Genomic DNA, 71,822 nt, shown 5'->3' with positions numbered 1-71,822 from the left:
TAGCCCATTTCTCCTTCGCTCTGCCTGTCAGGTACATAGGCCGGCAGCGTAATGTTGTCCTTTCAGGGAATTTCTGTTACAGAAGCTTCTGTGGTCAGTGCTGACCTGAGCCAGAGTTCATTTGGCTTCCCCTGTGTTTCTTTCTCTGTGCCCACATGGAGAATGGAATGGGGAAATAGGAAAGTAACTCTGAATTTAGTAATACAGAATTAAAATTGGGAAGATGTTCTTCTTGGAGAAAAGGCAAAGCTCAGCTAAACAATCTGTTTTGCACAACAAAAGAACTGAGGGTTCTCAGTTACATTCATAAAACTCTCCCAACTGACATTGATTTAAAGATTAAATTAGTACCTTCATCGACATCACAGATAAAAGAGAGTACATACTTAAATGTTGATAAGGATGGGAAGTGTTAAGCCAAAAAGAGGAGGTGTCATTACTAAGAATTAGATCCAATAAGATGGAAATTTACAATAAATACCAAGAGTATAATTAATAATTAAATGTCTAAAAATGTGTAGTAGTATAGAGTGCAAGGTAAATGTTATCCTTTTTTTTTTAACGGCTGAAATACCAACAGAGGCAACCCACTTGAAGGCTACCTACTGAATGTCTTGCAGGGCCAGGGATGTGTTGTGGGTTAGCCCCAGCAGGCAGCGTGGCCCCATCCAGCCGCTCCCTCACTCCCCCCCCAGCGGGATGGAGGAGAGAATTAAAAAGGGCAAAAGTGAGAAAACTAGTGGGTTGACAGAAAGACAGTGTAATAGGTAAAACAAAAGCTCCATGTGCAAAGAAAGCAAAATACGGAATTCATTCACTACTTCCCATCAGCAGCCAGGCGTCCATTGCTTTCCATCTTCGGGAAAGCAGGTCTTCATCACGTGTAATGTTTCCTTGGGAAGACAAACGCCATAACTCTGAACGTCCCCCCCTTCCTCCTTCTTCCCCCAGTTTTTATTGCTGAGCATGAAGTTGTGTGGTGTGGGATGTCCCTGTGGTCAGCTGGGGTCAGCTGTCCCAGCTGTGCCCCTTCCCAGCTCCTTGTGCACCCCGTCTGCTCTGCTGGTGGGGCGGGGTGAGAGGCAGAAAAGGCCTTGATGCTGTGCAAGCACTGCTCACCGATAGCTAAAACATCCCTAAGTTGTCAATGCTGGTTTGGTCACAAATCGAAAACATAGCATTGTATAAGCTGTTATGCAGAAAGTCAACAGCCCAAACGAGTACAGTATAAAATACCCTTGCCTTTTGAAAGTACAGAGGACAGACTTCTTGCCTGTAGCGTTAGGAGTGGCTGGAATTATTACATGACACCAAAAAAAAATTCTAGATATGGGTCTATAAACAAGGGAGCTCCTGGGGATCTGGCTCCATCTGTTTAATTTTGTCTTTATTTTTCCTTCTCTACATAATCATATGCTTTGTTTCCTTGGCTTTTTTTTTTGTTTTGTTAATGTTGGTCTATGGTATAACAAGTCTATATTGCATATTTCATTAGGCTTATTTCTAGCTGTGCTGTCGCTGGCCATGTTGTATAGCTGTGAGTAATTAGTATCTGAAGTCTCCGTTGGCATGCGGGAGAAGCGTGAGAAAAGGATCTCAAAAAGCAGGTTTTCTTCACGTGTACAAGCAGGATATCACCTCTAACATTTTACTCTTTGGGTGTGTGCTCATGGCCCCTTGGTATCAGAGAGGGCAGAAATTTTGAAGGAAACAGTAGCATCTTTTATTAGACCAGTTGAAATATTCAGAATATAGGAAGAATATCAGGCTCATGAGAGGCTTAACTGAAGGAGGAATGGAGTTAACTGGCCTTAAGCCTCTCAGGGACAGAAATGAAAACCACAGAAATATTCAAGTTAGAGACATAGTCCTGTATGGAGCCCCTTCCTTTCTACGTGTTTTCTAATTTTGTTGCAAGGAGTTTATATTTCAAAACGGTTTCTCCTTTTCTCTCTATTAATAGTTACTTCATGAACATGCAGCCATAAGGCGTTTTTGTAAGGCCTTTTGAGTGTCCAAGGCCACCTGTGCACGAGTCCAAGGGAGCACGGTTTGCACACCAAGAGGCAAAAGAAAGTGTAAATTGATGGAGAGGATCAATATCCTGAAAAATCCTGAATGTCCTTAAAAATCATGCTGGTTGTTGCGTATCTGAAAGGACTCATCTCCTCCAATGCCTCATGTGTCAGTTATGCCATCGTCAACTCCCAGGACCAAAATTTGAAGTGATGGGGTATGAGTTAATTGCTGGCAAGAGGGCTGGTAGATGTGTGTAGCCTGTGAGTCAGACCAAAGGCTATTTAACTTAACATTATTTACTGGATGTATTGAGGGGAAAGACTTGACAGTTTTGGTTTCTTCAGTTTAAGCTCAGCGACTATGTCTATGCTAATAAATTAAACAGTGCCAGAGGTTGTTCGCAGATGCTGAGCATGACTTTGTTTATAATGCTCAGCTGTTGTCACTGACCTGTTTTGGCCCCTGCCCACTAACCCTCTCCCAGACAATTCACATGCACAGCTTGAAAGTTAGCAAGGGCCAAAATGTTTTCGGCTATAAGAGAGTTGGGCTATAGGTGAAAAAGATGAGAGTAGGTGAAAAGGGGCCAGTCTGTACTAGAGAACAAGTGTTGGGCTTATTTACTTTTGTGGTATAGACATCCAGTGAATAATGTACTTCTGTCAGCAGTCCACAGTAAAAAAGTTGTGCTGTTACTTGTCATGAATTAACCAGGGCTGAATTAGCTAATGTGGACTTGGAAAAGGGTATTTTTGGTCATTATATTTGGTTCTGACAAAGTTTGGCAGATCCCAATGTTACTTTCTTTTCAGAACAGGTCACCTTCTCTCCATCACGTAGTTTGCGTATCATCGTCATCTGTATGAAGGTGAAATAATTATGTTAGTGGTGTTTTGATTTGGTTTTCTATTACATAATAGTTTTCCACCTGGAAGCTGATCCTGCTTTGTTAACCTTGTTTCATATTGGAGAAGACTGCAGGTATATAAGAATGGTAGTGGAGAAATGTGACTCTGTAAAATTTTTAAAACAACCTAACCATTACAATTCCGAAATGCCATCATAATTCGTGAAAAGAGTTTTACCATCAGCTGCTTCCAGTCCCTGGGTTTGCTGCTTGGTTTGGGGCCACCTCCTTGCAGTACGCCTCTCATGATGCACCCGCAGCCTTGGCCATCCCCTCCCTGCAGGCATGGGGTGTCTGGTGCCCCTGGGGCAGTCACCTGCCTTTGCTGAGTCACGTGTGGTGGTACCTGCTAGGAAACCTCTTTTCAAGCAGTCAGACATTTTTCTGCATAGTATTTTGGTCAAAATCCTGTCTTTCCAATATTCCCGGTCCTTTGTGGTTTCTAAAGAGAAGCCAGCCAGCCCAAGTCAATGGCTTTAACTCTTCACTCGGCTCTGAAAATGCTCTGCAGCACAGGAGGAATTCTTCTACCCCCAGCTGGTAGGGAAACCGAGGCATGCTGTCTAATCCGCAGTGAATAGCGCTGCTTGGGAACAGGGTCCAGGTCGTGTGCCCCCCTGCCAAGTGTGCTGGAACAGGTGACTTGGAGACGGCCAGTCCTCCTTGATTAGCAGCGATTAACATTCCTGAAAAGCCTGCCCAGGCTTATGTCAGGTAGTCATGATTGACGGCGTGTGAGGGTCTTTATATAAGGCTTTACATGCCAGCTGTAGCAAGCTCAGATGCCTTCAACCCTGAATTTTAATTTGTATTATTTTGAAGTCTCTCCTTGATTTAAATAAGGAATATTCCTAAATTTTTTTACAGGAATAACATGGAGACATGTCATTTCTTCTGGAAGAAGTGAGCTACTGTAAAACCTCAGTAGGGCATTGAACAGATTTGTTTAAAAAGAGAAAATCGAACCCAGAACTGAACTTTCTAATTCGGTTCCTTCCTGTGCTGGCACAATAGAGCAGTGGCTGCTACTGCATCACCCAAGCTTCCCTGCCTGCAGTGGTTTTGCTTTCCTGCCTCCAGTAATGAGGTACCTCCCCTTCTAACGCAGCAAAGCTAAATTTAGCCCTTGCAGAGTGCACGTTCCCTATATTTAGTGTTGTGAAAGTCAGACTTCAGTAAGGAACTGGCTAAACTATGAGGTGTTCTGCAGTCCAGGAGACAGAAATAGAAACACAGCGAAGTGCCTCCTTGGGTTTTCCCTCTCTGGCCAAGCAGCAATGACAATGGAGGGGCCTGTGCAGGGCTGGGCTTTTTTAAAAAATATATATCATGGCAGTTGTCATGGGATTCCTGTACGTGAGCAGACAGAGCTGTGGAGCCCAGTGCCGCTGGGAGGACGCAGAGCATAGCTGCTGGCTTTGACGGAGGGAGGCTGCTAGCAGCTCGCCCAGTCCTGGCAGCCTGGTGGGGACACCGCGGTGGTGGCTCTGGCAGGCTGATGCAGCATCCCCAGGTGCCAGGGGTGATTTAGGATGCATTTTACTCCTCTGCCCTACAGGTGTGTATCTGCATATATATGATATATGCAGAAATATGCACGTGCTCATCTGTACAGAAAGGCCTCAGTTCTCATTTACCCAAAACTTGCCTAGTATCAGCTTGGCAAGATTTGTAAGGCAATGTAATACCGTTTGTTAAGCCGGATGATGTATTTGGGAGAGAAATGGGAAATTTGGGGGTGCTCTCCTTTGGGTCTTGCACCAGAGCAGGTGATGCAGGCCACAGGTACGGCAGTGGGGGTGGAAACGTGTTGTGGCTTTTATTCACGTGGCACCTGACCAGATGGATGAGTGGAGTGGGCATGGCGGCATCCCGATGGCAGTGTGCACTCCCTCTGCACGGCTCTGCACCGGCCCCCGAGCACGGTGGGTACTGCTAAAGGGCTCGCAGGCTGGGACTTACCAGGGCTAAAAGCAAACTCTAATTCAAATTGCAAGAGGTACTGGCATCGAGCCCCTTTTGTGCTACCAGTGGAGATTAACAGAGTTAACATAAATGGGTATTCGATGATCACTTCAGACTGCCTCTTGGGTACTGCAAGCTGTGCAATTTAATTCCTGTGTGAATCAGAAAGCATCTTTTGGACAAACATCAGATTGATTTGGTCGAGCAAATCACTGTTGTTTTTTTCATTCAAGTCTGCAGAGTCTGCACCTTAAGCAAGATTAGATTAAAATTTGATGAAAAAGGCTGGTACATTACAGAGACAAGCCTCCGTCAGGGTATTCAAAGAGCCTTGTGGGGGCCTGTTTTCAGAAGAAATGTAAATGCTCTAGGCAGAGAAGTTTATAGGGCTAGAAGATTCCTGAAATGATCCCCTGCTATCATAGCCATCAGGCCATACAATGGTAAAACTTAGCTAAACTGATCTTGTTATTTCCTAAAAATAGCCATGTTTTTTTGCCCCCCATACTCCTCCTGGGAGGCTCTTCCAGAACAGCACAGGTAGAACCATTTTCTAATTTCTAGCCTAATTTTATTGTGGCCCATTTATTCCCATTTGTTCTTGTGCCATTTGTTCTTCATTAGCTCTTCTTCCTCCCCGATGTATCTCCTCTATAAATATACCTGGGATAATCATATTTTGTGCCAGCCTTCGCTTGGCTGGGCTAAACAAGCAGAGCTCTTCAAATTCCAGATTCTAAAATAGGCTATCAAGCTTCAGGACTGTTGCCACAAGGCATAAATACTTCCTTTTTTCCTTCTTTTACCCCTCTGCCTGTTAGAGAACATTGCACAAGCGGGGTGACTATGGCACGGGGAAAATTTGCCATTATGTCTTGTTATGAAGTGTGGCACCAGAGTAGTTTTCTGAGACAGAGCATTGTACCGAGAGAACCATTTTATGATGCAGCTTGCTAGGTACTGGTCTAGATGGGCCATTTGCCTTTTCTAACACCTTGATTTCTATTTTTTTTTTATGCAGAATAGCTTAGTTGCTATAGAGAAAATCATAGTGTTATAAGCCAAGGAGCATGACCTCAGGAAAGGATTGAAAACAAAGCAGCAAGAGCAGAGCAAAAAAAAGAGCAGAGCCTTCAATACATCTCAAATTTTCCTAAATTTTCTGTGAGATGCAGGAGCATATTAAAAGCATTCAGGATGGCATTCACGTATTAGTTGCTTCTCACATATGGGCTGGTCCTTGGAAAGGGGAAAATGTTTCCAGCCTTATGACAGTATCCCAGACTGGAGTGAGCCCTCTGTTCCTTTCGCCTCTGTCTCCTGGCTGAGTTTCCATGCATGTAATGAGTTGCCATTGATGACTTTTGACCACTCCTTTCAGCCGGGCGCCAGCAGCATGGAGCTGGCAGGCAGTGAAAACTGAATCTGTGTAGGAATGAGAAGAGGGAAGCATCTCTGAAGAGCAAGGCTGAGTCCGTGCAGCAAAGCAGAACTCATGGCTAAGAACAGATAGTTAGTCAGTAACCATCCTGTCTATGGAATCACGAAACCCAAATCGTCCTTGGGCGGGAGGTGTTTGCTGCACATTGTGGCCATGAATGGCAGGCGCAAAGACAATCCTGAGCTGCTCAAGTTCCCATTTAACTTGTCTGTTACCCATAAAGCACACTCTAACTTGAGCATTCACTCATTTACACAAACATTAAGTGTATCTACAAAAGTATATCTATCTTGACATCCTTTGGCCTGATGTTCAGGGCAACGCTTTGATAAAAAAGAGGAGTGAAAGGGTGTTATTTTAGCTGGAGGCCAAAAGCTGCTAGAAAGGAATGGAAAGGGAAGGGGATTCCATGCTGACAGTAATTAGAGAAGATGAAGTACTTAAATGAAATGAATGCTTCACTGCACTTAGAGTTAATGCTGAATTTCACTGGTCTGGGAAAAAAAGCTGAAACATTGCTGCTCAGATTTGTGTTAATAATCTTTTTATGTGCTACTAAATGACCCAACTCACTTTGTTGTGGGAACAGAATAGTAATGTCCTGAAGACTCCAGGAAAAGTCTCAGTACAAAGCAAGCCAGCTCTGTGCGATGTGACAGGACAGTGTGTGAATGATTTAGTATTATCTCGCTGGTAGATCCAAAAGCCAAAGGAAATGGAGGCCTTGTCGGGCAAACAGTGCCCAAGAGCTAGAGTCACAGCTCCAGCAACTCGTAGTCTGAACAAATACAGCGGAGAAACAAGGGAGGATGTGGCATTGAACTAAAAGGGAGGCGAGAAGCGATAGCAGCGTGGTATGATGTGGGAGCACGTGCCATAGCCCAGTTAGCCAAGAGATGCAAACTCCTTTGTGATTTTTCCCCTTCATGTTCCTAGTTCACCTGCTAACTAGCTACCGGGTACCAGTTACCCTCTTTCTGTCTCTCGGGTACTTATTTCTGTTGCCAAAACATCTCCCTCCCTGGCAGGCACCATGAGGGAGGATGGCACCCCTCTCTCCTTCCCCAGATGGTCACTGCCATCTCCTCCTCAGCCACCAACTGCTGAATGTGAAAAGATTCATGACATGAGTGTTGACATAGTGAGAGGCTGAGAAATTCCCTGGCTTGTAGTACTGTCCTCAGCCCGACCTTCCTCTTCATCTATATTTTCGTTTGCCACTCAGGGTGGAGGAGTGCGGCCGTGAGTCATCCTGGGGGCTGATGACTCATATTTTCAGTCAGAGCCATCAGCGTGCTGAGGGTTTCTTGAGGCTCTGCCCAAGCTTTCATGCCCGGAAGCTCAGCAGAGGGAGGGGACTCTCTCCATCGGGGGTGCGCGCATGGGTTTTCCTCACTGTGATTTCTAGCCCTCGGTTGTCTTTTTTTTTTCTCTATTTCATTGTTTCTTCTCTTGCTAGTAGCTTTTCCCTCCCCCACAGTCCACCTCTGTGCTTTCCAGTTCCAGACTGAATCTGCCTGTTTTCCATATATGCTAACGTTTTCCTCTAACATCCCGTACTCTTCTGCTGCTCGGAGAGAGCCCGCTAGTATTTACTGTCTATATGAGATGCCACTCCATCGTGGCTTGAACAGCCCGTGTCAGTGTTGCTTTAGGTTGCGCTAAGAAATACCATGTTCTTTTGAGTGCTCCGTTGCTAAAGTGTATGTGTTGCTCTATGTCATCCCTCGCAGCTGGTATCACCATGGGTTAAACAGGCTGCTTTCCAACTGTGCATCTGTGGTTCTTAAAATACCCATCCAGTCCCCAATTGAGGTTTGCATATCATCCACGGTGACTGGCTGAAGCAGCTGCTAGGCCCAAGCATTACTTGTCTCCTTCTCTTGTTTGAGATTCACCTTCACATCAGACTACATCAGTATGAAGAAGCAGCACGTGGGGGATCTCGGGGAGCCATGGCAGCTAGGAGGTTGTCCACAGCTGAGGAGGGTCTGCTCTGCTCCGAAAGGAGGTGATGAGAGACAATCTTGAGATGGTTGGTGAGAAGTTGCAGGAAGAATTCTGCTTGAAGTGTAAGCCAGTGGTGATACTGGAAGGGGATTTGAATGAGAAGGGCACATGAAAGATGCAATATGATGGGGAAACTGGAAAAGAGGACAGTGTTGGAAGGTAGCAAAAAAGTAATCGAAGTAACCCTTGCCAGCTCCTTTGAACTGAGGAATATTGTGACATTCGAGGGCACCAAAACATAAACACACAAAAAAAGAACTTATTTTTATTGTACAGTGCATGACTGATGTGTTGCCAATGTTTCGTTGTTACTCTGTATGGCTTTTGAGGTTACCTAGAAGCAGTAAGGGACAAAAACGTTTCACCATGACCAAGTTCTAACCATGGGAGAGTTCATAGGAAACCCAAAAAGTATCATGGAGAAGAATGGAAAGCCAAATTATGCTTTCCTTAGCCTTTCAGTTTCTCCTTTTATTGCAGACTTTTTAAGTAAAATGTACACAGGGAAGTGATGCAAACAAGTCACGGTTTAGTTCCGTCATGTTTTTTGTCTGATTTCTTTCCTTTTCCCAAATTGAAAAGAAAAAGAGATAAAGGAGAGAGGGGAGTGAAAAATAATTCAGTTTGGGGGTCTTAATTGGAAAAAAAAAAGTTATATTTAAAAATTTTTAATCTTACGACAAATTTTCTTCATAATTTTCATTTTTGAAGAAAGCCAAAGTTTCTGTGTTTGTTGGAGAAGCAAACAAAACCAATGTGAATTGAAATATTAAATCACTCTCTGCTTGACAAAATGAACAAATGCTCTTCCTCTCTGCATACATCTTTGCTTCAGTAGATCTAAACGTGGAGGATACATAAAAAACCATAACTACACCATTTACCAAACTGCAGTGCATCTCACGTTTTGTGTGATAGGTTAAAAGACTTGTCTTTCAGCTCAGCCAGCTCATGCATGGATAATAAATAAATGAGCTGCTAACAGGCTCTCAGGGAAGCGAAGCCATCCTGTACCCTTTTTCTAATCATGAAGTCTAAAAAAAGAGTATTGGGCCAGGAAGCGTATATACATAGAAGTTCTCAGATCAAAGTGTCCCCAGAAAAAAAGATTTGCTGGAATAAAGTAGCTTCCAAAAAACTCTGGATAGTTGCAACATTAGTGGAGCCAAGCCCCCTGGAAGCTGCCAGCCGCGTTGTGTGTCTTTTGGCACCTCTGCAGCATATGTAAATAGCTGGAGACCTTTCTGCAGCCAGGAACAAGTGAGATGAGAAAAGGCTCTGTGTCTAAATTTGAAAAGAAAGCTGTAAACAACAGGCATGCTGATTGTAAGTATGCCAGGGGCCTTCAGGAGTCTGCCCTTTGGTCCTCCCTGCAGGCAAGGTCAACTTCCCCTCTGTTTTTTTGTAAACACAGACAGTGCATGAGCACAGTCTAGGACTGCTCTTTCCTTAAGACCAAATCCCAAACTGGGAAGAGGAAACTTATCCCGGTGTGATCAGAAGCCCCACACTCACACCTTTGCTTTAATAAGGCATTGCTTACTGGCTGGACCAATTGTCCAGAGTGGCTGCCTTAATACATGGTCCTGCTGTGCAGTTCCTCTACTTAATCTAGCCTTTGAAGGGGTCAGGCAGGATTATTTTTAGGGGGAATCAGAGCAATAAATAAAGATCTTCAGCCGTGGGACATGGTGCTAAGTTAAGTAAATGGCAATTCATTACAGTATGAGTGGTGAAAGAGTCCACATCCTACCCCTGTCCAGGACCACCATGTATTTGGCATCTGGCCACATAAATTTGTAACAGATATTAGATGTCTTTGCTGTTCCCTAGTTCTGTTCAAATGCCAGCCATATTTCCAACTTCCGTGAATTCTGCGCACTCCACACAGTGGGCCACAGATTCTGTTGATGGTACAGTTTTAACCACTTCTGATCTGGTCAGGAGAGAGCAATGTGGTCTACTCAGAGAAGCAAAGCCACGTGTTAAGCTATCGTTTCCCAGATTTCCATTATTTAAAGAGTTGGGGTCTAATTTTAAGGTGTTTTAGTTTGTTCTTAGCTAAAAATTTTGCCATGTTGTTTTGCAGAGGTGTTTGTATAATTTCATAGAATCATTTAGGTTGGAAAAAACCCTAAGAGCAGTGTCTGCGCATTCATGTATCTGAAGAGAAACAAAATCCGACAAGATAACCGAGGACTTTTCCAGCCACAGTGTTATGTCGATGGCATTTTAGTTCCTTTAGAAAAAAGGGCTGTATAGTACACTAGGAGCACAGCTGAAGGCGGTGGCTACCTAGGTGGTGTTGTGCATCAGTGGAAACTGGGGCTGAGTAGGCAGCTGCAGGTGGTGCATTTCACACCTCAGCAGCTCATAACCACGAGAATAACTTTTCCATTATTCCTTCCTGCAGGCAAGGTTGTGAACTCCAGAGAAAACATAAACTGATGCCTAATTCCCCCCAGTTGCTCAAGGTACTTCAGTTTATTAAGTCTTTTGACTGCTTTTTGCGTGCTTTTCTAGTTCACTGAAGTGATCCTTTGAAGTTTCCAGCACTTTACAGGGGAGCTCTGGCTACAGACACTTTTTTGCAAATATGTTTGAAATACTATTCTTTAGAGTCATTGTTTCATCAATTTTCTACTTCCATCTTTGTAAAGCTAAGTAGCAGATGATCAATGTTTATACCCTTTTTTCCTTTTTGGGTCTAGACTTGACGTAGGAGAGAAGGGTTAGTTCCATGGGCCGCCAAAATGTTCGCGGTGGCACTTTCTGTTCTGCTATTGGAGAGGACTCTCCTTCCTCCATCTGGCCAGTCACATTTACCCAACTGTTTTTTCCAGAATCCACACCCTATTTATCATAAATGGTCCAGGAGTATTCAACCGTATGTGCAAAGCATGTTTTCCTCAGAGATCTCTGGTCTGTTATAGGTTTTGCTTTTTCTTATCTTTTCCACGGCGTTCTTGGAAATGTCTTGATGCTGTTCATTGATTGCACCTATCACCACAATAAACTCAACTGTATTAGTGGTATGTAATAATGTTTAATAACATACACAGCAGAGCCTGGGCACTACAAATGAGATCGATTTCTCTGTTTCACAAGGGAGCACTGTTCCGCCTGTTTTATAGACAGAGAACAGGGCCTTGAAGAGACTAACAAGGAAACCATGGCAAAACCCAGTTTGTTTTCTGAATCTTATTTTGTTATCCTAATCAGAGGACAGTCCTGCCTTGGTGACATTCTTCTGGTGCTGTGAATTACAATGTGCTTAATTACCAAGTAGCAGCGTTCTTCCATGCAAGAATATTTTGTTCCCAAATCTTCATCACTTCACGACGCAAGAAATAACTGTGCGGATGAAAGCGCTGTTACTTTAGAACAGCTGTTCAAATGCACATAAACACCCTGCTGAAATTGCTCTGGCTGTTTTGCATGTGATTTACATTAGTAAGAGGCCTTAATAACTGTTTCTGGTATGAAATTTCAGCTCGTGCTTACAGCAAATGCTGGTGCAAGTTGCAGTAGATGAGAGCAGTGCCAGAATGCTGTTCTGCTGAGTTACCTGCCGAGAGTGGAGGCGACTGGGGGAAAGCTGCCTCAGGGATGTGTAATGGAGGATGCTTCTTCTCACCTGTTGCCTAATAATTTTTGTCCATTTTATCGTCAAAGTTCCTGCTTCTAATAGCTTCCTGATGTCCTCTGTGCTGGGCATGAGGATGGCTTCAGTTATGTTCCTGGTGAAGAGTTTCCGTGTTAGCATAGCTGATGCCCTGTTTTTTGGTTTTTTTTTCATCATCATAACAAGGAAAGTGTCAGGACAGTGGGGAGACCAAGCTGTTCCCTGAGTGTGGGGCTAGGCGAAAAGCTCATTGTGGTGTGATGGAAATGTATCTGAGGTGTGGAAAAAGAGAGGGCTGCTATTGACAGGACACTGCTGCTTTTCTTAAAGGAGGATATTTTCTTTTTCTTCTCGCATAATGAGTCGCTAAGTGACTGACATGAAAATACAGAGACATATCAAAATGAGATTTAGCTGCATTTTGGACTTTTAATATAACTTCAGGGACAACTGTATGGGATGATGTGTTACCGGTAGAAGTGGATATGTGCGTGCACACATTGATCAGATCTTGAGCAGGTATAAATTTGCTCAGTGTCTTGACCTTCGTGGAGGTACACCAGTTAGCAGTAGGTGATGGTTTTGCCAGAGGCTCTTATGTTTCTAACATAAAATGCTCAATTAAGTATATATTTGATATCTGCTGTTTGCTCCATGTTATCTTTTGTTTCTAAAGCAATTTAATTTCCTCGGTCTAGTAGTACAACACACAGCATTTTGCTATCAGTAGAAATCTAAAAATCTCCTTAGTAGTGTTTACTGTAGCAGCACAGCTCTACAGCTGTCAACCTGTGCCATTAGTACAGAGTGAGAATTTAAAAATGTCTCATTTGCTAATGGCAGTTTGGTTTTGTTTTTGTTTGTTTTGTTGTTGTTGTTTGTTTGTTTGTTTCAAGCTTGAAGGCTTTGATGATGATTTCCTGAACAAATACCTGCAGGTTGAAGACTGACCTCAACTCCCAGGGAATATGATGGCAATTGAAAGCGTTGTGATTTTGCCCTGAATGTCCTGTAAGCCCAGGATAAAGCCGTCTCCCGCTGCACTGGGGCTTCCCGCTTGTGAACCAGAGGATAATCGCCCTGCCTTGTCCCTGAGAGAGCTGAGCGGCTAGTACCTGTTTGGTGGTGATGAAGGCCAGCAGAGATGCAGCCATGTAAGTAAATAGCAAGTGTAGTCAATATGTATAGGTCATTTATATATTTTCTATATTAGCGTGTGTGTGCCTCTTGTCACTTCTTTTATAACTATTTATTGTAGGAGTTCGTAATTTTCCTTCCAGTACACCAACTCATGCTTTTTAGCTCTCAGTCATGGACCAGACCCCAGTGAAAAATGCGTTACGGTCTGTACTGGGTGCCAGTGTCAGGGTTTTGGCGGGAGGGGGCTGCAGGGCGGCCTCTGTGAGGAGAGGCTGGGGCTGCCCCGAGCCGGGCACAGCCGGCTCCTGCTGGCCCCACCACAGGGCATGGCTGAGCCCCGCAACCGCGGGCGAGTGCTTGGGGGGGAAAGCTTGGGTAAGAAAGGGCAAAACGCCGCCCTGCAGCGAGGCGTGAGGGAAAAAAGTGTGAGAAACAGCCCTGCGAGCCCTGAGGTGAGGGTGGGAGGCGGGGAGGAGGCGCCCCAGTGGTCTGCAGGCCTCCGCACTGCGCCCAGGGGCAGGGAAGGTTTTCTCCACGATCCTAAGAAGTCGTGTTTTGAGTCAAAATGTTACAATCGAAAAGCATAGACTGCTGCCAGGCTGTGTCTGCACCTCATTCTTCCACCCCAAAACTGCTGTTAGCATCTTGAATTGTAGATTATCCCAGTTTAGAAACTGGGAGTTTGTGAGGCTGAAGAGGGATATAAGTGTGGCGGCCAAGGAGTGGGAAACTGTATCTTATGTGTTTGTCGGGTAGCGACGTGGCTGTGTAAGTGAATATTCCCTTCTGATCGACCTGAAGTAATGAAATAATTGCCTTTGCCCATCTCTGGTTATAGTGCTTTTATTCTGCTTGCAGGCTGATAGGTACGACTGCCTATTACGCAGAATGAGAAAGACATATTTTCAGTTTGTTTTCTGAATGTGTAAGTCAGCTTGGCAGCCAAGGCCCTCAGAGGAAGGACGATCTAATGCCCTCCTTGCGTCAGGACAGTACAGCCATCTAAACACACCTTTTTCTGTGTTCTGGAACTTGCAGCTGTTGTTACACCAGAGGTGCCAAAGTTTTTTCAGTGGTTTAAATGGTAGTTGCTTTTTCTCGGGCTCCTGGCTTTTTGGAGAGATGAAGGCTTCTGAGCAATCGAGGTGGCAATGGTTGATCAGGCAAAGGTTGTTCAAAAAAGATGATGTTTGTGCAATTTTGTTTTGATGAGCTCTTACAGATTGGCACCAAGGTATCTATCTGGTTTACTTTAGCAATCTAGGTGAGTTCAACAGTTAATCTTCACCTAGCAATCAGCCACTGACACTGTGATACATTATGGAGAGAGCCTGTGTTTTAAAAAAAAGAAAGTTATTTATTGAGAGCAAAACATCACAAGTCTGTGTCAAGATAGAAGGGTAACAAAGAGACTGATACATTTGCAACTTCACATTCCAAGCAGCCGGATTACAGAACCTGCCTCTTTTAAGTGAGGGATGTCACGTTTTTAAACACAATGAGATCCCTAAGGATTCAGAGAGGCACCTTATGGCATGCTCAAAAGCGTCTACACATCCTACTTAAGGGCAATAAATGAAGTAACTTTCATTTCCTTACTTGCATTTTGGATGCTTAAATTTTTTTTAAAAAGTTGATGCTGGAATGTCAGATATGTCACAGCTTATGTTTATTTCCTGGCTAATGTGTACCTGTGGCCAGGAGTATTGTTTAAACATTTTCAGTGTATTTATAGCCATCATACAGCATGCATGCCACAGGATTGTTTTAAAATTGACCATAGTTTTTTTTTAAGACACTTGTAAAGATTATTTTCTCCCTGCTTTCTAGGTCTTGTGTAAAAGGCATATACAATACAGGGTATTGTAATGGTGATATGTAAAGTGTTAATTGATCTGAATCTGGAATGACTTCTCTCATGGGGCGTACTGTGATTTCCTTTCTAAAGAGTTATCCATCTCTTCCAGAGAGATTTGATTTCCCAGTGACTGCTTAATCATGCCTCTTGTTATAAATACTGCGTTAGACTAGGCATGGAAATGAAACCTCACCTTTAACAGAGGTGAGCAATCAAACAAACCAAGTATATGTTGCAGAATGCACAGATTGAAATACATATCAAATATAACAAAGTTATTAACCAGTTGGGTTTTTTTCTTATTGCTACTTCCTTTGCTTTTTCTATCTCCTCCTTCTCCTCCTTTATATTTCCTCTTCTTTCTCTTTGCCTTCTTCCTTCCTGCTTTCTTTTCCTTTCTTTAAGCTTGCTTGACCACAGGTGGAGAGCTGCATTTTTAGACCTCGATTCAGCACAGGGCTTTAACACAAAACTTACACCCATTGCTAGGTCAAGGTGGTAGGTCTTCACCTCCCCTTAGACATGCAATTTAGTGAAAGGAATTGGAAAGAATATGGATTACATTGACAGTATAGAGGAAGAACTATGACTTTTTGTAGGCGACCATCAGAATTTCAGGATGTTTTCTGTACATAAGCACAAGATAAAATGCGTTCTGTTACCAAAGGCAAGGAAGAAATCTGGTAAAAATCTCTGCTGACAATCTATAGTACGGGATCAAAGAAATAAGAACTACTATTGGTACAACAATTGCAGATATTAGTTTAATGAAGAGAAAAACAAATGGCTTAGGTTGCAGGAAAAATAATCTTTTTAATTATTAATCTGCAGGCTAGTTTGGTTTGTCAGAGAAGAAGATCCATCTGTCTGAGTTTTCTACCTGTGGTCCTATTTTTTCAGCAAATTTCAAACAAAATAGGGTATCGCCGTGCTTGTTTAAAGGCTGTTCTTGCATTCCACATGTTTTGTTCTGTGCTGATGATTTGAGGGTTTTTCATTCTCCTGCCTCCAGCCAAGGTTTCTCATATTGCCAGTCTGGATCATACTTAGGCATGTATATTTAACTTCTAGTTCTGTTGTAACATAAGTTGAAATGCTTATTGCTGTCCCTCTCTGGCAATGGTGAGGTGTCTAATTATGAATGCAAAAATATAAATCCTGTTGGCTAGGTGGAATATAATTGGGAAGGCGTCCCTTAAGTTTGTGGGTTAGGTGTGGATGTTTTCCCATGGTTCATATGGTCCCCTGGTGCAAAACCATGTAATTGAGCTATGCAACCTCCACCAAGTCTCCAGAATGGATTGCTCTTATTATAGTAACAGCTAGGCCATAAGAGCCTAACAGGGAACAAAATAAATGAAAAGGGTGGAATTAGGTATATGAAGAGTTGTGGTGGCTGCTAAGTGGTCTGCAGCGCTCAGTCACTAATAGTTGTGTACAGCTGTAACTCAAAAAGCAGCAAACAAGCTGATACCACAAGAAAATGCTAAGCTTACAAGTAGAATTTTGTTTTTCTTATTGAATGCATTTGGATGTTAGTTTGAACTATGTATTACCCTATAGAATTTGCTCTTTCATCTGATCTTAAAAAACAGCGTTCAGACTTAATGATTTCAAAGAGAAACAAAGGAAAACTTAGAGGAAACCAAGCAGGCCACTTACTTTCCTTGTGGGACACAGGGCAGTAGGTTCTGCAGGTAACTCTGGTTCATGAGCCTGCCTGCAGCGGGGAGACAAACCTGTGCAGGCACTTCTTGTGCTGGAGCTGTGCCTGGCATCACTTCGTTGTCCTCCATCCACAGAGTCGGTTCCAAGAGCACAGCAAGGCAGCCAGGTGAAGCAGCCACTCTGGGAACCGCATTCCTGCTACAAAACCCTAGAGATTGTCCTTTCTAAGTTGCCAGAGGCACTAATAAAATCAATAGCTCTTGACATGCCAACAGGCTTGAAAGACTGTCCTGCTGGTGGTATCCCCGGTGTCCGTCAAATTACTACTCGGCCTTCAGTGGTAAAGAGGAGTGGGAATCCGTGGTGAGGTGCAAGTCAGGCGCCAGTACGAGCCTGGGAGGAGGCAAATGAGCCTGAGAAAAAGATTTGTATAACAATTAATGCTGTTGAATAGTGCTGGATAATACTTGTTCTTTCTGTGAAGTCACTGCAGTTGATGGCTTGAAAATGCAAATGCTCTCTGGCTAGCTGGCAAAAAGATGCAAGTTAAGCCGGCTGTATTCCAGATAGGGCACAGCAGTACCTGCGTGTGCTACTGCTGCTTCAGTTCTTGCAGGAGAAACATGGTAAAACTGGGGCGGGGGACACGGACAGAAGTCTGAGTGATGGCAGAATGGTAGGGACCAGCTGCTGAGCTCTGTATGGAGGCTGTTGGCTTCCCCTTCCTCCTGCAGGGCTGGTGCTCGCTGCTCTGACCGGCTTCCTCCAGTGGAGCACAGAGCTGACACAGTCCACGGCTTTTCCAGGGGAAGGCACCTACAGATAGATGAGGGGCAACAGCCAACCTAAGAACACGAGCTTGTTGAGAAGCGTGGAAGCCTATGATACACAAACAGTGCTCCTCTGCTTTATTCCATTAAAACTTCCTGAAGGCATCTTTTGATCAGAATCATATAAAATGGATCATAAGGAGGGATATGAAAGGTCGGACAAGCAAAGAAGGTTGCTGATTGACATGGGTTGGATTTTACTTGTCCTTAGGTATTAGAAGACTTCAGGTTTTTTTACTCTACAGCAAAAAGTTTTAACATTAGTTTATCAGTAGAAGATCAGTTGGAATGGGGCATGTTGGTGGTGAGTCAGCAGGCTGTAGGAACATTTGGGGCTTTCTTCCACCCTTGCAGCAAATTTCCACTTGGAAAGGTCTTTACTTTTACACTGTGGTGCATATGCTTTTGTGCTTTTCCTGACTGCTGTTTGTGTAGCCTCACAGTACTGTAAGAGGAGAACCCTAGAAACAGCAGTTCACTGTAGTGGCTGTGGTTGACCGGCATCTTGCACCACATTGTCAGTGCTTTGCTATCAGCTGCTTTTGAGTGCGTTCCCCTCTAGAATTCCAATATGTAATTCTCCCAAATTGTTATCTACAGAAGACATTTTTTGCCCTGCTTCTAGCTTTCCGTGGGCTGAGGTTTTCATAGCTGATCGAGTGTTGTATGCAAAGTACATGTTTCACTTCTGTCTCTTTTCCCTTGGCACTCTCATACTTGAGGCATGATGGGTACTAAAGTATGAAGTAAGACACATGGTTGCTTTTCATTTCAGTTTCATTATGCAGGGAGGTACAATTATGAAAATGAATTGGCTGCCTACACTTTGTATATTAGCCAAGATAGGATAAATCAGGACATTGTTAAAAGGTCCTAGGTACAATTGTCGGGGCAGGTAATTTTCAGGTGAAGATATCCGCCTTCTCAGGCCTGAGACAACCTTTACTGACCTATATTTGCTAGGTAGTAAGGCTGGTTCTCTGACTGGCTTCTTCAGCAGGTTTTGGCTGGGTGGAGAAGGGGTGTGAAGGAGTCGTTCTTCTATGGCAGGTGAATGTGGTGCATTTGCAGACTGGCTTGTAAGGTGCATTCTGAGTCCTGTGTGCATTGTAGTTTTGACAAACAGTATAAATATTTACGGTTTGTACTTCCTTCTAACTCTCCAAATGGACTTCTTCATGAGAGAGAGAGGACTGGATATTACGTGCTTCCCATGCAATTGGCAGGATATGAACTGCGTTTTGACCCTGTGATGATTGACCCTGTCAGATTCAGAGGTTTATGGACATCCATGATATGACCTTCGTCTAAAGAGAGCGCTGCAGAGCTATGACTGTGTGACATAATGCAGGACTGCAGACTGCACTGATCGGTACTGGTAGAAAGGCTTAATTTGCTGGCACATGTGTGCTTAGGTTTGCAAAGCCAGCATTTGGGGAATGAAGGGAACATTATTTTTGTTTTTAGAGACTTCATGTTTCATCTGGAGTTAATGAAAGGCAATAAATGTTGAATGAGGAAGTACCATATTTAGTGCATCTCTTCTCGGGGACAGAAATGTTGTATGTGTATTCTCAGTGGTTGTATTCTTACTGCCTAATGGTGGGGTTTACTACAGTTTCATCAGATAAATAAATAGGCAGGTGGGGCTGTGCGGCATTCAGTAGTTTGGTCAGGCTTTCCCCTTCAGCTAGGTGATGAGCACAAATGAGCAGGAAAGGTTTTGCTTGGGTAAATAACCCTTGGCCTTCTGAGCTTCCTGGGCAGCATCCTCACAATGCTGACTTCTGCCCTCTGAGAGGAATTAGATTTAAATCATCAGCTAATTTCTACAGCCACCAAGCATCACATCAGATTGTGCCAGCTTTTGCCCACCGTGAAACTGGACCAGATTTAGATTGGTCACGTGGACCTGAAACATTATCAGTCATGTTATAACCCCTGTGAATCACTCATTGCCACAGATAGGTTTACCCAGTTCTCTCCTCATCTTTGCAAGTATTTTCCCTCAGTTTAATTTTAGTTTGTGTATTAATAGTAGCTGTTACTAATTTCTGGTTTATTTATTTTTCATGCCATCTTTGTTCTGTTTCTTCATCTCTACTATAGCTGCCTTTTTGTCATTATAAAATGATCAAGCAGGTTGACACTTTTACAGTAAACTAGAAGATACAAGGGAAAATATGTGTGCACAGGTACCACTAAAATTTTGACCCTAGGGTAATTTTGCTAACAGTTAGCAGTTTCCAGTTTCATGAGAACAGTTCTTAACTGGAAAATCATTCTGACCTATCATTTTATATGAAGATTTATTATGAATAGGGAACAAACTGGGTGATTATTCCCTTGTGTATCCACACACACCTACGCGCTTTTATAACTTATTTCTTCTTGCTTTTTTTAACCTATATTAATGAGAGAAAAGCCCAAGTGAGAATTATGGCTTGGCAGAAATTTAGATTAGTTTATGCTGAAAGGACTTGATGTTGTTATGATGTAAAACCAGTTATTTGCTCTTGTGTCAGAAAGGGCCATATAAATCATCATCTTTTACCCAATTACTTCCCTAATTTTCTTCCTTGATGAAAGGATGTGACTGATTGTCATAAGCTAGTTAAATTTATTTCCAGTGTGCTGAGAGAATGTAATAGGATGCACGGGCAAGTGAGAGGGTTTAGTGGCTAAGCCGTTAGCTATTTTTAATGACCTGCTTGGCCTGTAATGGTACCTGAGGTAAGTAAGAGTAATTGCTTTTCCCCACAGCAGAAGGCTAGGGATGGCTTCTCCTGGTGAGGTCCCGTAGAACAAGGTGTTTTGAAAGTCCATGTGATTTTGAGAGGCTATGTGATTGCAACACAACTTTTCCAGACAGTGATTTTCCCAGTGTGATCAGGCTGAAGCCCACCCTCCTCAGCAAGTTGTTTTCACAAACGAGATTGCAGGTTTGGCTCCCAAAATGCAAGAGTGTCAGCCTATGGGAGTTCAACGTGTAAAAATAAGAAAATATCAGAAAACTACACATTTCTCTATCTTCATTGTAAACACATGTAGCTAGATAGCTTTCCTGGCCACCCAAGAAAGGAAGAGCAGCAGATCTCAGTGGTCTTCACTGCCAGGTGACTAACCTACTACTATCTGGGAGATCCCTGCTGATGAAAAGTCTGTACAAATACCTTCTCTGTTGGCTACTTTTTGCAAGTGAAGAAAAAATCCTGCAGGGTTCAGAGAAGAAGGTAACAGATCAAAAGTTAGCTCATCATTTCTGTATTCTCAGGATCTTGTTTTTCCTGTTCTCTTTTTATTTTGAAGGAAAATGTTTCTGGTGGCAGCATGTGGAGTGTGTGTGTTTGCATGCCGACATATATTGAAAAGACTGCCTTGACATTGGCCCTGGTAACACTCTGCTGTCTTTAAAACCTAAATCTGCAGTTCATCTGTTCCAGGTATTGCTTCATTTAAGAAAGTTATCTGAAACTGCTACCTTGTAAGGTATCAACATTGTTTAGTAAAGCTACTTTGATCTGAAATAAGTAGGTAAACTGCTCTGTAGGTGATTAGATTAAGAAGAAGATATATGATAAGAAGAAGATGATTCTTTCTGTTGCTAGCTGCATGATCTGCTCTGGCTGTTGATAACTAAAGCAGCTAGCTGTAATGTCATTATCAACCAATCTGCTGATCTGCGAGGTCAGGTTCAGTTGTGAGCAAGATTTTGTCATTCAATGCTAATGAAACCAGGGAAATGTTAACAGTTTTCACCTGTATGGTGGGTTTCTTTTAAATTAATGTCATCTTGCTTATTTATTTTATTCAGGCCTCTGAAAATCAGAGAGCACTGGTTTATTCCTTCCGAAATCCTCATGGGCTGGAAATGTGTCATGAGGTGAAGCAGTTGAGTTTATATGAGTTTACACTGAGTTTACCTATTACCTTCTACGCACTTTATAGTGTTATTCTTGCAACCTTTCAAGAAACAAGTATAATGAATGTTAAATGTTACATTTTGGAAATAAATCATCCTTGCAATTGAATATGATGCCACCAAATGTGCTAAGCAAAACTATATGCTGGTTGTTCCTAAATGGACTGTGGTCACCCCTTGCAGACCCAAGAGGAATCAGTTGTGGATTGGACTAGGCACAAGTAAATAAATGAAAGATAAGAATATGAAAAGGTCGTTCCTGTGTTCGAGGGTTTGTAGCATTCACACATGAACAAATGCAAAAAGGTAGAGACTCTGGTACAGTTTAGACACATGGGTCTATTAGGTTCTGCAGAATGAGAGCTGTTCTTTCCCAGAGCTTTTCATTGGGTGCTAGATGAGCTTGTAACTTAAATTTAAATTCAGGAGTTGTAGCCAACTTTCAAATCACCCATGTGCTGCCTTTCCCTAAATCCCAGACTTCCTGTAAACTAGAATAGAGTTAGCAGCAGTTTGGCTGTTTGGTATATCAGTTGTCTTTGAAAGTGCAAGAGAGACCATCCATTGAAACAGCTGCAAGATATCACATCGCATAGCTTCTCTAAGAGATCCCCCACAGACAATCCAATACCTGCCCTCCCCTTTTTGCCACTCCTTTTCTGGGAAATAATATACTAGATCCGTTAGATCCAATATCTCATGAGAAACTGGAGCACATTGAAAATTCATGAGTAATGAGATTTGTCTTTGTATAAACTCACCTTTAGTAGAGACAAGGAATAAATTGTAATTGCTGGCCAGAGCTTTATAACTGATTGGGAGATAACAGGCTTTTTGAAAGTGGTGTTTTTTTTGTTTTTTTGTTTTTTTTTTATCCTGATAAAGATTTGTAACAGGTGATGTTAGCTTTTCTTTTGATCTACATGTGTCATAATTTCTTGATGTTTGTTGAAAATAACAAAAAAAAGGAAGAAAAACTTTCTTCTTTGGTGGCCAAAAAGTTGTGTTTCATGGAAGACTGGATCCTTTTTTTGTAAGAACAAAGGCACTGCTGTGTTGGAGGACATAAGACTATTCCATGCTGGTTAGCCAGGGAGGGTGTTTGAATGCTGGAGAGGAAGGCATGAACCTCATATCGTGGGTGAGCTTGTTCTGCAGCACTGCTGTGGAAGAAGAGGGAAGGTTTTTTTGGGCCCCAGCCTATCGGCCTGTGACATCAAGGACTAGCAGCAGCCTTGCTGCGGTATGTGCCGGTACAAATGGGTGAGTTCTCCTCTGGAAGAGCTGCCAGCCCATGGTGCACAAGACAACAGGGCATCAGTTTGGGGAATACGTAATCTCTAAACAAGCGCTGTTCCTGGTTGTGTGAATACAGCACCAGTGCAGCTTTGTACTCTGTTCATAGCTAGTATTATACATCTCATTTTTTGTGGGAAATGATGGGCAATTATGGTGGAAAGACCTATAGCTGGGAGGCAAGTGCCTCTTGGGGGATCAGCTGATGGCCTGCTGGCATTACCATCGGGCTTGCCTGGGTGCTTTGCTTTTTCTGAAAATTGGACAACATGCTCTGATACTGTGTTAGAGGGCAACACGTGAGAACCACCTTCAGGGATACGCCATGAGAAACAGAGACGGTGTTCACTGCGTGTTGCCTTCACAGTCTTTTTGAAATAAATCCAGTATGCAAATAGAGGAAACGTGCCTTAGGGGAGAGCGAGCGGGATTCCTGTCGCAGTCGTGGCACTAACTTGGTATGATCCTGGATAAATCCTTTCCCCTCACTTAGACTCATTTTCAGGAGCCGTAGAATCAGCCATAGAATAATATTTGCTTCTCTTATCATGGGCTGTTAATGACTGGGAAATGCTTTGAGGTCTGTAGGTAAATGGCACCAGATTTATTGAATACAATGTGGTGCATAAAATACTGGGCGTGTTTGAGAGGGATAGATGAAAAAGGGCTGATTGTAGAGCCCTTTGAAGTCTGTGTTAAAGTTTTCACAGATTTCTGTGGGCTCTGGATCAGATAATCAGTGTGGGGGGAGGGGTGGGAGAGAAAAAACTTATGCAAGGTCATCATCTACTTGTTTTTAAACAAGGAAGCAAGCTGGTGAACTTGTGATTGATTGTCCTTTATGCCGGTCCTCAGAAAAAAGGAAGGTGAGGGAAACGTTGAGATCCCATTGATGTGCAGCCAGTTTTGGAACGGATCATGGAAACTCTCTGCATCAATGCTGTCTGAATTTCGCTGTCTAAATTTCTCTGTCTGCAAATGATGATCCACTGATGAGCGCACCCATAAAAATGGAAAGAACACTCTATGCTGCAGCCACGCTCGGCAGATCCTCTCGCAAACAGACCCTCCAGCTACTCAGAGTCACGTTGCCTGGATTATTTCAAGGGTCAGTGCCCGGGTGAGGAATGTGACACCTTGGGCCTGTTTATGTAACCACCTAATCATGTAACAGGTGAGCAGGGAGCCTGTGTACAGTGTAAACAAATCCCTTTGCCGTTTTTCCCCTACATTGTCAGGCTAATTCTTATGAAGAAAACACGTGAAGCTGAAGCCAGGGAATCGAGGCTTGGAGCCCGCTCAGAGCTTCAAGAGGAAGTGCTTTAGTGAGGGCACTTTGCGGCATGTTTCAAGTGAAGACTAAATATTTCCCCTGCCTCCGCTCTCTCATTAGTTAGTTCGCTTCTGCGCCACCTCCGCTGGGTGCAGGAGATACTTGTGCTCCGAGGAGGAGAGAGGATGGTTGACTCCGCAGCATGTGGCTTAGTGCCAGGAGCTGTGGTCTGCGTGGAAGTTGTTACTTGGTCCCTGATCAAGTTACGGTGTCTCGGTTTCTCATCTGTGAGTGCTGCATTATAGAAGAGGCTGTGTTCATCTGGTGCTTGCTGAAGGAGGAGCTGGGTGTCTTCATTGTCTCCACTACAGACTTCTTACCTGGGAGCCAGTTAAACGCTGGCTGCAGACCATGGAAAGGTGCCCCTGACTGCGCTTAGTCCCTGATGAGTGCGCACAGCAGCTGATAATCGACAGCTTTTCTCCCCCAGTTAATTTGTGTAAAAGAAGAGCTCCTGCATCTACTTCCCATCATCAAAAAAGAACATTTATAATGGGCACCTCTTAATCGTTCAAGACCATCAATTTACTCAGCTGGTACACACTGTAGATTCTGGAATGTGTTTTACATCTTTTGCAGCTTCCTCTCCATTTAAGTGCAGCATACTGTCATACCTAGAAAACTCAACCTGGTCTTTAAAAAAGACAGACATTTCTCCATGTTTACCAGGGCTCTACTGTACTTATCATCAATAATAATATTTAATAACTAATTGCACTTTCTTAAGGGAAATATGTATGTGTATGGAGAGGCATTGCTTGATGCCAGCTGAATAGTTTTTAGCCAAGTTTTGTAAGTTCTTTGATTTTTTTTTTTTTACGTGTGCTTTCTCTGGCAAGCACACAGTTAAAGGCAGCATTGTACATGTTTTATGGTACATAGTAAATATTTTATTAGCATTATTGGTCAGGTTAAAGGAAAAGAATAGAGAATTAATAGCTTAGGTTAAGCTGATTTCAGAAGGCATATAACTCTTATAGCTAATATATTTGCCACATTTTCTAGCTGGTGACCCTGCACAGCACTTTGCCACTCTGCTGGGCTCTTTCCCTCTGTGCAGGTGGTATTTATCATTAATGTGTCCATTAAATCAGCATCCTTTAATGGATCTTCATGTTGCTTGGGTTTTCCCTGTGCAATGAGTGTCTCATGTCTTGTCTCTCTGGCTGTTATTTTTATGTTAGGGGAAAATAAAGAACAAAAGAAGCAGCAGTGGTCTGATGCTGAGTCACAGAGAGCAGGAGGTCTTGCTCTGTGTGTGTGTCTGCGAGTGCGCCCTCACACTGCCTCCCTAAGTCAAGCAAGAACTCATCCTACGCTCCGTGCATGTATACGTCAGAATCATAGCAACTCCCTTAAATTAGCACAGCTTTATATTCTGTCCCTGTGCGGACACCAGTCTAAACCAGCTGGATTCCTGGGGAGCTGGTTTGTCAGCTGAGATAGTCTTTATTATCTAGGAGAGAGTCAGGAGAAGGAGCGTATCAGAAGCAAGTAGTGTAGGAGGAGTTTCTCCCAGCTAGTCACAAGCAGGCAGTACTCCTGGAGGCCGCACAGGACCAAGGCAGACAGAGAGAGACAGAAGGCCTTTGGACCTCTTTAGGAGATCCAGAGGTGGATATGTAACACTTACTGAAAATGTCCATGGAAGTACAGAAATCTCAGAAGGAGAGATACTCCACTAAGAATCAGTGACGTGTAGAGAATTGTGAGAGTTTTCTCTTGTCTGGTCCTGTTTGAAACACCCCAAGTGCAGGACTTCGCCACTCAAGCACTCAAAACATGCAAGCTGTTTGCAGAAACTGTCTGTATATTTTACTGCTAAGCAACTGAGATTTTCTTTTTTGCTTCCTTTAGTATGTGCTAACCCATCTTTACTGGAAACACAGTGGTGAGAGCGTGGAAACAGTTTAACAGGATTTGCAAAGAAAGGAATGATGCTATACTGAACCTGACTCACAGTAAACCCACTAAGCCCTGTGGAAAGCCTTAGTTATGGCTTTGGGACCTTTGGTGTTGAAAAATATGCCTGTAATAGCTCAAAAATGAGGCAATTTCTGCCTTACCGAGGATTTTCCATTGAGAATTCCTGTGCAAGGTCTGCCAGTGTCTGATGTGCTTAGCCTACTGTATGAAGGCTGCCTGGATCACCACTCTCTGTGCTCTGCTTTTCATTCGCTCATCCCTGGACACAGTCCAGTGTCCCTGACGTCCCTCCATTGATTTCAACTTGCACTGGATTAAGCCCAGCAGTCGCCTAAGCATATTCATTTCATGGTTGTTTGTGGGTTATGTTTTGGAGGTTATAAGGGTACTGACTGTTATAAATATCTTTATGGTTTGGCCTTATAAAAATGCAGTGCCTTTACCATGTTCTCATGCCCTTATTATAATCATTATCGAGTTACCCCTTTTAACCACTCTGTGGTTTAAAAGTGGAAGAACCTTCCATTACAAAAACATAGCAAGCTCCTCCATAGAGGAATATGATTTAACGTCAAGTCATGAGCTGTGGAGCATTTTGACTTGGGTTTGTGAGCATTTACCCTAATCCACTAGCCAATGCCGGTTCGGGCAGGTGGGTCTTAGTTCACGCTGCTCCATACTCAAAGTTTCTTTAAGCTCTGTGAAAAGCTGTGCTAATTGGAACAGTGACTATGCCCGTATGTCACTAGCTATCTATGGAGGCAAGTTTTGAGAACACGGAGCTAAAAAGGGTTCACATTTCCTTGGCTACTGTATCAAGCAGCTTTATGTCAACATCTTCAAGTTACATCTAGCCTTGACCTTCAGTGTCTGGCTTGGGACTTTCCAGAGTGAGATTCTTTAAACGAACAGTACCAAGAGCTTGGAGCCCAGAGTCTGGTCTGTCTTGTATGGGCTATGAAAGGAGATGCACATACAATTGCACTGTGTTTTTAAAGAGCCAGTTCCACAAAGACGCATAAGCGTCCAGTTAGGTGCCTTGGCGCTTCCTTTCAAACCCCACCCAGCAGCTGTTTCAGTCAGACATACCTGATTTCTGTATGTGTATGAATCTTCCAGGAAAATCCTGACTAATTTATGCTGCTGGGCACAAACTCAGCTGCTCAGTTTCACTTGGCTCCAGCCTTAAAACCCGACAGGGTTCTTGGGCATCTTTCACCTGGAGGACTCAATTTTGTAGGCATTCCCAGTGCTAGCAGTCTGGTTCAGGCTGTGCACAAGACAGCAGTGGTTAAGGTTGCCTAGGGTGTAGGTGAACCAGCTTAAGGTCCCTTCACTGCCTGATTTAGAGTAAGAATTTGCTTTCAGATTTTCCACTTGCTGGAAACGATTAGGCTGCCTTGTCTTCTGGCCTGCATTGCTTGTTTTGCTGAAGCCCCTCTCCTCTGCGTGAAAAACCTAATATTTGTTAAAGCGAATTGCCTTTTACAGTTGAAAATGTGAGTTTATCAAGTTACTCTCTCCTTCTTTGGGGGCTCAGTGAATAGTAACAGTGTATATGCTGTTGTGGGCTTGCACAGGAGGTTATTTTCTTCTGAGATGAGTAGAGGCAATAGACAAAACAGTCCTAGGTCTCGGAGGAGGTTAAGGGGTGGTTAACCTCGCCCAATATCGTAACCATGGAAATCTCCATGCGTTGAACGGGGCAAAACCATGTACACACACATGCATGCGAACTTTGCTGCTTCCTGATAGCCTTCCCCACCTGGGAGACCTTTCTTCCTTTACAGGAAGAGCCACATAGTTTGAGGGACTGTATATGAGTGTGTAAGAAACAGTTTTTCATCCACCAAATCAGCACTAGTAAGAAACTGTAATTAAGCAACTGCGCACCATTGCATCTTTCCCTGATGGAGGGACTTGGTTTTCCTCTTCTGAGTAAAAACAATGTCATTGACTGTTTAAAGAATGCATATGCCAACTTCAGCCACTCTTACTCCCTGGAATGAGAGATGTGAGGTAAGACAGAATAGAAGAACAAAGGAAAATAACAGTGATTTATTGTAGTGTTTTTGAGTTAGAGAAATCTATTGTTATACACTATGAAGACTGTGAAATGAAGTACATGAAATTACTTGGGTTGGTAATAACACAGCAATGCAAGTGGATCACAGCTTGCACTCTTCCTAAATATGAAGTATATGTCTTATATTCTAATATAAAACTGGTAGATTTGGTCAGGGGGAATATGCCTGGCAGCTCCTTAGATCAGTGTCTGTAAAGCATTTTAATCCAAGTCTCACTTTGATCCTTTAAGAACCTTTTCCCTCCTTGCTGCAGTGGAGGTGCGTGGTGATGGCTGGGGAAGGTGTCCTTTGTACCACATGAGTTGCCTGCAGCACTCTTAACAGCCAGAATCCTATGGATGAGAAGTGCAGCCCTAGTAACTTAGGGGCAGCAGAGTAGCCCCACAGCTCTGACGTGAAAGACCCTAGCCCAGAAAATAGGTAACTGGCATGGCTGAAAAAGATGGCGCTTGCCTAGACCACTGGTGCACCTTATCTCTTCAGCAAGTGATTCCTGAAGGGTGTAGACAGCCAAGTCCAATTCACGACTGGCTCATTTACACCATCTCCATTTGGTAGCTGGCCTAGCAGCAAAATGCGAAGTAGGTAGGGTGTTGGTTGCTGGCCATGTGAGTTGTTACGCACTGCCACTCCAAGAAGAAGTAGCTGTATTTGATGGGTTAGAAATGGTCACCTGAATGGGGAACTTAGTGCTGTTTGGTGCATTGAGATGACTGTGCTGACTGGGAAGCTGCCACGCTGCTGTGTTTAGCTCTGGAGGGACCTGTGGGGCAGCAGGTTCTCTAGGCAAGCACAAAGTGCCGGAGCGTGGAGCCAGCACTATCCAACTGTGATTCATCTGATCTGTCGTATTTAGAGGTATCTCCCTGCCTTTTCCTCATCATACTGTCTTAAAGCCTCACTTGTCATTGCATTTATTTGTGCACAATGCCAGCGGTGATTACTATCCCTGATTTACGGAGAGAGAGATGAGATGCAGAGAGACACGGGGCATGTTTCATATGTCTTAAGTTACACATGAAACAAAGCACAGTCTTAGCATTAACTGAGCTATCCTGGAATCAGGCAAGCCATGTTAGCTGAAGTATGTGCTTGGATTAATTAGCAGCCTGGGCACAATGCAAGTATTGCTTTGAAAATGTGTCTTAGCATCTCTGTGTGGGGCTTTTAGGATTATCTTCCTGCTCAAAGCTTACAGAGTGATCTCTAGCCTTGTTCTGCAATGTGGTGTGGGAGCATAACCCAAATGACCTACTCCGCTCACATGGAGAGTGGATGGTCAAGCAGGAGCCCCTCAAGTCCCTGGCTAGCACTTTAACCACTGGGCACTCTTTCCATGGAGACTATTCACAGTAGGACTGTTCATGATGACTTATAAGAGGGTTTTTCATAGGACTAATCACATCTGAGTCCTGCTGTGGATGCCTGTTCCCCAGGACTCCCTTATTTTGTGGAGGTTTCTTTCTTACATCCATTCCTTCCCCTCTTTCTTTTTGCTGTGAAACAGCCGCTGGCATGACTCAGACATCTTTCTGCCTCGCACAGCATTCAAGACACAAATTGCAGCTTGAACAGCTTGTTGGAGCACGGTCCTCTAAAGAGAATAATGGATTTGTTCACTCAATTGAAGGACTTAGCAGGAATCAGTTAAAGGCCTTTGCCCAGGTGAAGCCTGGAAGATGACACAGGTGCTTCTTCACTGCACTTTCAACCTGAAAGGCCCCCTAAGAAACAGGCAGTTGTAATTATTTTTGCTGGAATTATCTTCAAGTTTATTATCCTGTGCCCACACAAGCACTCTTCATTTTTTAAGATTTCAGACAATTGACTGCCTCACTGGCAAAGCCTCATGATGAATATTCCTTCTTAATTTGTTTTTAATTGGAGTTTTCACACTTCATCAGTGTAACATTTAAAAAAAAAACATTAGCTCTCTCCCTACTGTCAGGTTGACTGCACATGGTTTTAGGGTATATATTTCTCCTGTCCTTCTCCCTGTCAGAGCTTATGCTATTTTAGGTTTGTGCCTGGCTCTGGCATTCAAATCTATGGCTGAGCTTGGTATGGGGGCCCATGTCCATTGTATCAAGCTGATGCTTATAACGAGGCAGATGTCACCTTCTTATCCTTTCCTATCCCCTATCAATCTCAGTTTCTAACAGAGTTTTTTTCGTTGTCCATGCAGAAATCAGGAAAGTACAGTATCTTATTACAGGTGAGGAGTGAAGAACACTGGGGGTTTGTCTGCATTGTACACTGCACGGAGTACCACCTAGCAACACCCAAGCAAATGCTAAGCAAACTAGCTGGGATACAGAAATATATTTAATATAAAAAATTTATCTAAAATTTATCTAAAATGTATCTGTGACAGAATGGGCCACGGTGGGCTAATTTACCTTCCTCCTCTAGAAGAGTGTCAAACAGCATTAGGTTTTGTATCAGGAAGATCTAGGCCTGAGCAGAAAGGAAGACCCAATAATACAAAATAGCCTGTTTTCTGATGACAGCTCTCTCTGAAGCACTAGCCACTTTTTATACTTTTGAATTAACTCAACAGGAGAAGCATGATAAAATTCTTAATGCCAAGCTCTGGCCAACTGGAATTAGGCTGCTCTAGCAAGTTCATGTCAAGAGGCTCCAGTGTGTCAGCACCACACTGCAGTCTGCTCTCTTACGGCTGAGACCCTTGGTGACAAAGGGAGACAAAGGGAAATTCAGAACCAGCGTGGGAACTGAGGCATGTCTTCCGTGGCTCATACTTTTCGCTCAGGGTGTTTGGCTCTGAAAGCATTTATATCTTGATTTTCTTTAGTTCTGCTCATCCCACACTACATCATTACCCTCTTTGCTTATTTGGCATGGTCCTCCAAGTAACAGACTGAAAGCTGAGTCAGTTTTTTAATAGAGCAGGCAGGAGAATAATATATATTAGTCACTTGCTCTTTCTTTCTTTTTGCTTGATCAAAAGAGTTAATTCACTGCTGCTGTAAACTTTCACCTCACCAGGATGTAACAACAGCTCATTATCTTTGCAGGTATTCATACAGCATATTATGGAAATATGTTATTAGCTTTATTGAATACGTATATAGAATTTGAGTGTTGTGGTACAAGTGAATGTATCTGACTTTGCAGAACCGGTGTTGTTTAAGTCTAACTCAAGTAATGAGATCAACAGGCACAACAAATGGAGAACAAGTGCACACATACACTGTTTAAGTAATTTGATATCCTTCTGTGGTAAGGTCACCCACCTAGTGGATGAAGGGAAGGTGGTGGATGTAGTTTTTCTGGATTTTAGTAAGGCTTTTGATACGGTCCCTCACAACATCCTTCTGGAGAAGTTATCCAACTGTGGGATGAGTGGGTTCACGGTGCGCTGGGTGAAGATCAGGCTGAAGGGCAGAGCTCAAAGGGTTGTAGTGAATGGGGCTACATCTGGCTGGGGACTGATCACCCACAGTGTTCCTCAGGGTTCAATTCTAGGGCCAGTTCTGTTCAATATATTTATCAATGATCTGGATGCAGGAGTTGAATGCATCATTGGCAAGTTTGCTGATGATACCAAACTGGAAGGTTGACCCTCTTGAGGGACAAGAGGCCTTGCAGAGGGATTGGAGCATTGGGCTATGATTAATAGGATGAAATTTAACAAGTCGAAATGCCAGATTCTGCACCTAGGACAGAGTAACACCAGGCACAAGTGTAAATTGGGAGAGGAGTTGCTGGAGAGCAGCCCCGCAGAAAGGGATCTGGGGGTGCTGGTTGAGAACAGGCTCAGTAGGAGTCAGCAGTGTGCCCTGGCAGCCAAGAGGGCAAACCGCATCCTGGGGTGCATTAAAGCATAACCAGTGGTCAAAAGAGGTTGATTATCCCGCTGTATTCAGCATTGGTGCAGCCTCACCTTGAGTGCTGTGTACAGTTCTGGGCCCCATAATTTCAGAAAGATGTGAAGGTCCTTGAATGCGTCCAGAGGAGGGCAACAAAGCTGGTGACAGGGCTGGAAGGCGTGTCCTGTGAGGAGCAGCTGAGGGCTTTGGGCTTGTCTGGTTTGGAGAAAAGGAGGCTGAGGGGCGACCTCATTGCTCTCTACAGCTTCCTGAGGAGGGGAAGGGGAGAAGGAGGTGCTGAGCTCTTCTCCCTGGAATCCAGCGATAGGATGTGTGGGAATGGTTCAAAGCTGCACCAGCGAAGGTTCAGACTGGACAATAGGAAGCATTTCTTTACTGAGAGGGTGGTCAAACACTGGAGCAGGCTTCCTAGAAAGGTGGTTGATGCCCCATGCCCGTCAGTGTTTAAGAGGCATTTGGACAATGCCCTTAATAATTTGCTTTAACTTGGTCAGCCCTGAAGTGGTCAGGCAGTTGGACCAGATGATCCTTGTAGGTCACTTCCAACTGAAAATATAATATTCTATCCTATCCTCCATCCCTGAATAGATTCAGCTAAGTCTGAGAAATCTTTGCTAACCTATTAAGCTGACCACTGGGTGTAGATGGCTGCTAGTATAAGGAAGATATGATAAAAGTAGAGTCAACCCAAATGTCGGTTTAGAGAAGAGCTCTTGGTATTAGAGAAAGGTTTGTTCCAAGGCACTACAATAGTGATTCCTAATGTGTTAAGGTTATTTTGTTTTTCAGCGACACGTGGAGGTCCCACTGGATTGTGTTTAAATATCTGAAATTCCATATGCTGTCAATGATTTCACTGTTGATGTTAATGATTTTTGTTGTTTAGTCATTACAATTGTTACTATGGTGTGAGGGGAAAGAGGGTGAAATGGGCATCTCAGAGGGCTGATAGGAGCCAGGTCAAACTAGTTATGTCATGGAGCGGCTCGTGGCATGCAGCGCTGTTCGGGCAGAGCACAGAGGCTGGATGGAGACATTGGCAGTGAGATTCCTTGGTCCTGAGCAAGCAGTGGGGCCACGTGCTCAGCTCACACCAACCAGGAGAAGTTCCACTATTGCTGAGGAATCCAGCCCGTTTGTACTAGCCAGGGGACCAGGAGAGAAATTCAGTTTAACAGAGGAAAGTAATGACCTGAAGTCATGACATACATTTCTTGCTAGTAATCCTGCAAATGTGCTGTATCCGTATGAAGTGGGTGCAGAGCACTGATGCTCTCTCAGTCACCATTTCAGATTAATGCCATGGTGATCTATGTATTTACTGTATCTGCTGAACAGCACTTAATTACTCAAAGCCCTTTTTCTCTTGTGTCTGCCTTGTTAAATAATGCAGAGAGTAACTGCAAACGATAGCTCAGGTTATTGGCCTGTGAATTCAGTGTTTGCTGTGCTGCGATGTTAAGTGCAGAGTCTGTGATGTGTATGCCATAGTTCCTACCTGCAGCGAAGGCAGATGTCAGACAGAGGCATCTGGAAAGCAGGTAATGTTGAACCAGCAAAAGAGCAAACTGCAGGTTGTGCTGCTAAAAAGTTTCAGATTTAGCATTTCTAAGTGGTAGAGAAGGTTGTTTGCATCAGTCTTGTCTCATCTAGTTCTCTCCCTGGCCTGTAGTTAAAGAAATTGGAGTAGGTGACTTTTTCCAGACCAGTGCAGCACATTGAGCAGATAAAATCCTTGGAAAAATCTCTTCTTGATGCTGCAGTCCAGCCTGTGAGCTGTAACAAGTGCAAGCCTGTTATGATTTAATAACTATTCGATTGCTGATCTTGAATTAATTTTATGGTCATGAGTCAGTTTCTAGCAGAGAAGTGACGGCAGCTAGTGTTACTTATGCCCTTTGTTGCTTGCCTCAGCAGTATGGCTGTTGGTGAGTAAGCCGCAGACACTCAGCTAGACCAGACCCCAAAGAGGTCCGTCCAAAGGAGGTCAGAAATATGTGACAGAAAAGTGCTCCGTCTGTTATGTGGGTAAACATTTCTCCAAGCCCACCTCAAATTTTCCACCAGTGCCAAACTCACTCTGAGTAAGTAAAATGAAGATAAATAAAGGAAGAAAGGAACTTTCCGTGTAAGATCATGATTGGAGTTTATTTATTATAGCATGATCCCCTGCCTGCTGCTAGCTTAGGACTGAGAAAGACATGAGCTTTCTCCATGTGAGGTGGCTCTATTTCCTCACACAAGAAACAGCGCAAACCTTATAAAGATCGATGGAGAGGCTTCCACCGTTGCCAGTGGACTTTGGACCAGGAATCTGGGGAGTGGGGATGTGTATCTGAAATTACACTATGATATGCTGTGTTAAGCTGTTGTCTTTTATCATTTTTATGGTGCTGCATGCAGTTAGTTTGTATGTGACTGACAGGCCAGGCAGGCAGAGAAGTTTGCTGCCCCAAAATCTTTCAGTAGCTGTAACAATACTATGAACACAAGAGAGAGATGGTGAAAGCACGGGAACAGACGGCTTCCGTGCAAAATCACATGAAGCTAGAGGAAGAGAAGCTTGACCACAAAAATGACAGAGAAGCTAGTTGTTTGCCTCCCAGGTTATAGTACCCTGGCTTGGGGCTACCAAGGTGAGACGCACAAAATGCCATCTTAGATGCTTTACAAGGCCATGTTCCCTGCCTCCCAGATGAAAACAGAAGTCAGGGTTGAGGAGGAAATAAAACCCGTGAGCTTGCCTGAATGGAAACCAGTGGATGGGAATCACATTCACCCCTGGACATAGCTGTGGCATCTGTTAGATTTCAGCGGAAGACAAAAGCCCTTTGGATGACTTGTGTAATTATGGCAGTGTTTTTGCTGATGAATATATCCATTTCCAAGTCAAAGCTTGTTCACTTTAACACGGGTCTGAACCCAAGCCAGAGTCTTAAGTAACTTCAAACGTTAAAGTAGCTTGAGCAATGTGTTTATATTGACTGAAGCAAAACCTTGAATGCAGCCTCACGCAACCATGGAAAGCTAGAAGTTCAGTTCTGGGGCCACATGTTGTTCCAAAGGCCCGTTTTCTTTCATTTGTTGAGAGTTTATTTGCTTTTGTTTTTTTCTTGCTTCTTTTTTCATCTGTGATCACACCTCCTCCTTCTACTCACACTTCATTGTTAGTTTATTCCTTCTGTTCTCATCTCTCTGTTTTCTTTGGTCAAGGGTTAAGAGCTCCCAACACAGATTAAAAGAATTATATCAACATTATCAGTTGGTTCTGCTTCACTTGGCAAATCCTCTGCTTTTCAAGGATGGCATTTGATATACTGTGCTGGCTTTTTTCTTTGCAAAGTTATTTGGGGAGCTTTCTCCAAATTCTTGAAATTTTGCTGCTATTAAATTATCCTAGTCATCTCATCTCCTAAGATAGAGGAGCATGCATTTATTTTAAGAAATTACATAATGGCATGTTCTTCAGGTGGCTTCATGTCTCTCTTTCACTGTTTTCACTTCAGTTCTTGTCATTCCCCTCAGTTTTCTCTCAGATAGAACCATCTCTTGTGCACCTGTGTCTTCTTTTGTGTTCTCCACAATTTGGGCTGAGCATTTTAGGACCAGGTTCTGCAATGTGGTGATTTGTCTGGTTCAGGCAAGGCCTGAAAAATTTGATCCTGCATGTAAACTAAAGCTCACATCCTGCAAAATTGTAGTTGTGCCTTTTTTTTTACATACTGGGATTTATCCTATTGACATGGCTTTAATGCTAACCTCAGCAAAACTTCCATTTATTCTTCTTAAATGATTTTAAAATAACCTAAGGCAGAGTGTGTCCTGGTCTTCATGAGGTTCAGTCATTTAGATTTTTCAAGTAGAATAGACTAGACTAGACTATTTCAGTTGGAAGGGACCTACAACGATCATCTAGTCCAACTGCCTGATCAATTCAGGGCTTTTATGTTTGAGAAAGTATGAACAGAATATGTAGTGCCTTGTCCATCCCTGTGTATCTTGGCACACTCTTCGATTGATTCCTTCTAACTCAAGGTCCAGTTTTTCCAGTCTTCCTTGTAGAGATGCATCAGCTAAGCTAAGAACCTGAAAAGTATTTAGATGCCGGACTCTTGCTTAAGACTGAACTCCATTGATTTTGGCCAAAGTTCACAAGCTGGATAAGACTGAAATCAATGCTGTTCAGGTATGGAGCTCAGAAAGACAGAGCCAAGCCTGCTGGCTCTGACCCACAGGCACTTGTGCATGTCTTTCATTTTCAGCATGTGGGCAGCCCTGCTGCCTTTTCTAAACTTCTCGATGCATAGGTCCAGATTACTATGCAGAGCATCAGCTGCACACATACCAGTACGCTGAAATAGCGAGGAATAAGGTAGCAGTCCCTTGTGTAACTACTGTGTCTTGAAAAGTAAATCTAGGCACAAGCAATGTTTTATGTTTGATAATGTGTTATTAGCAGAACTCCTCCTGCCTACAGTTCACGCCAACAACTCTGGCACAAAGTGCCACTACCAGTGATGTTCATACTCTCTGTTTGCAAACAGTACTGTAGCCTTAAAGATGCAGGCCGGTACAGTGACATGTTGCTGGTGCGATAAACATGGGCTTGAAATAAAGTTTAAAACCAGAAAAGGGTTCAATGGCTGTGAGTCAAGGGTCAAGTCTAAGTTTTCCTGAGAGCCAACTGGTCTTCTGCCAGGTCTTCTGCTTAATCCACAGACTGGTTTCCCTTCAGCTGTGTTGGCATCTCTCTGCTTAGGTGATGCCATGACTCTCTGCCAGGTTTATCTCATATTACAAAATCTTGAACACTGGATTGGAAGAGGTTGAAAGGTCTCTCTTGATTTTGCAGGAAATATGCCTTATTTCAGCATGGCTATGGGTTTGGTATTTCTTTTTTAATCAGTGCTGTGTTGCTAAGTCTGATATATTTATCATTAGTCTCATAGTATCTGATGTCCTGTAAACCTAATCCCAGCTCTCATTGTCAAGTGATTAAACAAGAATTGCAGCCTTCACTTAAAAAACACATTTCTAGGCTCAGCATTATTGAGAAGTAGTTGAAAAATACTTTTTGAAGCACTTGAAAAATATTGAAAGTGAAAAATGCTGAAAAATGTTGGAAGTACTTCGATACTCTGCAAACTGAGAAATCAGAATATATGAAAAAAATAGAGCTCTCTTTTTTCTACATAAGTCCCATGGTTTTTAAGTTAATCTTGAGATTTGGGAGGAAGAGCAGTCAAGTTCTTCTCTTTGACTCTTTGGCGTTGATAGAACTGTCTGTGTTTTCCCCAATTACTTACGCTGTTCTCTTACTCAAACCTGTCTTCAAGAGGAGTGGATCAAATGGAGGATGTGGGTTTGGCTTAGCACCAGCCTTCACTGAGTTTTAGGTTAAAGGAGACCTACAAAGGGAGTCAGTGTTGGTATTTCTCTTCCCCAGCCAGCCCACCCCACTTTTTCTTCTTCTCCTTTTTTATTTAGAGTTAGAAAATCTCAAAAGGTTCTCCTTGTTTTTTGAAGTTTGCTGCATTTCCCTTTGTGAATGTAAAGATTACCGTGCCCTAGTTTATCTAAAAAAAATCACTGACAACGCTGACAGTATGCCATCTGCAGCCCTTCTAGCATGACTGGGGCAATGCTCAGCATTTACAAAAGAGTGCTTTTCTCTCAGATGTTTGAATTCAATCCATACTGTTGTTAATTATTAAATAAATAAGACTTTATTTCCTGATGTTTTATTTATTAAAAAATAAGAGTTTATTTTAAATGTTAGCCCTATATAGGACTTCAGTAATGTATAGGCTCTGTGTGGGCTCTCAGATTGGGGTGACTTTTACTCCGTGGAGTACAAGTGTAGGTGGGGTGCTTCTGTGCCACGGCACACGTGAGTGAAGAAGTGCTGTGGGCTCCCCGTACCTGGCATCAGTGCTCGGTTGCACTTGGTCTGAATAGGCACCACTCTGTTCGTTTCCCTGCCACAGCATCTGGTTTGTGCTAGCGTGAGTGAAAGGTGGTTCCGGTTCGGTAAGGTGTCCTAAGTGGGTTGAAAGGCTCTCTTTTCCAGAATGGCTTTAGGAAAGTCAAAGCAGGCTTGATCAGGTTTTGAAGCCTGCGAACTTTTGGAAGGCAGGCTCGTCATCACCTTGCTCTGTGCTGAGGAATTTGGGCTGGAACCTTATCAGCTTTGGAGCAATGTCTTCCCACACGCAAAGATTGCCTAAACATTAGAAGTGAATGCTGCAACTTAGATAAAAACTGAGTTCAGTTCCTAGCTTTGCTAGCTAGCTGTCCTAGGACTTCACAGGAACCACTCTTTCTCTGCCTCAGTTTTGCTTTTTGGGGTCTTTTTGGTCCACATCCCATTTCTGCCTTCCCCCAAGATATATTCTGTTTCCCACCCACGCCTTTCCTCATCTGAGAATTACTTAACTTTCTGAAGAGGAGTCCTGTGAAATGTATCCTACACAGATGCACTGCTAGGGTGGAGCTGGGAATAGAGCATGGGTGGAAGGAAGTGACTGGGACAGGGATGAGGGAGAAAGGTGGCATATGGGACAACACGACACTGCAGCTCCAGGACAAGAGAGCACAACTGCTCCTTTCTGTGGCGCTGTGGATCTAAATCAGCTTAAGCTGATCTTGCGCTGTGCCCTCAGAGGCCTCCGTCAGCCCATGGTGTGCACACAGAATTGAGAGCAGCCTAAGTAGTCAAGATAAAGTTGTGTGGGAGATGGGTGTCCATCTAGAGCAGGTGTTCCCAGAGATGATCGTTCTATGCCTAATTATAGTGCCTGGCCTTTTCAGTCAACTCCCTGGCCTGAGTGCCTTCTCCTCTGGTGCTCTCCTGTTTCGAGCTCTCGTGGCTTCCTTTGCCTGCCTACTAGTGTCAGCTAACAAGCTTCTCCAGCTTCCCTAGGCCTCTTGATTTCTCTTTCCCACTGTCACTTACATGTCTCAGCAACTGGCTCTCACAGAAACTCCCTAATCACCATCATGGTCTCTGAGAATGACAAAGGATTTCTTTGTGTGCAAATTAATGAGCTAGTGTAAGTAAAATCAAGAAAGAACAAGGCTACAGCAATGCAAAACCTATTATTCTTTTATTGGACAAGTGTAGTTTTAATGCTCACACTTGGGGGTATGCTAGTAAATATGTTAAAAATGCTTGGAACGTGGAAAGTGACTGGCTGACACCACTGTTTCCTATGAAGCTTTACAACCTTAAAGTGGTGCACGGGGTCATCGTGGCCCTTGAGCCAGCACTGCCGAAGCCACTGCTAAGTTTACCACTGACTTCATCAGCTAAGAAACTGAGCCCTGAATTCTGGTTTGTTGGAGAGCAAAAATCCTACCTCACATCTTCCTGGAAGAGATCAGTAGTCTTTCTTGTTGAATTACAGCTGCACAAGTGCTGTGCAGTCTTGAAGCATGGTCAGCTTATCCTTTACAGGGAATGAGATCTGCAAGTTGGAGGAACTGAGGTCACCTAAGTCATTAGCTTTATTTGTCTGTTCTAAGCCACGAATATATTACCAAGGGCAGATGGATGTTCTACAGGCACCCATAGTGGAAACCCAATCCACTTGGAAAGTAGACTCCTGATGAGTGCAGTATACATATTTACTGAGAGTGTGACTGGCCTGACCTACACCTGGGTTTGCCCAGAGTAGAGCTCCTGCCCACTTATGTTATTAGAGACTTTTAAGACAATATAAAAGAGACTCTCGGTAAAGCTGGGTTAGGCTTCTGTTTTTATTGATGGATCTACTCTCATTTTAATCAGGTATTTATCAGTGTTGTAAATAGCTGGAATTCCCCTGTGCAGGCAGACCTTTGTTGCAATGGAGCTATGCTGAGGGCTGTAATATGCAGATGCAATATGTCAGAGACCTCCTGATGCCGCTTTGAGCTACTAAACGCTGAGAAGCTGGTAGGGATCGCTGGGTTGGTTCCAAGAACAAAGTAGAGACAGGAAAGTCTAGTGGATGTTGGAAAGCTTATAGTGTGTTTCCACCTCAGTCGGAGTGACTGTGCTGGGAAGCAATTTATACAAAGTTGCTACGTGAAAGGAAGTTGTATGTGTTCAGAATGGCTATATGTATATATAAAAAAAGGTAACTGCATATGCCATAGACTTGTGTATCATAAACGTGTATGTCATAAGCAATTTTAGTTGGGGGATACAACTGCCAATGCAGCTTGAAGGAATCCTCCAAGATCACTGTTGCAAGCACGTGGGCTGGCAATTTATTTAATAGCTCCAGAGGCAAGGAATTGTATCTTCAGCAGACAGCTGACGAATCTTGGCACTTTTTTTGTGAGCCTAATTGCCCTTCTCCAGTAATCACTGACCCTTATCCCACCCTGTCTGTCCCTAAGCTTTCCAAGTTGGGTACACTCGATCTTTTAAACATTTTGAAATGGGCAGTCATACTCTGTCATCCTGCAGACAATGAATTTCCACTGACGATCCCTGCATGGAAGAGAGATAAGAGAGATATTAGCGAGCGGAACTGCAGAGGATAAGACTATATAAGTAAGAATAACTTTACACCAGGTATTGTGGCAACAAAAACACCTGTCCGCCATTAGCTGATTTTCCTCTGAGTGCTTTGTGTTTTTATGGGCTGGAAGTAGATTAAATATGTCTGATAGTTATAATTGCTTCACACTCCCTTACAAGGTAAGAAAATCAGCTCTCTGAATAATTAGGTCTCTGAGTATCCTTCAGAAGACAGTGACTCTTGATGGTGATCAATCCTAAATTGACTTTAAATCAGTGACCAACAGGAAAAAGATGGTTCTGTCAAATGTTATTGTCATGTGATATATTGCTCATGGACGCGTACAAAGTAAAATGGGGGTGATTTTGAAGCTATTTTGAAGTGAGGAGTTATCCACACAGCAAAATTCACTCTTTTTTTTTTTTTTTCCACTACTAGGTCTTCTAGCTAGTGTCCTTTATTAAAGATGTGAAGGAATCAATAATGAGAGAAATTAAATTCTCATCCATGATCTCCACGAGTCACGTGTGAGGCAGAGTAATGTTTATGAGTGTAAGGAGAGTTCATGCTCTTCCTGGTTTGTGAGTAATTGGGTGTCTGTATTCTCTCTCAGGAGAGTGATATGATACCTACTAACAATTTTTAGTAGGAAGCATGGCTGGAGCAGCAGGATTCAACGGCGAAGGCCAGTGGTTTAGTGTCCAATAGCTGCAACAGGCTGCAAATTTCCACCTTAGCTTATTGTGTGTTAAATTTTCCCTTGACAAAAAGACATGAGTTCAGAGGATCAGATACTGTCCTGCTGTGTAGCAAATGTTCAATTTAGGCTGCTTGGTGCTGGCTAACAGGAGTTTAGATCTAAAGTACAGTCTTTGCAGGTGGCAGCTGTCATTTAAATTAGTAATGGGTAGTGCTCCGAGAGGTTTCTGAAAGTTTGGATTCTGCTAATAGTTATCTCCTAAACCTGAGGCATGGGACAGGTAATGCTGCTGGAGTGGTTCAATAGGAGCTTGCTTTGTAAGACCCCTGCACCGTCCTGGTTTTCTGGTGGCCAGCTCCAAACAGTGAGGAAACTGGTGCAGAACCTGTTGCCTCTTAGGGGTGTGCTGAGATATCTGAGCCAGATTTTGGTATTAACTGCTCTTATATGGTTTCATTGACTGGGTGACTCTATCCTGGAATAAGATTAATTTGACTCTTAAACTTTGTGTAGGTATAAAGCGTCTCATTTCAGCTTTCATTAACTGAGATTTTTTTAATTGGAAATTTACTATGCTACTTCACCAGTTTATGCTGAGTGTCATTTGGAACTGGGTCTGTCTCATACTCATCAACAAAGCTGCATTTAGTTATATAGTGTTTATTTTTTGTTTTCTTTAGGTCTTTTCTAGATGATTTTTAATTGTAATTGCCTCATAAAACTGTTACCAAAGGTTAATGAAATGCAAGATTCATTTTTAGGTTTATTTTAGGAAGTCCTCATTTGGACTCTGTGCATGCTCTTCAAAGACAGTTATTACTCTTTTGGTCACTGAGCTACCCAGAGAGACCAAAAAAAAAAAAAGATGACTCGTGGATTAACAGGATTATATGGGTCAAAATTAAGTTCTGCTAAACTAGCACCCATTGTCACAGAGATTTTTAGCTCAAAAGCTGAGGTCAAGTCATTTTTTTAAAAAGGGCTATTGTAAAGTTAAAAGTAAAGTTCTTAAAATAAATGTTTTTTAGTTCCCTGAATTAATACCATGCTTTAAAATATTAGAACAGAATTATTTCCGAAGTTGTAATTTAAGCTTGAACCTGCAGACACTTTAGCCTATATGCACATGGTTGGTGGCCAATAGGTTTATGCATTTAGTCTCTGAATTTATCTTTTTTTGCATTACTTGTATTTGAAGTTAAGCATATATGTCCAGCTTTTCAGGATGCCGGCAATTACTTTGTACCATTGGTGCTGTGTGTTTAATTCAATAATTATCAGCCTGTTTCAATTTGTAGATCCCTTACAAGTTTTCCAGTGGGGGTGCAGATCCCGTCAGGAATTGCCCTATGTGGAATACTCCAGAATATATATGAACTTGCCTTTGCAGATCCTTAATACCAGTTTATAGGTCCCACCCACGTGGCTAATTTCATGCATTTTCCTTGGCTTGGGGAGTAAATATTGAATTGTCACTTTTACTCTCCAGCTGTCGTGTGCTGTCAGATTTGAGGTTTTGATTCTATAGGGAAAATATCTTTTATCTCCAAATATTGCCGCATAATCTATTTCCAATTCAGTTAAAATATTCTATGAATTCTTATTCATATTGAGTTTGACAAAATCCTCTCTCTTTGGTCATATGAAACTTATTAGGGACCTAAAATACCCTGTAATTTAGCTCAGCTGAGCTCAGTAGATATCCAGTGTGTCCAGGCATTTCAAATGTACTTATGGCTGGGGTATCTGGGTGCTGATCTGTCTTTCAGTGATGATGTCTGAGCAGTTAAGAAATTATTGGCTATTCAGATCACCCAAATAAATGGAGCAGAGAACAGTTTCGTAAAAGAAATGAGCTTATGACAGTCTGCATGCGCTATTTTTATACAACACAGCGAAGGGCAAGCTGTGGCACCTACCAAGCACGTCTGCTAATCCCCACCTCCCTGTCCAAGCTGCTTGCTGCAGGCTGGGCTGTGAATGCTCCAGTGGTACTCTGTGGACTCGAGAGGCCAATCCAACCAAACCACAGCCCCGTAACAAGGCTCCATGAGGGAGCCATGCCATCATCACTTAGCATTTTTCAGAGCTCCGGCTGAAGATATTTTGATTTTTTTTTTTTTTTTTTTTTTAAATTTAGGAAGCTATTTTGCCAAGGGTTTACAATGTGCATGTCTATGTGGGCAGTTTCAGTTGTTTACAACCTGCTTCGCGTACCCCATGTCCGTCTCTGAAACTTGACTGTATCAGTCTATCTAACAAAAGATACTGCCTTTCCCTGCAAATGTTCCCTTACTTATGCCTGTAGGCCATCCTGTCTGCATCAGCGTTATAACCACGCTCCCAAACGTGCTCCCAGAGATACTTCAAGCCTCTGCTAATTCTTTCCAGCTGCTTTTGTCTTGCTTTATAGACAAATTGTTTTCTCCTTTTGACCCATTTAAAATGGGACTGAAAAATGTAAATGTTAACCACTTTTAAAATCTGCTTTCCACAAATGAACACTTAATGATGATGATGAACAGCAACTCCTTCATTCATTCCCGATACACAGCTGTGGAAACTCACACAGAATGATTACAGAAGAGGCAGTGGGAATACCACCTTTCTAAACTTTCTACAGCTTTTGCCAGAGGCATCACATTCTCTCTCAAATATCTGTGCATCAGCACTGACCCCAGTGATGCAATGGCTTAGGGAGTAGGAAGGGAGGATATGATTTCTGCAAGTTTATTCAAAAAGTCTAAAAATACCTAACTGTTTGAAGTGATTAGGAAAGCTTAAGCTAAAATACCTTCAAAAGCGTTTTTTGTGCCTCTCGTTAGGTCAAGAACATTGCCTGTCATGGGCTAAATAATATGGACACAGGCTTAACGTGCTTGGAAGTAAAAAGCAGTCTCAAAATCTACGGCATGTTTACACAGACAAGCTGCACATGTGCATGCTGCTGGCAGGCTGGGACGGGGAATAGCTTTGTTTGCTCCTGTGCTGCCTCAGCCAGCTGCAAAGAACCCTTTAGGATGACAAACTGCTGACTTTTGTAAGTATACCGCTCAGGAGGGTTACTGCATGAATGTGAATTATGGACTGATGTAGCAGGAATTTTTTTCACTCCTTATGTGAGGCAACACGAGTTGGTTTTAGTCATTCTGGAAGCTGGGGGCCAGAAAGTTCATTGGCACAGAAAAGTTTCCTAGATTGAAATTCATAAAACGTTTTTTCTCTGGTTTTCACCTGCTACCATTGCAGGTTCTTTACCCCAGTCCACAGCCGATGGAGGCTGGAATCCAGCTGCAAGGGAGCGCACTGTCTGCATTATCTCCCCTATTCTCTGCCATGGCTGCGAGGAACAAGGATTAAGAATAGCACTGGGGAATATTTAAGAGAAAAAACCCAGAACAGGGATGTCACTTGCAACCTTGTAAATTCTTTATCCAAAGGGATAAATAGATACCTTTGAGTCAATTAACTGTGGAAGTTATGCTTCCGCTTGTAGGAATAATTTGCAGACATGACTTCCATTTGTTAATAAACAGGCTAATGAATTTTAGCCAGAAAATTACAGTTATGGACATGCAACAGTCTGACAGTGTGTTATCATTTCTGGAAAGGTCGTCTTATTTTAGGTAATCTTTTGGCTGAGGGGATCCCTAGTGAAGTCTGGCAAGCTGAGAGCATCGTAATGACAAAAGCACGTTGGCTCCCTTGAATTTTATTAGAGACAGCTTGAAATGTTGGTGTGTTTAAACTCCTTCTCTCTTCTCTCCCCCCTTCTCCTGTAGCCAGTCTTGGCAATGACAGGCCAGCGCAGCGCACCTTGCCTTTCTGCCTGTGCTGTGTTTGATAAAAAATGCTTTAATATACTGGGCTGAGGTGTCTTATAAAAAACATCAGCAAAGAAATAACTCACAGTTGATGTATTAGAGGTCAGCTCGAGAGGAAAGAATCAAGATCCAACTACAACTCCACTAGCCATAGGGCCTCATAGGGCCTGGTCAAGTAACGACCAGGACTGATCAAGAAAAAGTAGTGAACTCATTTTCTGGAAAGGGATCAATGTGCACTGCATTGCCTTAATTCCTGGTGTGGCCTCAAATCTGTTAGAATTCTGTTGCAATGGATTGGGCAGTTTACAGCATTCAGATTGCAGTTTGCATGGTCTTATCTTTGCATGCTGGCAGATTCCCCACTTCCCTGCGAAGAGAAGTGGGCCAAAGCAAGTCCTCACCCCCTGAAAGGACAGCGTGTTCCAGGCTGAGTTTGTACTGGGCTAGATAAAAGATTCTCTAATTAGAGGTAGGTGAGAAACAATAATTAAGATCTGCTGAGCTTTGTGGAGTTCAGATTTAGCCAAGCCTACCATTGCTCTGTTTTTCACTACTCAGATGGACATGGCAGGTGATCCCCTTGTGCGTGAAGATGCCCTTTTCCTGATACACCACCCTGGACAGTTAGCCACATGCACAGTGAACTTCGGTCCTCAGAAGTACTAGCCTGCTGCTGAGTACCACAGCAGGTGATGTGTAGCCATGCACTGTTTGGGAGAAATAGAAAAGGAAAACTTTTTTTTTTTAAATTTCTAGTGAAACAGATGAAAAGCAAACCTGTCCACAGCAGAGAACGTTGTGGTTGCCCCACGGATGTAATGGTCATAAGTGTACATCATCATGTCCATATCTTCTCCATAGTGTCCTGGATGTTCTGTTGTTAACCTTTACATTAAGGAAAAAGAAGATAAAATAATTTACCATCTTATAGAGAAGTCCAGTTGACTGAATGCAACTCAAATAGATTTTTCCTGTTTCCTTGAAAGTTCTTGTTTCTTAATAGCAGCGCAAGATGCAGTCTGACTGCAGACTGCATTTCTCTTCTACACAACTAATTCATGTAGCTGTTTGAATAAATTTCAATAAGTTTAGAACTGTTAAGAGCAAGTTGGATTATTATATGTATATACATCTGTAGCTCTGGGATAAAAGCAGCCTGAACAGGAATGTAAGGCTTGTCTACTACTTATATCTTTATTGCAGGGATTTGCTCTGGCCACTTGTCAGTCTGTTTGGTTTGCTGTTGCAGAGTTCTGTAAATGTTGCCAAGTCAAACAGCTACAAGCATTTATCCATTTATGAATTATATTAAATGAATGTAGCAATTAATCAATTCCTCTTTGTTCCTGCCACTTTCTGCCTAGTTTATAATGTAAAAATAATTGGCCTGGACAATATTTGTGCAGTGTATTTTATCTAAGAAGCTCAAAGTGCTTCTGCACTTATTAATTAAATTATGGTTACTGCTTCCCTGGGAAATAGGCAAGTAATACTGTACTTGGTTTTACAGACATTTTAGAGATGATGAACAGATGCAGGAAGGGGCTGGGACCTTGACCAATACTTTATGTCAACATTATGTTAGAGGTCAGGAATGGAAACCTGGCACTCAGTCTTTCCCTGTATTACACCATTTTATGTGGGAGTTGCTAGTGGAGTTGTCAGCTTCACTCCGAAGCGGCACAGGGAAGAATCAGGTTCCCTGTAAGGGATCCCGATACTGTCCCTATGGAAATGAACGGCTCAACTCCTATTGAGACTAACAGGGTTCAGATGCCTTTACAGAAACCCTGAGAACCATTTTTTGGACTTAATTCAGTCCAGCAGCAGTACTTGAATGATGCTTGAAGGTGATCCTAGCACATCCCAGCCAAGCACTCGTGCATGTTTACATTTGGTTAAATCGGTGGGGTTTGAGGACAAGCTTAAATATTTTACTCACTAGGAATGTAATTATTGGGATGGTTTTAAGTTTTTAAAATGAGATGCTTTGAGGTTATTTGGAGCCCAAACCAGTAATTGTTGGAATACTCAGAAACTGAAAGTTTACCTGAAAACTGAGGGACTCTGGAATATTAGGCTGCTTTCTCCTAGAGCTACTCACTGTAACAAAAAATACTCTGAAATTGCCACCACTGTGTATATTTTAAATGTATTTTTGATCATTTACCCCATTCTTATGCTGTTTACATCTTCCTCATAAAGCAGATGTGACTTAATTCCAGGTCATTTTCAGCTTTTGAAAATGAAAGAAAAACATCATTCAGTTGGAACATCATTCCTAGCAAACCATTATTCCTTGACGGATGAAAAATGGGACTGAGTGTGAAACTCAAGCATGGCCTTATAAGATCCCTAAGTCTCAACAGTCAACTTTTTTGAACATATCTTATTCTTGTGCCTCCTGTCCTTTGTCCATGGCAATCATCAAACAAATTACTAGTTGTAGTACAAGAACACCCGTGCCCAAGCGGTTTTGGGAGGCAGAAGATCAGGCCTGGTCACAGTATCCATTGTCAGAGCTCTGACGAAGGGCCCACGGATTCACAGAGCCTTCACAGTGCTGTGCTGTTGATAAGAAATGAACAGCAGTATTTCACAGGTCACGCAGACAGCTGCTGCGGGCTAGGAGAAACAGAAGAAACCATGTACACTCGCAGTTGTTAGGATGGATAAATAGGTAGTGTCATCAGTATGCTCTGCAAGTGGGAAAATCAGAGCCACAGTTTTCAGTCCAGCCCCCATGAAAGTCCAAAATGAGACCACTATGGATTTTAAGGGAACTGGCTCTGACCCAGACAAAGAGAATAAATACAAATATTAAAAAAGCTGTTTCTCATGGCTTTTCACCAGTTAGCTGGTGTTTTTTCCTAGGCTGAAGATCATCATCTGAATGTGTTTCTGTCAAACCACGACAAACCTAATTTATCTGTTCCTTTGAAGGCTGATGTTGTTATTTTTGCTTTCAGGGCGTCTCCCCTTGTGCTCCCAAATATATATTTATTTGTCAGTGTCAGACAGTTTACAGCTCGGATTTGAATACTTTTTTACCTGGACAATCTATGACTTGAATCTCTAACACACCTTTATGACCCCATAAAAAACCCTTAACCTGAGCATAAGCTGGTTCTTCGGTATAGCTGACTTGTTGAAAGCCCTCCAGTTTGCAAAGAGATGCTTTCGGGGCCCTGCAGTCCATGCCCAGAGCTGTAATGAGAGCTAGAGTATACTTCACAAAGCCTGACCTCTGCTACCTGGTCTGTATTTTATCCATTTTCTTTACACGGAAATCAAGGCCTTGAGGAGAACTTTTTTGCATGCCTGAGTCTCCCACCAGTGAAGCCGTGGATCTGAATCTGGGAACATGAGAATGTTTCTGGATCCATAGCCAGAGGCCAGGAGACACTGGGGCTACATCTATGCTAGTAAATTAAACACCACCAGAGCATGTTTCTGGGTGCTATAACTTGGTTGCCTAGATGTGTAAATTATTAGAACAATCTCTGGGACAGTTTTATCTCAGACCAACTAGCACAGTCTCAGCAGATGCCTCAAAGACACCGTTTGTGAGTTAGCACATGGTAGGTACCATTCCTAACAGGCAGAACGTGGACACCCTGTTTTGGAGGGTAAGAAAGTTTAATAGTGTGGCTGCTTCCTCTGCTAGAGGACAGTCCCCATATTTAGTTTACTAATTTGTAGCCTGAGTGTCTGATGGCGCATCTTCGAAGATTCCTGGGTCACAGCAGGTTTTTAAAACATGTGACATGAAGACCAGCTATGGACCAGGATTTCATTTTGCATTCCCCCATCAACTCCAGGCTTTGGGGCTTTTTTGGGCTATTATTATGAGAAAACACTAAGGCATGTGTTTATATGTGTTCCACCAAATGTGTTTCGTAACATCTGTTGGGCATTCAGCAAGGAAAATGCTCTGTAATCATGACCAGCACTATGTGCTGGGCAGACGAGACTGTGCAAAACACAAGGTTAAAAAGCTGCTTTCAGCTCTGCTCAGAGACAGAACTGAGAGTCAGTTCTTTGAACTTGCTTCATGAGCCTTTCAGTTGTAAATCTGATGACAAGCTCCTGAATTACTGTGAAGGGTCTCACAGACCTTTCGCAGAAGCAGGCAATGTTATTCTGATGTGAATGGATGCAGTAGAGAGCCTTCATTTAGGTTCCCTCTCTTTTCTTTCTGCCTGCTGTCATCTCCCCCTCCCTCTCTACTAACTTCTTCACATTACCATTCAGCCTCTTAAGCCTCCTCCGCTAAGAAATGTTCGAAAAGCAAATATATGCAATTACCAAAAGTAAATGATGTGGGGACTTGAGTTGCCTTGAAGTTTGTCTCGTTACATAGACAGATGCCTACTGAGTCCTTTTGTTCTGGAGAGAAAAATTATAAATAGTGCTATGACAGCAATGTTCAAGTTCACTTGGGTCTGTGTGGTCTGTCTGTCTAATTCAGTTCTCTTTGATGTTTGCTGTACTCATTTATGAAACTGTTCCCTTAAGCCCATGCATCTCAAGGTCATCTGGGTTGCGCTGTATCCTTCAGAAGGAAATGCAGTTGGTTGCCTATATAGCAGGGCTCTGTGGTGTTACCCAGCTCTTCTCTGTTATCCCTGGTTTTGGAATCCTGGGGATAAGTCGCACAAAACATATCTGCCCTGAGAGATGCGCTAGTGTTTAACGGATAGGGATATTCAGTACTTGATTTTCTCGTCATGGAAGGGAGAAAGGTCATTTAACTCAGCCAAAGTGGTCTGCCCAGCACAGGACAGTGGTTCCCTCAGCATTTATCGTAGCTTGGTGCGTAACCTTATTATCAAGTGCTTAACTGAAAATAGTGGTTTACTCTCTAATGTGTATCAACAGTGTATCAACTGTGAACCACCTACCAGGGCCCTACAGACAGGTGATTTATTTACAAACGTGGTAGCATTTGTGAGCCCCATGTGGCAGTGTATGGTTTATACCCGAGAGGAGTCATGAAACAAGTGAGAGAGACTTTTTGCCCTAGTTGGTGAGGGTTTGCATGCCCACAGGAGTCGGGACTTCCAAGGAATCCAAGCCCAAAGGCAAGACCCATTTGGGAAGAGCCATCCACAGCAACCTGCATGAGGGCCCTGTAAGCACTTCTGGCATTCACCTCTTAGCAAAGAAGACTGGGCTAGGCGAGCGGTGAGAAGCGTGGGAATTGCCAAGTGCTGAGACAAAGTTGCTGCTGCTGCTGTTTGGGGTGACCTAAGGCCCCTAGGACCAAGCTGTGGTGCTTGTGGTGTCTGAGGGAACACATGAGGGAAAGCTCTAGAAGAGAGGCTTGCAAAGCAGCTGTGAGAAGACCTGCATTATATACTGATCGTGGGACCTAGGCACTGAGTAATTTGGTGCCAAACAAACCCCGAGGAGGCAGGGGATCTGTGTAGGGGCTAGCGGGGTGCATTTACTTTGATTGTTTACTAAACCCAGCTATGCACATAGGTGTTAAGTTTGAAGAAGGACTCGTAGGGGAGAAAATAGTAATGAGAGACCTTTAGCAAGTGGTAGTCTTTTCAATCCGTAGGAGTTATTTGCAAGAATTAATACAGAAACCAGAGGAATTCTACTTTGGCTTTGCGAATCCACTTCAGGTTAGTATCAGGTGTGTGATGTTTGGACGCAAGAGACTCAGAGCACTGGCGGCATTGTCAAGAGAGGAGAAAGTAGGTAATTCTACATTGAAGACTGGGAAAGAAAAGGTTGTGAGAAGGAATGTAAGTGGTTTGGCATGTGTGGGGGAGAGTAGGAAAACCTGACAGAAAAAAGGTGTTTTCATAATGTTTTTTTTAGCTGGTATAGAGTTGATGTGGGATGGTTTATCTTCTGTGGTTTGTATCACCCCACCCATCCCCATGGTTTTCTAATGTGCTTTACTATAATCCTATAAATCTTGCTCAGGGCAGGAAATGTGTTGAAAAAAGGCATTAAATCTTTAACAGGGTTACTGTTATTATTTTAGTCTGAAAGTACTAATGTTGTTTATTTTCCATCATGAAGAATTACTATGTTAGAGATTAATAGAAAACACAAGAGTTACTCATTTAGCACTGAGGAGAATGCTTTGTACTAATCTACAGTGATCCTTAGCACTCTTTTTGACAATTGACTTCAGAAATAGTTATCATGAGTCTATTTTTTACCGATAAGAAGATCAAGTCACACCAATGGCCTTATTAGTATTGTACAGCCCGCCCCTTAGAGAAGTAAATGGGAACTGTGGGTATTCCTTGCCTTCAGATATCAAGCAGACAAAAGAAATGAGTCTTTTAAAAGATTAAAGATAGTCAGTGGTAGAGCTCATGGTTTCCTGCTCCAGCTGTTGAATATACTTATTCCCTGCTAGCAAGTACATTGTTTCGGAGTGCCTTACACTTTTCACTTCTGGTGTAACTACAGTGCTAGCAAGATGAATGGCTCCTCTTTAACCTTCATTTTCCTCTTTGCTGCTGAACTCTTCCTCTAACGATGCCACAGCCAAAAGAAGGAGCTGTTCCATTTCAGGGGAAGCACAAGCTCTGACATTAACTTTCTGACCTTTGAGGACGAGGAGTGTCCCCTGAATGGCCTTACTGTTTCAGATGTTATTTACAAATACGTCAAGAGTATGGCTCTCCTAAAGGAGAATTTTGTTTCAAGAGCCATGAGCCTGCATGTTACATTCAGTGAACATGAGAATTATATGCCTCTCTAAATCAATTTCAATTCTTCCCCCAGCTGGAAGACAGCAAGCATCCCCTTTTAAAAGCATACTATGCTGAAAAGCCAAAGAAGGTCTTAGTAAACTGTCTACAGAAATTCTTGCCAGTCGCCCCAGTATAGATCCCAGCTTGCTGGGCTGCCAGGGAACTAGAGGTGTCCTGGAGCTGCTCTAGAGATGAGCAGTTTCCTCATGTGGCCATGTCATTTGCGTTCCTGGATTGAGTTCAGGCTCCAGGCTCTGAGATCATAGATTCACCTAGACACATCGCTGCCCTTCTGTTTCCGCTCTGTTGTAGTGAAAGCCACAAACTCTCACAGGGCTGAGAAGCCACGAGGCCAACGCAGTAGGATCACGGTTCCTCTTGGAGGCCTACATGAGCTAGTGCAATACAGATACAAGCAGCAGCAGCGAGCTCAGGGCACCTTATGCCTGTGCCTCAAGAAAGACATGTCTGAAATAACATTAGCCAGCTTTCCAATATTAAGCAAATGTGTTTCTCCTAAGATGTCTCTGGAAGATGGTCCTGGAGATTGAACTGTAAGGTTGTATTTGCTGGGATTAAGAAAAAAAAAAAAAAATCAGTTAAATACCTTTTTGGTTTTTTTAAAAAAGGGGGGGAGGGGAATTGGGTTGCTCAGAAGTGCATGTTTCCACTGCATCTATTCTGGGTTCACCTCCTGGATTTATGTCTCTGCTGTTGGTAATATCTGAGAAATCTGTTTAGGATCTCATCAGTTTCAATATGGCTTTGGTGGCAGGTTGAGTCAAGAAAACAAATAAGTTCTTCAAGCCCCATAACTCTTGGAAAATGTAATTGTTGCCTGGACAATGTCACCGTGACAGAGAGCAGCCACAGCTCCAGACAGACTTTCTGGCATTTGGACTGCTGGTTGTTTGGAGAGGGGAAACAGTCATAAACAGTCTGTGCAGACTTGGGGCTGTTCTGTGACATGTGTTCGCTTTTGAGAGTATGGAGTCAAGCTTTCAATTTCCTGGCAGAGAGAAAAATCTGAGCTCTAATGGGACCACTTAATAACACTGCCTCTGCATCTGCGATGGATTTGCTTCCTTTATGGTTCAAATCAGCACACAGTTTGTTTTACTGTGGTAGCAGTCCCTAACCAGGTAAAATAATGGGAGCTTTTCTGCCTCCCGTGAGGAATGTTAATTATTTTCAGTATGGTAAAAATGTGCAGAATCCATGACAAGACTTGTCATGGTGAGGAAGGAAACAAAGTACTTGTAAAAAAATTAAAAATAGCAAGTGCAAAATGATGAGACTGGAAAAGATTAGTATATTTATTTTCAGTATGGGCTTACTCTACAGGTAAACTGGGAATTAATGGTGAGAAGGTGAGCTGTGAAACAGAATTGCTGGGTTCTAAGCGTAAGGATATAGGTGCTACCAAGCAAAGTCCTTAAGCCTGTATTTGGCTTTAACCGTGTTCTTAACTTAAGCAAAGTGTTTAAGTGGGGGTTTCAGTCAGTGTGATGGTGTTATAAATTAGTATGCCAATAAGTATTAGCAGGACTCAAAAAACACAGGAATGTTCCATCTGTAAAAACAGGGTCAAATTCTAACAAACCATTTGCATGGCTCATATACATGGGGAAAACCTGTCTTTATTCATTGTAGGGAAGACCAGCTCACTTCAGGAGGAATGTAGTCATGAAGAAGAAGAGCCAAGAGAAACCATGTATAAGGATCAGCTTTCTCACTGCTTTTATATTTGCCCGAGCCCTGTATGGAGACAACTGGACAAGGAAGGGATCAAATACCCAAGGTGAGAGCTAATTTAAACCAGAGTTTTGTTATGCCTCAGTATTGTCAGTTTTCTTAAAAATGCCTTTCTGCCCATATTTGGTTTCATAATGAAGGATTCATTGCACATTAAAATTCAAGGCTGCTGAGAAATTCTGCAATGTGGTTTATCTTTGAATATGGATTTTTCCTATGTGTCATGCATGATCCATGAGGCACCACAGTCATTACATATTTTCCTGGTATTACTTTTCCACATAGTCATATACTAATAGATGCCTTTGCATGAAATTAAGCTGCTTCAACCAAGAAATAGGAGTCGGCAGCGTGTTAATAGCCATTTCTCCACAGATAGTTTATTGACAGCTAGTTTCTGGAACAGAATGAATACCGTTATAGCTTGGGGCAGAAGCTGTAATAAATAACGATACTGTATATGCACACACATTTTTATTGTGTCTTATATGCATATACATTTTGAGGTCCTACCCGTGGTAGCCCAGAACTGCTTTGCAGATTGTTTGGAAAACACATTCTCTCTGTCAAACGCGTCTTAAACAGAGTGCAAGATACAGACCAGACGTGTGATGTGTGAACAAGGTTTTGTGACAATAACTTGGAAATGTCAATGGAAGTGAAGTTGTGAGTGAGATCTGCTGGGCTTAGGGAATGGGAAGTTTAGTTGCTGAACACTGAAGTTTAACAATTCAGACAAGTCACATCTGTAGTAGTAAAAGTGAGTCCAAAGCATGGGGTTTCACGCTACCACATTGCAGTTCATGTTACTTGTATGTTAGCATAACAACTAGCACTCTCCCAGACACTGTCTAGGCAGGGTAAAGGGAATAAAACAGAAAAGAAACCATTCCCAGCAGACGATAGGCAGGAGACCACTGTTTTGGAGAGGAGAGTTTAGCTGCATGGTGTGGGCCCTCCAGAAGAAGAGTCCTTTGTGGGATTGCAGGATAACTCTGGCGAAAGGGGACCTCAAGAGGTCTCTGGTACAGCCTCCTGCTCAAAGCAGGGTCAGCCACAAGGTCAGGCCAGGCTGCTTAGGGCTTTATTCAGTCGAGTCTTGAAAACCTCTAAGGATGGAGCCTGCACAGCTTCACTGGGCAACCCGCTCTACTATCTCACTGTCCTCATAGAGGAAAAGATTTTCTTTATATCCCTCTGAACAGCAGTCCTGCCCTCAAGCATATCAGCTGTTCCCCCCAATTTGGTGTCATATGCAAACTTGGCGAGAGCGTGCTCTGGTGCCTCCTCAAGGTCATTGATAACGATGTTAAGCAGGATGGGTCCCAGGGTAGACCATTAGTTACAGTGCTCTGCTCGTAATGGGCTCCCAGGCAGGGTATCACCCTTTAACCACTACCCTCTGAGCCTGTTAGACCACCAGTTTTTTACCCATCTAGTTGTCTGTCCATCCAGACCATAACATCCTAATTTGGATAACTGTACGTAGAAAGAGCTTGTATCTACCTTGCTAACTCCAAAGGCAGAATGAGAGCTTGAAAAAAAATGGAATAAATATATTGTAAGGAGGCACTTCAAGAGAGTAAGGTCAAACAAGGCTCTCAAGTAGAAGAAACTGAGAGACTGTCCAGGGCGAGCGTGGATATAGAAGTATCAAGATAGGCCAGTAGCTTGAACAGAACAAACTGGGCTCCAGATGGAGTGACCGAGCTTGGTAATACAGGGTACAATGGCTTTGTAATGAACCCATAATCACAAACTATGCACCAGAAGCTTTTCACAAGCCAGGTGACAGGTCTTCCCGGAGGTTTTACAGCTCTCCCCTCCCAGAAGAACGTGAGCACATGGGATTTCTACTCTGCTTAAGAGGGAGAAATGCTTCACCTGCCTTTGAAATGCTGCCTTTTCTGCATGGAAAGACAGTAGCAGCTGAACTGCACAAGGCGTTCTTTTCCAAGCATAAAAAATGGAGTGTTGTCATTGTTGGAAATAGAAGGGCAGTATAGGAGTCTGTGTGCAGCTGGGATGGAAATGCAAGGAGTCAGTAACCCCAAACATTTACATTAGGATTTGAGTTACTCTGAGTGCGAATTTGCAAGGCAGAGACAAAGCTCGTCCCAGTTGTCAAGACAACATCTGAGTGAAGCAGAACTGTCAACAACAAAAGAGGTCAGAGAAGATTTGTGTTGTCTCTCTGAAAATACATGCAATATTAGAAGAGTAAGAGAGATTGGAAGAACTGCTTAAAAGTTAGAGTGAGTTTCCCTCAGAGGGAAGAGCCTGGGCAGGTATGTAAATAAACCCCCAGGCAGAGAACATCCGTAGGCAGTGTAGGCTGGAAAGGGGGCAGAAGAATGTTCAAAGACTTTGTTACAGAGTTCCTGTCATTTAAAATATTTAAAAATAATAATAAAAAAATATTTCTTTTCCTTCTGGCTGCAAGGAGACTGAAGGATGCAAAGCAAGGCACTGCTGTTGTGTTTGGCCAGTAGCCAGCCAGACAAGTAAGACCAAGGGGCATGTAAACAGTTTGTACACATCTCAATGGGAAGTTTACTTCAAAGCTGAGTTCTGGAAACAAAGATTCAAGCACAGATTTCCCCCCCCCCCCCATTTTCTACTTTTTTCAAAGTGCAGGTGGGTTATTCTTTGTATCAGTGAGACTAGCTGGATTAATAGCCCTGGAGCATAAAATCATGAGTTCTGTTACACAGAATGGACAGGAGCAGTATGAGCTTTCTCTACACAGTCTGCTACTGTGCTTCTGTCTCAATTTAGAGAAACCACACCTGGGGACACGGGGAAGCTCTGGATGTGTAGTGCATTTTTCCATAGCCTCTGTGAGGTTGCCAGCACCAGTTGTGATACTGTGTTGAGGTGAGGCCACCTTTCTTTTAGGTTTGGACTATGATCAGTAGCTCATTTTTACTTTGGTCTTCAAACAGCCTTGAGAGAGGGAGCAAGCTGTATTCACTACAAATACAAAAATCCCAAGTTGTCAGCCAGAGGATATTTTGTTTGAGGTAACCGGCAGTAAGTTCGCTCCTGTAAGTTGTTGTGGCACAATTGCGTAGTGCAGAGATGCTCCTATTCCTGTAAATACGCTGGATTTATAGTGGGAGCTATATCACCACCTTTGAAATGTCGTTCCACTTTGGAGACTTCTGTCATGGTTTCCAGCATAGGTAGGGTGCTGCTGGTACCCAGCCCTGTTCATTTAGGGGAAGCTGCTGCGTTGTGCTGTTCAGCATAACTGTGCCCTCGTTCTCTTCCCTTAGCCATGGACCCTCAAGAATCCTGTTTCCAGACTGGACATAACTTGCTTAGCCCCATAAAACAGTTAACTTTTTCTGAGAGGAGGTTTTTGACGGGCCAAGCAGCCAAATACATTTATAGGGACTGCTGGGGAAAAGAGGCTAACAGGTTTGGCTTCTGCTTGAACTCACCAGCATGAATACGGGCATCTCCGGCTATAGCGGCAGCAGTAAAATTGCCATTCACGGTCAAGCACAGATGGAAAATACTGACTCTGGAAACCAGCCACCAGCCCATTGTTTGAGCAGGTTTGATACCTAAGAAAGAGGAGAAAGAAGAGAACACATAAGGAAAACATGATATTAGATTCCCTGATAGTTTCAGGCATTTGTGAAAACAGCATTAAAAATTTTGATTCAGAGTGGAAGCTAAGGGTTTGGCTTTGTATCGAGAAGCACTGTATGCACTTGCTGTGTATTGAGTAACCATTGTATAAGAAAGCAGTAGTAGTTAACTAATAATACCTTAACATTTATGTTGCACTTAAATACTTAAAAACAGTTTAAATAGTTTTAATCTTTCCAGTATGCTAATCAGGCAAGAAGATTGTTCTGGTGTTCACATTCTCAACTGTTTACAAGTCATGAGACTGACTTCAAAATAGTCCATTAATAGTTTTATCTTTGACTGTTTGTATTTGAGCATTTGGGGTTCACTGAAGTAATTTTTGAACTGCTTCTCTACAAAAAAAGAAGCCATAGAAACTCTTTTATAAGAGAAGTTCAGCCATTTATTTTATTTTATTTCTTTTTCAACTACCTGTCTCCAGGAGAAGGCACTCTTAATTCAAAGCATTATTGGCTTGTGATGAAATAACAATTTGATAACAATCACATGAGGAAAACTGAGACTCAGATGTTACCAAATTATAAGACTCAGATAAATTTTATGACTGGATTTTCAAAAGAAAAATCTGCTGCTTCATGCTGTGTACGTAGGAATTCTGTCATACACGTCAATCACTGCCTTCAAGTAGAATAGACATGGTCCGTAAGCATGCAGATACGTGCTTCTCTTTCTGCCCACCGTACAAGCATCTGGACACTGATAGCCAAAGTCAGTCAACTGATAATCAGTTTGAATAGCTTGCTTCTTGGAGACTAAAGACAAGGAGATCGTGAAAACAGACAGCTCATTAACTCAGCTGTTGAGTGCTCATTCTCTCATGCACCGTCGTAGCCTCATTGTTTCCCTATTGGAGAAAATTATAGGAATTCAGTTTTCTTTCATTTCTTTTTCTTTCTTTTTCCTTCCTCAAGGAAAACTGGCAGCCTAGAGCTGTAGCAAACCTTCCTTGCGATACCATAAAATCAAATACATTGATATATCCAAAAAATGCTTTCAGAAGTAACTTTATGATTAACAAATACCAAAAATTTCCCCTACTTTCATTCAACGACCTCATAGTTTTTATTTTAATGAGCCTGGAGTTCCCAGAAGGGAAGACACATCATCTTGCAGAGTTTGGTGTTTGGAAAGTCATTCACTTGTGCATACAGGTGTTAGTGCTCGCAAAGCGTGAGACTCAAGTGTTTGTACGCAAAAGCTGAAAAACTGATCCATTTTGACCAGTGCAGGGCTGAATTCCTCTGTCTAACTTTCAGCTTCCTCCTCTGAAGCAGGGGTCTCTTCTATATGTCCCTTCCACCGCGTTCTGTTGTTCAGACAAGATTATTTACATTTGTTTGTATCCCCGCATCTCCCACGTTGCTGGGGCCACACATACTTGCTGTGCTTTGTGAGACTCTTCCGAGGACCTCTAGAGTTAAGCAATGATGGGGACTCTGAGTTGCTATGGTATCGCACCAAGTAAGGCAGTTTGGCTCGCACTCAGAGGATTTCAGCAGGACTTTGATAGGAAGTTGCTCTGTTTTTTGGCACATAGGCCAGGGGAACATATGGCTAGGACTCTGTGTAAACATATTGGATAGCTGCAGATGATTGGTGTTATCCTGATGGAAGAAAGGTCGATACACAGAAATATAGGGAATGGTTGTACCTGTTGCAAGATGAGCACTTTTCTACATTAATCTGTGTAAAGTGGAACCAAACTTGAGTCTCTTCATCTTCTGCCTCTCCCCCTTCCCAGTTACCTGCATTTCCACTGCTCAAGTCCTTGTGCCCCTGGGATGTTTTCCTAGCTCTTTTCCATAGGTGCAATAATAACGGGAGCATTTCGTTCCTCCTTTTCCTTTGCACTTCCTCTCAGAGGCTTGGCATTGCCCTGCAATTTCGCATCCCCATCGGTCAGCATCTGATTCCTGCCTGTACTCGTCTTTGCGGGAGGTTCTTCTGTCTCTCTCCCCACCTGCTCCCATTCAGTCTGGGAAGTCCTGCCCTCTTTCCCGCTCTCTTCGCCCTACAACAGTTTTTATTTTCTTGACACCTCTACTAATGCGCTCCAGTTTTGATGGAAAGATTAATCTTGAGAGACACATCACTGATGGACTCTTCTCTCTATAGTGGATTGAAAAAAATCTAGCTAACATAACACTCCTATGTTTGCATGTGTACATATTTGGGCACCAAACTCTAGGAAAGTTTGGTTATTTTATTTTTGATCCTGATTCTATCTTCTCATGAAAAGTTAAAAAAAAAAAAATATTTGGAGTTGCCTTAAAAATTAGTTTCTTAGATGGAGAGTATAACTGGATATAAGTAATGTCTTATAATTAAATTGCATTTTATTTCAAAAACGTTCAAAGTATAATTTAAAATATACTTTTAAGCTCATGTTCACTTCTCCCTCTCTACTTCTGTCTCATACAAAGTCCTGCAATCTGTTATTCAAGCTCAATACTGGGTTCAGCGAAAGACAGATAATAGTGACGTTGAAGTACTTTTCTTTATCTTTGAGATAACACAAGACTTTTTCTCCTAATCTTTCTAATTTTCAAGTCAAATCCAAATATTCCTCCGAAAACGAAGAGATGCTCTCAGAAATTGGGGTGTTTATTTGTGAGCTCATATAAAATCTTTTCCTCTCTTTCATTTTCCCAGTTGGCCTCTTTCCAACAAGCAGAAAGTAGTTCTTCAAGGGAAACAAACAACCCCTCCCCGCACACCTTGTTAGTCAGATGCTCTATGCACTAATCTGAAAACAGCACTTAACACGTGAGGATTTCTTCCTTCTCTGTAGAATTCACTACTCGTGTCACAGCAAACCCTGCAAACCAGTATGGTGAATAAAAACTAGTGATTCAGGACCTTTGATTTATGGCCAAGTCAAAAAAATGCCTTTTTTACTAGGCCCACTCTGTAGCACTTTTGTTATAGAGGATAATTCAGTATTTGGAGTTAATGTCACTGGGTTCTCCTCACTCATGAAATCCTGACATTGCTAAGACAAGAGGAAGGTACCTCTTAGAAGGTGAATGCAGAAGAGCATGAGAAACTGGTTGGGACTGTGTGGGATTAAACTTGGCAATGGATAGGTTGTTTTGTTTTTCTGGTTGGCTCAAGATGCAACATATGAAGAGTTGGCTTTTCGATCTGGTACGGGGAGAAGAGGAGGTGAGCTGGCTGGTGGGTGGGAGTGGGAAGATTCGTGGTAGGGAGGGTCAGGTGCTGTTGAATGGGAAGTTGCCCTTCCCTCCCCTCGTTTACATCTGTTGGAAATGACTGCAAGGTTTCACAGAAAGTAAATAAACTACACAGCCTTATTTTGGGAGGAGTTCTGTGTAGTAACAGGGATATGGTAGCTAAGACTTTCCCAGCTTGCTGCAATTGCTATGAAAAGCCTCTCCTTTGCCAAATCTTCTTCTGAACTGGTTACTGAGTGTTGTACAGCTGCATTCCGTCATGGCAAGCAACCAAAGTGTGCGTCCATGTTATTGGTTTAGTTCAGGTCAGGACTGCTTTCCTTGTTCACCAATGAGCTTTTATCTGTGAGACCAAACTAGAGCTGGTTTGAAACAAGGCCACTCAAAATGCATATGTGGATTTGGGGTCCATGCACAAACTGTTTCACCCTACAGATCCACTTAAACTGCACCACATTATTTGCAAACATTGATATAGCCTCAGTGACCAAGTGTGTACCTCAGTGACTCAACAGTTGCCTGCCAGACTGACGACAAATATTGCTTGCAACAGTATAATTGTTTTGAGCAACGGTACCAATTGTGGTGACACTTCATAATTGTGCCTATATCTTATTTTTGCTCTTTGCTAGACAAAGCCCCAGAGTGTTGTGTCCCATCTAATGCTGGTGCTGTGTTGTAAACCTGTCTCTGAGGCCTGCTGTCCCTCAGATATGTCAGGAATTAGCCTAAGCAGCATGTTGTCCTGAGGATGACAACCCAAAGAGGAAGCCTGTTCTCTACAAATCTGCTCAGGGGAGTGCAAGTCAAGATGCAGTAAGTGATGCTGTTAGAGCCTGCATTGAGCCCCTGCCACGCTGACCGGGTGGCGCTCCCTGAAGCTCTCTGGGAACATGCAGAGTCTGACACGCAGCTCAGTAGTCACTGGGTCGTGCTGCATTAAGGGTGATTTGTTCCTTATAACAGGGTAACCTGAGAGCGTTGTTCTATGTACTTCAAAAAAAATCCCACTGTTTTGCTGTAGAGCAGATGGCTGCTGTAAAACTTGCATCATTAATTACTTCAAAGCTATCGCTCTAGAGCCTGTCACAGCAGAATGAATCTATGTATTATGGAGATATGTCAGACATGGCAAATTGACCCAATAGAAATAACACTGCATACTTTCATCTGCAGTCCTCCCTGGAGCGCATACGGAGAGAGGTGGCTTAACCTCACGCAGTTGGTAAGACCATGGTTAGAGTGTGAGAGGTGTTTTTTAAAGAGACATTAGTCTGTTTTCCTGCAGTGTTGTTTCACCAAAAGCTGTTACTTTCAATATCCAAAACTTAATTTCCTTTTGGTACAGCTGTGGAGGGGAGGCCCTGTGCTGCTTTCCTGAGTTATTTTTGTGGCGTGGCCTCCTTCTGTGTAGTTTGGTTAGTCACATGATGAAAGCTAATTTAACGGTCAGTCTGTTATAGATGAGTGGGGAGAGAGAAGTGGCTGAGGGCAGGCTCAGGGCACTTGAAACACTGGCACTCAGACAAAGGGAACGATTTTTCCATGTTTGATTAGGCCATGCCAGTCTCCAGTGGTCACTTCTACAAGGACTCTTCGCTATCTGTTGTGGGGTAGTGAGATGTGTTGTCAGGACTTCCACATGCCAAAGGCAACCTCACTATCATCTTCAGTTATCTTTTTCTTTCATTTAAGGGTCAGTGATGACTGACTTTCTCCTCCCCACCCAAAGGGAAGGCACGGCCCTAGTCACCTGTTGATTTCTTCCTGACGGTCGCTGATGAGGCCTCCCTATCTGCAGAAACACCCTGCTTCTCCTCAGGTGCTCCCACTAGACTCAGTCCATTGCAGCTGTGCTAAAAGCTTGTAGCACTATCCCTTTAACTAGCCCTTTAGGGCTTTGAAGAAAATTAACTTGTTTGTGTAGATAGCACAAATGGGAATATTTTGAAAGGGCAGCTTGATTAATGGGTTTGGGTAGTACAGCTTCAGATTTGAGACTTGGGATTGGTCAGAGATTGAGAACAAAAACAGTTCCTCGCAGATGTACCGGGGTGTGCTGCCAGCGCCTGAAGAGGAGGCTCCTGCAGACACTTCCTTTGCTCATGAGTCTGTCTTTGTGCCCAGTTTGTGGGAAATAGGGTTGCATGCCTGCTTGAAGGATCTGTGTGTGTGTGTGTGTGTGTGTGTGTGTGTGTGTGTTTGTGCACTTAAAGAGAAGGCAAAGGAGGGTGACAGTAGGAGTGAGGAGGGAGAAGCTAGAGATCTGTTTTTTCCAAGTCCTATCCAAACACTTTCTCAGAAGTCTAAACAAGGAAAAGAGGCAATAAACATGCATTAAATACCACTTGGCTGGAAATGTTTCTGCTTTGTGCCTTATGGGTAACTGGGAGTATACTGGGGATATGGTACGGTTCCATCTGTATTATGTAGTGTAAAACAAACATCTTCTCCTGGAAGGAAGAGTTAGTTGTCTTTCACTTGCAAGCTTTTGTTCATTTGTTTATTTGATCCCTGTCCTTTGGTACGATCGCTTTCAGGCAAGAAAAATAGTTTTTCTTAAGTACCTCGTTCAAAGACTGGTCTGTAGAGTCAACTCTGTAGTATTCAGCAAAGCAGTGCAGAACAGTCTTACCAGCAATCACTCAGACCTTACCTTTTCTTGGGTGGTGAAATATTTACCCAAGGTCAAAATTCCTCCAGTACAAATGGAACTAGAAACATAAACTTTATTCTGTCTGAAAAGGCAGGATTCCCTGAGATGTGGCAGCATACAAATAACTAGAAGGACTGTGTAGAATCAGGGGATGTCCTGAAGACTTTTCCTTACTCCAGACATGAGTATTTCCAAGTTATCCAGGAACAAATTCTGCTCCCTATATTGAATAGCATCTTGGTTAGCAGATAGCCTCTGCAGGAGTAAGGTATTGGGACAGATTCAACAAAGCCTTTATACACGTACTTAACTTTAAACGTATTCGCATATTAATGAAGCTGAGAAGGCATCCCTGGTCATCTGATCCAACCTATTGCCAAAATTTTCCCTATAAGTCTTGTAACATGTTCACAGGCTTCTTGTGTCCATTCAGCAAAACAGAAAAGAACATGCTGTCTTTAGAAGTGTAGGTGCACGTATGCCTAACTTCAGGGATGCATTTATGAAGTGAAGGACCCATAGTTAGATGTATTCTGAAATGCCAGCAGGGAGTTCTAGGCAGCTGTCAGAGGTGATCGGTCTTCATGAGTCTGCTTCTGGAGAGAGATGGGGTGCCCCAGAGAACAGTTTTTAGAGTACCTGTTTCTCTCCATTGACTCTGGAAGGGGGCAGAGGTCATAAACCAGGCATTGTGATTAGATGCCTAATGTGGATCTGTGTCGCTGCCCTCTTTGGGTTGCATAATTTTTTCATATCTGTAAGATGCAAAGTCTTATGGGTTTAGTCCTAGAAGTCTGTGTAATACCTAGTGTTAGTGTAGGAAGCAAACTTACCTGAACCAGCTCTGCCATTGGTTCCCTCCTGCCCTCCAGTCCCCCCAACTCTCCTATCCCTACGCTCCCCACTTCCATTTCTGCCATTCCCCCCCAGTGCTAACGGCCAAAGAAAATAATGAGTTGGAGACTTTCTGCTTTATATTCCCACTTCATTTTCTCTCTAAAGCTTTTCTTGGTTTATTGTCTTTTCTAAAGAAACCTCTTTTGGATTTGTCTCTGTTGTGCAGCTGCACAACAGTGAGGAATGGTGATTTGTGAAATGCCATAAACATCATTTGTCAGAGGTCATTTTTTGGTGTTTCTGCCAGACTGGAATTTCTGGGACATGCCTGAGAAACTGGAGGGAATTCAGAGGAGAGCTGTACATATGATCAGAGCTTGCTTAGGAGTGTTGGAATATAAAACTTCCAAGGGAGAACTAGAAGAACGGAGACATGTTCAGTCTGAAAGCAAAAGCATGGGTGAAGGTGCATGGGTGAGGGAACGGCATAGCTGCTGCCTACTAATAAGTTAATTTTACAAAGGATGCAGTGTGCTTGTTCTCATTACTCAGTGAAGGCAAGGCAAGGAATAAAAAGCCTCAATTACAGCAAAGGAAATGTAGCTTAAATTTTAGGAAAAAGTTGGCAGCTTTGTAGTTGCTGGTGGTACAAGCCATTGAATCTCCCTGGATGTGATGTGCAAGGTGAGACAAAATACCCTGTGAGGCAGAGCTGAAGAGGGAATATTACAGCCCATCCTACACGGATGGGGAATGGACTAGCGAGTCCAGCAGAGTGCTGTGTCAGCTGACACGAGGATGATGTATTGCTCACCAACAGATTGGTTCGTCAGATCAGCGAGCAAACAGAGGTGGCCAAGCAGGAACTAATGGTACAGATTGTGATTCATATTTGTGGTCCCACTTGATTACTGAGTGACTCTCTTTAGAACTGGGGATGGCTCCAAATAGCACTGAGCTGGGCATGGAAGAGAGAGAGAAAAGAGGCAGCTATGAGAAGTAAGACTGCCAAGAGAGAAGGCGTGGGATTGTCAAAGGCCCCACAGGCTACATCTGTGCCGTCACATTAATTTGAGGTTTGAGTTTGCACTCAGACACTCCAGGCTGTCTGCCTGCTGGCCCACACTTTCACTCCAGTCTGGGATGAGCCTGCTGGGTTCTTGGGCAGCAGCGTCTGGGCATAGCGAGGGACGCGCTGGCTTACAGCAAGCCTCTCTCCATGAAGCACTGTAGATGCAACCAACTCAGCCCTGGGTGCAGAAAACTGCAGAACGCAACCAGGTACAGCTAGCTAAGATTTATGGAAATAGCCCAAGTAATTAGGAGCACAAGTTCATCTTTGCAAAGGGGTATGTGTTCCCTAATCACTTTGGTGTATTCTGCCCTCCCCCAAAAAAACAGATAGAAGAAAGAAAGAAGGAGATCTATCCAGAAAAAGACAAATAGATGTAAGGATGTTGGACTGGAAAGGTGATCTAGGGAAGAAATAACTACAAAAGCTAGGAAAGAGAGTGAAACAGAGTTAAACACATTGAAGAGGGGTTGGAAAAGAAGTACATTTGAAGAAAAGTTAGAGTTGGCAATAGGAAAAATGTAGGAAAGAAAGAGGACAAAGTGGAAAGATTTTTTTTTTAAGAGGTGAAGGAAATGAGATTCAGATACTACACTGTGGATGTAGTCATGCTAAGCATATGGCACCTGGTGATAAATATGGTCCCATGGTTAGATAGCGGAAGAAAACGTTCTGTATAGAGGTACACAGTATCCTGTTTGTGGGAAGTGAACTTGAGCAATTGCTGCCAGGGATTTTTAGAAAGAGAATAATAATTTTATTTTGAACAATAGAAAGGTCTAATTCAAAATTACTATGCAATAAGTAGAAATTGCATCAATGTATGAAAAATGAAGACGTCATCCAGGATTATCACAGTGTCTTCTTTCTGCCTGTTTTGCAGCCCTCCCCCTTTCTTTTCAGTTCTTATTTCAAAATTAAGCATAGGGCCAATCTTTTTTTCCTTAGCAATTGCATCAGCCGTAGGAATGTATCACGTGGTCAATGAAAGAGTATGAATAATTCAGCACAAAATTTTGAATCATTTAAAAAGCAGGAGCTTCACATCTCATTGCTAACCTGTTCCCATATAACATGAAATCTACAAAAATCACATTGTAATTTCTAGAAAAAAACCATTTCAAGTGTTTGAAAATATTCTCGCATTCATTTCTTTCTGTCCAAAGAATATTTCACACTCAGAGTTTTCCAAAACTGTTTCACGTTTCATGAAAAAAATCAGAAGATAATTAAATACCAGCTATGTGCTACCTAAACATGAAACACTATACATGTTTCCAGAAATTATTGTGGCCATAAAATGTGATCACCTTTGCCTCTAAGGTTGATGGAAAATGTAAACTTTAGTTAACCAAAACTGACTGTATTAGGGAATTAACATGATCTTCTGCTATTGTTATCATGCATATATATGCCACCATCATTGCTTGTTAGTGTGGATTTTTGGCTCCTGTAATACCAGCATGGCTAGAAAACAGCCTTTGACTGGGCCTAAGCCAAAAAGCTTAGCAACAAAAACACAAAGAGAAAAGCCAGTGCAATACAGAGGAGAATTTTTTTTTTCTAGTGATAAGAGCAGGAGGATGAAGTGAGGAGTTTTACAATTTGCTCCCCAGTTTAGTCACTGATTCAATGTGTGGCCTTTAAAGAGGGACTTTATCCTCTCCTCAGTGAAGGTTCATGTCTCGTTTTCCTCATCTGTGAAACAACAATAGCAAGACTGAACCACTTTGCAGCTGAGGTTGCGTGTGACCAAACAACACAGCATTTCTAAAGCACACTGAGACCCTCCAGCAAGAAATTGCTGCAGAGAAGGCAATGTGATGCTGATCACCTCACACACATGCATCGTGATTAATGAGTCTCAGGCAGTTGTTCAGGGCAGTGAAGCTGCTGGCTATCATGGCATTAATATGCATTTGCATTGCTCTGACTGCAGTATTAGCACCCGCATTCCACAGGGGGTATCAGGGCTGTGCCCTCCGGGGATGGTTGGGGGTATCCTACCATTCAGTTCCCGCCCTGTTGATCTCTTCCCACCAGCACTCTGTCGGCTCACCGAGGCTCTGGGCCGCCGGCATGCAGGCGTAGTTCCACAGTCTGTCGGAGCCTTCCTTCTTGTTGAAAACACTCCTGATGGCCACAATCACCTGCCCGTGCGGGCACTGGAAGTTGAAACCCTGCCGGTACACATTGACCCATTCATCGTTATCGCCGTAGTTATAGGGACCGTAGTAATAGTCACCATACTGGCCCCATGCCATGGTCACCAGAGGGAGGAACACACAGAGAAGGACGAGGTCCATCCTGAAGATGTTCCTGGCTTAGAAATGCCCCACTGGTTTGTTGGGCTGGCCCTTTTATATCGCCTCTAACATTTGGCTTCCAGATGTTATGCTTCCAGATCCAAGTGCAATGTGTCATTGCTTAGCAAACCTTCTCTGAGTTACAGACACGTCCAATTACTTTTAAGGTGGAATTCTGCAAGTACAGTAAATCTGCAGGCTGTAAGAGCAGGGTCTTCCCACCGCCACAAACCATCTGTGATCCCTTGCTGCAGAGCTACTGTGTAGAGCAAGATACACGTTGTAGTACAACTGTCACAGACATCCCACTTTTATCCTCAAGACAGCAGTTAAGTTTAAAAACTACTTTATTTGAAAGTAAAGCTCTATTTGAAGTTGCCATTTTCCATCATTAGTAATGTGCAACAAAATGTGATCACATGTGAGTGTCCCCATCCTCTTCCCCCAAATGTGTGTGACATGATTCTGCCAGTCCCTAGAAAGAAGGGAGTTGGGCAAGGGGGAGGAATTCACTGCTCCTGTTGTAGGAAATCCTTTAGACATTTTGGTTTCGTTTGGTTGGAGGGGAGGTGGAGCCCGAGTGACTGAGACTCTGGCTTGGCGTAGAAACAGCCCACCCTGAGTAGCAGGGCATTGGCTTCTTCTATGCAGAACTGATTTTTCTATGACTGTGTGTGAGCACTATAAAACTGTGGACTCGGCGGATGTTTTAGTGTGGGGATAAAGCGCATAAGCAAGTTACAATGAGATAAGCTTCGTGTGTCACCATAGCCTATTGAAATCTTTGAGCAAGGCCCTTTAAGCTGCCTGGCTTGCCACTTGGAAATGTGTTTATATGCCACATCGCTCAGGTAAGTTCTTTATAGGGAAACCACCCTATTCAGGAGAGTGTGGGACAGTGTGCTTTACTTAACTGTGTACTTGACCTGTAGAAAACTGTGGGACTTGAGCATGTTTTAATAAGTAAGACAGTCCAAAGTCAATCTAACATAGTCTATAAATGTGTATGTTGCCTATGCTGTGTTACTAGTGAAATGTGTGACCCTTGGAACAGCTCCAGATTTGGATCCTGTCTCTTCCAGTGAAATCACTGCAAAGGATTCAGAGACTGTTTCTTGCTGCAAGTTTCTTCTCCACTCTTTTCACTACTCTTCTTCCCCATTTGGGCCATGCACAAAGAAAATGTGTATGAGCTTTTGGTCTGTTGCTGATACTATCAGAAGGAAGATCTGTGATGGGTAACAGTGGACTTGCTCTTTTCTAGGGCTCTCCAAACCCATCATGGCTGGTCATTGCTTTGCAGGAGCATAAGCATCTGAGGAGGTGGGTGCCTTTACTAACCAGCCCCAGATCTCAAAAGCTGCCTTCAGCCTCATCAACTTTTGTGCCATTAGCTAATGACTTTTTTTGTAGCAGAGCCTTGTTTGACAAAACTGTAGGTGGGGGCTGAGCTCTTTGCCAGGAGCACAGTGCAGCAATATCTCAGCTGTCCATGCTCACAGCCAGTGCAGATCCACATGAACCTGGCAGCTGAGAGCTGCTGACCTAGCTCAGTGCCTCACCTCCAGCTGTAGCAGCCCCAGGTGCGTGGGGAAGAGGGCTATGGAGACAGCACAGAACAGCCCTTTCCTTGGAGCCGCCCTCCTCTAGCTCTTAGGTAACAGTAGAGGACACAGGTAGCCAAAGTCTAAAGAGAGAGGAAATTTAAGATTAAAAACCCCATAGTTATCCGATGGGCACCAGAGCGCAGACTTGAACTGCACGATCTCACATGAGTTTTTCAGCTAACTCAATAATGTATGTTTTTTCCTTCTTACTTCCTTGGACACGTAGCCAACATCTGGGAGCGCTGCACACTGCTGTATATGCCTGAGAGGCATTCTGGCAGACATTTTAGCAGGAAGCACCACATTATCATACACATATGATCCTCACCTCACATAACCCTTTATAAGCACCATTCCTTGGAAGGAAGTCCTCACATAACCCACACAAAATCAGGGGCAAGAGGGGATGAGAAGGGGGAGGAGGGCTCTATGGAGAGTAGGGCACAGTCTCCCTTTGCCTGCCTTTCACATGCGTGTGGAGCTTCGAGGTGTCTGCTGACACTTCCTACATACAGTCTGCCCTGCCCGATCCCAGTTAGTGGATAGGGTGGCACTTCCATGCCGCATTGTGGTCAAGAAGTGGTTTGGCTGGGGAAAAAAGCTGTGCAGGGAAGATGGTGAACACGAGAGATGTGGAACTACAACTCCCTGTAGCAGTCGTGGCAGTGCAGACATGTCCTGATCAGGGACTGCCTGAAAATTGACAGTTTTGTGTTTCTGGATCCAGTGCTTTCTGGGAACTTTTAATATTAAATTTCATGCTTCATTCTGATACTGAATAAAAACAGAAGAAAGCAGAATTTCTTACAGGAGGGACATGATGGTTTTTAGTCACCTTGGAGAAGGGTGCTATTTGTGAGTGGGAGGAACTGTGATTTGAAAATTCCCGTAGGGGTTAAAAAAAGAGAATAGTGTGTTCTTCAATTTTGTTTCTGAGTAATGCTCGTTCAGCTCTGCAGTTCGCAGCTGCTTGGTTCGTGGAGCAAAGCTGAGGCTACATGCGACTTGTTTCGCTAACATTTCACACCATTGCTCCAACCCAGATAATTCCACTGATGTTGCCAGTGCTGAGAGTTGCAATTTTAGCTGTGTTTCCATTGACTCACTGGCATGTTAACCACTATGCCTTATTCTGTTCTGGCCAGTGAATCAAACATAGCAGTTCAGAAGCCAGTGGCTAGAAGAGCTGCAAACTAGTCTGCGGCTTGGTGACTTTGGTTGGCTTCAGCTAGAGTTTGCACTAGGAGAAAACTCAACAATATTTAAAAACCAGTCCCTCTCTGAAATTACTTACCCTTTAATTTGACTTTAAAAACATCAGCTGCATGCCTTGCACATCCAATATTTGGAAAAGCAGAAAGTGTCAATGAAGTCATAAATATGAGGTGCTAAGACCGACCTTTCATTATCAGTTCCTTGCCATGGAATCTATGTTGGCTGGTAATTTTATTCCCTATCAGTTCTTAGAAATGCTGCATTTAATCCACACAAACACGATTTAATTTCTGTCTTGCCCAATGATGGCGGATGAAAGTGATTATTCTTGACATCCCCCCCCTCCCTGGCCTAAATTTGAAGTTATCTCTGCTTTGAGCGCAGTTTGGACTAGAGACCTTAAGAGGAATGTCCTTTCCAGTCTGAATTATTTTCTCTCCTGCTGCAGATACTAGATGCAGCATTACTTAGTGCTGCAGGGGTTATTAGTGCTTTGGAGCCATTAGGCGAAATGCTGCAGTATTCTCTTACCATGCCATGTTACAGCGATGAAATGCAGAGGGATTGCAGCGCTTTGAACTAAAATCACAGATGCAGTAGTGTTATTCGAATGAATAGCAGTAGCCAGCTTGATGGGTTTTATTTTAGCACCCAAGCTCTATACTAAAATAGGAGAAAGAACAGTAAACCTTTATTTATTATTTGGCAAACGCAGAGACACTAGAGCTGCAATGAGAATAGCAAGGGTTCAGACTTGGTCAGTGATGGGTAAAACTAGACCTGTGTCTACAGAACTGGGTTGCATGAAAGTAGTGTCATCTGGTTTTATTGGAGCAGCCGTGCTGCTGAAGTTCCTGTGTCTGCAAAGGTCTGATGCATGGGCAACCAGTTTTTTGCCCCACTGTGAGGGCAGGAGGGGCATATAAGGATGTTAACTCACAGCACTTTGTCCTTTAGATGCACAAGAGTAATTCCATCCCAGAGGGCTCAGGACTATAGCTAGAAGTGAAGCTTTGCATTTTGTGCTGGTGAAGGATGCTGAGTGTGTATCCCCTGAGCCCTGAGGGCCTCTCCACACAAAACAGGTATGGCAGAAGCAGTGACAGTAGCAGCAGCAATGTATGTCTGCTTCCAAGCTAACGCAACTGCATCATGGCATTTCACAGTGAGAAGAAAGTGTTTTTCATGTCAGCTCATTGCATCAGTGAGGTCGCACATTCTGAACACATTTTCCATATTTTATTACCCACTGTCTCAGAGTCATGCCTCTGATAGAGCAGAGTGGCTTGGATGAGTCAGGGAGGCTGCATGAGCTGGGAGCTGTAAATTGAATTCAATTACTGATTACTTTTCCATGCCATCTTTGCAGCATGACTTTTTTTTATAAGCTTCCTGCACTGTCAGTTTTTATGAAAATGTGAGAATTTGGGGTGCTTTTATTATGTTTTTGAAATGAGGTTACAGAAGCCTTGGTAATGTGGAGAAGGATGAAGCTGCTGGAAAGCTGTGCTTCACAAGGGACAAGGATATATTCTTGTCAACTTTTTAGATCAAAGTTATTACATTCTTTCAGAGTAATGTATATGGTGAAGGCTGGAGTTAATTTGTCAAGGTTTGCTACTGTTAATGATATTTTTTCTAGCACCTTTCACTTGGTGTTCTCAAAGTACTTTGATTAAGTTCAATCACCTTCTCGAAAAGTAGGAAAGGTTAAAAAGCCCTTATTTTACAGGGTAGGTCCAGCAATCTGCTGAATGTTCACCAATACCTCAGGGTTAGAAACAGATTTTAAACTCTAGCATCTAAACTGCCAGCATCAGACTCCAGCCCTGGGAAAGCACACCTTTTCCCAACCCCTTCTTCCTGCCACT

General features: G+C 43.0%; 1 protein-coding gene across 1 annotated transcript; it reads right to left on the bottom strand.

Moving 5' to 3' along the window:
* Window positions 1-37,706: 37,706 nt before the first annotated feature.
* On the bottom strand, window positions 37,707-67,205 carry DPT (dermatopontin). The gene is made up of 4 exons (XM_009466688.2): window positions 66,831-67,205; window positions 56,848-56,973; window positions 45,696-45,803; window positions 37,707-40,360 (listed from the first exon to the last, which is right to left on the bottom strand). Exons 1-4 carry the CDS (start codon window positions 67,127-67,129, stop codon window positions 40,294-40,296), a joined length of 600 nt encoding a protein of 199 aa, XP_009464963.1. The 5' UTR covers window positions 67,130-67,205; the 3' UTR covers window positions 37,707-40,293.
* Between the last annotated feature and the right edge of the window lie 4,617 nt (window positions 67,206-71,822).

This window comes from Nipponia nippon, unplaced genomic scaffold (genome assembly GCF_047370975.1).
Source record: "Nipponia nippon isolate SJK-2023a ecotype South Korea unplaced genomic scaffold, ASM4737097v1 scaffold_2, whole genome shotgun sequence".
Classification (NCBI taxonomy): domain Eukaryota; kingdom Metazoa; phylum Chordata; class Aves; order Pelecaniformes; family Threskiornithidae; genus Nipponia; species Nipponia nippon.
The sequence above is the reverse complement of the archived record's forward strand: the minus strand, read 5'-3'. Positions and strand labels throughout refer to the sequence as shown.

Excerpts from the sequence above, each read along its gene's own strand:
- DPT (XM_009466688.2), bottom strand. The coding sequence starts at position 67,129 with ATGGACCTCGTCCTTCTCTGTGTGTTCCTCCCTCTGGTGACCATGGCA. Across the intron at positions 56,974-66,830 it reads AACAGGGCGGGAACTGAATG|GTATCAAACCTGCTCAAACA; the intron begins GTAGGATACCCC and ends CCTCTTTCTTAG. Across the intron at positions 45,804-56,847 it reads AGATGCCCGTATTCATGCTG|GTTAACAACAGAACATCCAG; the intron begins GTGAGTTCAAGC and ends CTTAATGTAAAG.